We start from the raw sequence: 72,089 nt of genomic DNA, 5'->3' as shown, positions 1-72,089 counted from the left end.
TCAGCTATTGTTAACAAGAAACAGACTCAAAAACAGAAGTAAATATGAAATTATGTAAAATACCTTTTGTTGATATGAAATTATTGTCCAATTCTAGCTATTGTTAATAGCCAAGTCCTTAATCAACAATTGTAAAAACCATCTCCAAGAGTCTGTGTTTTCTATCTCAACAACTGCCCAAGCTATTGGATACATCTGATTAGTTGAATCCCTCCCAATAGCAGCTAAGAGCTCACCTTTCATCCCCCCTTTAAGAAAACAACCATCCAAACCAATTATAAGTCTATACCCAGATAGAAACCCACTTTTCATTATTTGGAAACAAATATATATTCTCTGAAATGTAGAAGATGCTTCTGGAACTACCCTAGTAGACTGAATCTTTATAGTGCTTCCAACATTAGAGTTCAAACACTCTTGAGCATAATCTCTTATTCTCTTGAACTGCTCTGGATACCCTAGATTCACCCTGTGTAAAACTGCTTTTTGTGCCATTCTCACCATAGTGATGGTCAAATTAATCTTCAACTCAGACTGAATATGATCCCTAAGCTTGGTATGTTGCATGGTTGGGTCTTTTATAATTATATCCTTGTACTTTTGTTCCAACCATTTTTGAGTAACCAATTTGAGACTGTATTTGTTATTGCACCTATGCTCAAGTAGGCATGTTTTCAGTTGGAAACACTTATACCTTTCTTCCCAACTACAATGACAAACAAAAGGACATCCCTCAACACATTTAACCCTCACCCTCATACTCTCATTCTTGTAAAAGTATATATTCCTTTTAAAGTGCACTGCATACTTGATCATGACAGTCTTAAACTGTGTTGCATCCTCAAATAACATCCCTTTTTCAAGCTCAGGGAAATCACATTCTAGATTATAAGATGACAGCTTATATTTTTTAGATGGAGGTGTTATATGGTGTTCAACTTCTTCTTCCTCTGACTCTTGGGTTGGTGGGTCTGCTGAGTCATAATAGTAGTCATCACTACATGTCTCACCCTCAACTGTTTTTTTTAGAGCCATCTAGGTTCACTTCATTGTCCTTGCCCTTAACCTCATTTTCCTTTCCCTTTCCCGCAACTGTATCATTCTCTCGTTTAACTCCTCCAACATCATTTTCAAAATCAGAATTCTCCCTGTTTACTTCATGAGAATCATTATCTTCTTCATCACCTTCATTCCCTTCATCACTCCCTTCACCATTCCCTTCATCACTCCCTTCACAATTCCCTTCACAACCATGTAACAAATGACTTGGAACTAATTCAACATCATCTATTCTGTGATCTACATATATATCACATGACTCAAATCTAATTGCTAGTGCAGTGAGGTCTAGCACACTTGCATCGTTCCACAACAGTCTTAGTTTGTCCAATGGCTCATGGAGTGCTTTATAATACATTGTCTCTATTTTTCCATACTGACCTTCTTTTATAAACTTCAGTAAGTGTGGATATGAAAGTAAATCTGGGTCTATATCAACACACCAAACATCCCCATTTATGTACTGCAGTTCTTTATCTTTAACAAAATTTCCCCCATAGTGTATTTGTAGTTCTACAGTGGTCATCACTACAAAATCTAACAACAAAACAAACCATTCACAGCATTTAAATTACACAATTTATCCAATTATATCAAAAAACCTGACTGAATTTTTAGGGTTTATGTTAGACAATTCTGAATCAACATTTTCAGGCAGTAACCAACATTTTTAGGGTTTAGGCAGTAAGTACTTTTCTACTACTTTAGTGTTAGGGTTTAGGGGCACAACTCTGACTCCAAATTCTATTAAAAAATGTAAGCAATTTTCAACTTTATTACGGTTTAGGGACCACAACTCTGACTCAGTATTCCATTAAAGAATGCACACCAAACAACATAAAGTTCTGTACAACAAAGCTTAGCAAACGCAAGGATGGACCACATAGTACAACAACAAAACTAAACCAAAATCAGAGATGTCGGTATTTAAGTTTACAAACAATATAAAGTTGCAACATTTTCACAAAAACAAACAACAAACAAATAGAAACCCAAGAAATGAGGGTTGCAGAGAGTTTGGGATTTTCTTTCGAAGGGCGGTTGCCCCTCTCTGCTCACCCGATGATTTTTCCATTCTCGTATCAATAACCCAAACAAACCGAAACCCAACAAATTCATACCTGAACAGAAAGAAATTGAAATTGCGAAGTGAAAGCCTCCAAAGTCTTCAAAACAACGAAATAGTAGACGACGCTTTAGGGATTTTTGAATTTGAGGGGATTTCTTCGAGTAGAGCAAGAAAGAGTAGACGACCCGAGGGGATTTCTTCTAGTAGAGTAATATTAGAGTAGACGATGCTAATTCATCGATTCGGGCTTCTTCGCAACCTTCTGGGGACTTTAATTTGGGTGATCCAGTAATGGCGTCGGGTGGTCTCAAACTTGGTGCTGGGGCCTTACATGGTTTGGAGACTCCGACCAATGCAGTGGTGGTGCTGGAGAGTAGTCATCAACTTCGACCCAGTTCTGACTGTTCGGAGAAAGAATCCAAAGAGATGCAAAGACAGAGAGAAAGGGTAAAATAGAAAATAAAATATAAAATCTATTCCTGAGAACTCAAGAATAAGTTAATATTAGTGGGGACCCTAGTAATATTTATTCCTCCTGTAGAGGGAATAGGCCATTCCCAGGAACATTGTTCTTGGGAATAAAAATTTTTACTAAACAAATGAATAGGCCTATTACTGAGAATGCTATGTCATTCTAAACCTATTCCGTGAATCAAACGTACCACGAAGGTATAAAAGTTCTAGAAAAATAACTACAAATCTCTAAGAAACAAGAATATTGTTTATGTTGTTTAATCATAATGAATCTTTACAATGTAAAAGACCTTATATATAAGGGTGAGCCTCTTGTGAGATCTCTCATGAATTATTATCCATGAGACATGTCGGAACAAGATAGAAATATAGTACTTGTGTTAGAAAATGTAGTACTAATAAGGAATGAATTATTTGTTACTTATAAGGGAAATGTTAATACTTTTAACTAAAAAATGTAATATTTTTAAATCAAAATGTAATATTTAGGAGTTGAAAAATTATTTATGAGAAAAATATATAATATCAATCAGAGATAAATTAATTGATTGTTACTTATGGAAGAAAGTGTAATACTTATGGAGAAAAAATGTTATACTTTTTTTTTTAAATGAAAACTATAATACTTTTAAATTAAAATGTAATATAATGGATTGAAGAGTTACTTAGGAGAGAAAGTATATTATTTATGAAAAAGGCGACGTCTTGTGGATTAAGATTCTTGAGATGGTCTAATAATATATATATATATATATATATATATATATATATATATATATATATATATTTTGCATATATATAATATTCTTAAAATGTCTAACAATAATGGTAATATTCCTACATATATCCGTACTTTACAATCAATTCACCAATAACTAAAATTTCTATTTAGCTATAGTCATTTCCTTTTTATGCGTATTAGATACCACAGAGAAGGTGGTATAGAGTGAATTGAAGAACCGGGAGTCGTTGAGGTAATTCGGGTTATCTTTAGAATCGTCTCTATAAAGAAGGTCATTTCATGGACTATAGAGAGCTTATTAAAGAAGGGAAAATATACCAAGTAGCTTGTGGTCCATTGGTATCTGGTTGCTCCCTTATTAGGGAGGTTTAAGGTGTGAGCCCTTAGTGTAGGCGTAGATTGAATATGTAAACTTGTAGCTTTTAGCTAGGTTATCATCACTACCACAGAAACAACATATAACGTCGTCCGCGCACGCCTTAGACGTCGCCACCAGCCTTCCAAATTTAGTACCTGAATTCAACCCTATTTTGCTAATAGAATATTAGCTTTTGTTAACAAATTAAATATGAGATTTCGCTAAGAATGCAATGGTATCTCTGCCTAGACATAGATGTTTCAGAATTGGTACGACATCTTCATTCTGTTTTACAATGTTTTTTTTTTTTTTTTTTTTGATAATAGTGTAACTCTCTGGAGGAAAATTTTGAGTTAGTAGCCCAAGGAATTTTATTTTCAATGGTATAGAATACAACTGCTGTATAAGCAAAATATTGTATACTAGAGAAGTCCATCCTACTATACAATGCAGTGAGGATAGTTTTTACTATAATAACTGCACTCATTGTTGGATTTGCATTCTAGAATATTGGTTGAAGAAGGTAAGTCTCTCTCCGTCTTCAACTTCAGTTTGAATTGCAATTGTTTCCATCAAGTGAACAATTTTCTACATAGAAAAAACAGCTGGAATGTATTGACAGATATGTGTTGTAGTTAAGTACGTACGATTGTCATTTACATGACTAAGGTTTCAATGCTCTTGCTTCTTCATCTTTGCTGTTTTAACATGACATGGAATTGGTGTTGGAACTTCATATTATTCATGCATTCAGTATCATTTGAATGGATGGAAGAAAGTAGTAGTTTTTATCTCTTTTGTACAGTCTTTTGATATTTGGTGTTAGATATAGAATAACCTGACTCAGAACCCTAGATAGTGTATTGGTATCTACTGAGCAGTCTGAGTACCGTAACTGAATGTGCTAACATCAATAATCATGTATCCCATCAGTCCAGGATTATATTAGGCACAGAGTCTGGTTGACTAACAACTTCTAGTTATTCAGTCCAACCAGACTACTTAATAAGCCCAGTCAACGTGCACCACTTAATTAAGACCATAATATATAATATATATTATATATTATTAGGGAAAATCTTACATTTGGGTGATGCAATGGAGTCAGTCTTGGTGATGATATGCAGTATTCACTATTCAGATGCTTGCAAGAACTTAAATCACAGCACACTTGAGTACTTGACGACCTATCTTGCTATTTGAAACAGTACAATATGCTCTTCATATTTTAATCCTGATATCTTATGTCCACATTGTAATCAGTTTGAAGTAATAGAGTGAAGAATAATTTTCTTTTTGATTGAAAAAGGAAATAGGAAAAGAGATAATCTTACAGAGGAAAAGTTCTCAGAACGTATCAAATGCTATACTAAATGGTGCTCTTAATTAATATCTTAATCCTGATATCATATGTCCACATTATAATTTATTTTCACTCATGCTATACTAAATGGTGCTCAAGATGTGGATTTTAGGTAGTATTTTGAAATCCATGATTCAAGTATATGCTGTAATTTGACATGTATGACCTTCACTTCTGATTCTAGAAGAAATTCTATTGTATGTGCTCTTTATTTCTTGTCTGTATTTTTGTGGACCTCTCTTGTAATAATGTACTTAGATCTATCCAATTCTTCCTCATGCAGGTCAAAAAATTGGTTTCTAATGCCAAGGGTGGTGGTACCTTAAATTAAATTTGTGTGGTTTGGTGAATGGCTTACCATTTATACGATTTTGATTTCATTTTTTTTTTTTTGCAAATACGATTGAAATCGTATTGCTATTTTTAAAAAAAAAATTTAAAGAGATGCGACGTCTGTTTTTTCACAAAACCCGATGTCATATCTCTATTTTTTAAAAAAAATGACCTAAAACGTTTGTTGTTTGAAACAATAGACATTGTCTTATGTTAATTTAAAATTAAAAAATATATATGACGTCGGTTTTTTAACTGACGTTGTATCGTTTACTTACAACGTCGATAGAAAATCGATGTTAAAAGTTCCAAGAAACCGACGTTAAAAGCATTAATTGTAATAGTGCATATTTCACTTTTAAAAGAAAACTCCATTATCATATCATCCTATTTACAATTCACTTATAATTTAATTTTTTTTTTTACAACCCTACAATTCCATCTCACTTTCAACAACAACAACGAACAACAACAATTTGCACATTATGATTAACATATTATTCTTTAATTTTTGTATAAATAAAATCAATGTTACAAAATATATTATTAAAAATATCTCATTGAGATCTTTTGATAATACTCAATCAACATTGTAGTTGTCCTTCACGCTATCTAGCAGGCAAGAAATGAGGTTGTGTGAGATCGAAAGTTGGTGAGGCCGGTGTACGTGTGAGCAAGAGCTAGGAGGGTGGTTTTGGCCTAGGAAACGACAAGGTTGGAGGTGGGGGAGGCATGGTTGTCCAGAACAATGAGCCGGCATATGGTGGAGAGTCTGTGTCCAACGACCACTCTATTGTTTGCAAGTTGGATGCAGGACTAAACCTGACTATGAACACGGTTTCGTTTGGAGCTTGGCTCGTGACGGCAGATGGAGGTTTTGTGGTAGCCATCAATGGCAGAGTTAGGTGTACGCAGAACCCTCTACTCACTGAGGCAATGGCATGCAAAGAGGCCCTCTCATAGCTAAAGGGTACGTAAATCAATAATGAATGCCCGAATTGAGTCAGATTGTTTGAATCTAGTTAGTGCCATGTCGGGTAACTTGATATGTCTTTCCTATGTTGGTTCTATTGTTAGCGATTGTCGTGTTATTCTGAACACTTTATATACTTTTCATGTTATTCACATTAATCGGTCAGCGAACCAGCTTGTTCACGCTCTTGCTAAAGTAATTGGTTCTCATGCTGGTCCTTGCTCGTGGGAGGGCGAACCTGAGTTTTGTTCGTGCTTTTTTGAGTTAATGCAGATTGTTTGGTGTTTCTTTAAAAAAAAAAAAAATCAATGTTACAAAATATATTATTAAAAATATTTCAATGATACTCATACTATTTTTTTTTTTTTTGAATTTTAGTTGTTAATTGATGGACTTGCAATATTGATAAAATTAAACTAATGTATTATGAAAATGAATCCCTAGTATTCTTTTAATGAACCTATTTTAGATTTATCAATAAATAATATGATGGTTTTTTTTTTCTGAAAACCAGGAAGAAAACTTCATTAATAGCTCACAAGAGCAGCAATACACGAGGGCGGGTTAATTAACCACGACCCTAGGACAGATGGAGAATCAGTCGCCCGCGCAAGAACATGAGCTACGTGATTCACTGACCTCTTGTCATGGCGTACCTGAACGGACCCAATGTCACTAGCAATTTGAAGACATTGCTTTACAATAGAACCAACATACGATAAATCAGAATGCCGAGAATTAAAAGCTGAAGAAAACATTAAAAAATCTGTTTCTATAATGATATTATTAAAATCTAAACTACGCAACCATTCCAATGCTTGCACAATCGCCAAAGCTTTTGCCAATAACGGATCTTGGATGCGTCCTAGTCTGCCGCCTTTAGCTGTGACGAAACGGCCATCATGACTTCGGATAATGGCTCCAAAGCCTGCTCCATCAGTGAAAAGGGCTGCATCCACATTACATTTCAACCAGTTAAGCGGTGGTGGAGTCCAGAGAGTATTTGGCGAGATAAAAACTGATGTTTCCCCGAAGAATTCCTGGCAGAATTCCACAAAACTTGTAAAGTCTGTACCTAAAACCAATAACGAAGCTGTGGATGTTGATGCATCTCGCCAGACTTTGTCGTTTCTAGCCTTCCACAACACCCAGAAGATGGCTGCCGCACGGATTACCTAATGTGTTGGGGCATTGTTGATTAGAACTTCCAGAAGCTCCATTACCGATCCACCCCGTAAAATATCATCATTTTCCCAAAGCCGTTTAGCTACCACACACTCACAGAAGACATGTTCCATTGTTTCGATCTGGTAGTCACATAGCACACAACCCCCCCCCCCCCCCCCCCAATCCACACATGTCGCTGCTTTAAGATTTCTTTCACCGGAATGATGCCCCGTATACAACGCCATAATAAACTCTTCACTTTTGGAGGGATAGTCAATTTCCATAATCGTGCCCATGCCATGAACCTGCCTCCCCAATCATTTGCCGAGTTGTTCTCCGTCAACAGTTTATAGCCTTGCCGAGCTGTGTACATCCCCCGGGCATCGCCAAGCCATCGCCATGAATCCGGCGACGTGGGAGATAAAGGCGTGGCTAAAATCCGGGATACGTCCTCTGCGGTGAACAGGTCGTGAAGAATAGCTTCATCCCATGTGCCTTGCGGGGTGAGCAGTCCCGCCACTGGCGCATCTTTCAATTCAGTAAAAGGCGTGGATAGGTGTGGTGAAGCCGTGTCCGCTAGCCATGGCCACTCCCATATCTTCGAACACGCCCCATCGCCAATGCGACGCGCAGCACCTTTCTTGAGTAAAGCTTGCCCCGCCATTATACTTCTCCACAAGTAACTCGGATTGTGGCCAACTTGCGCATTCAAAAACGAATCATGAGGATAGTATTTCGCACGTAAGAGTTGGTTTACCAAAGAGTCTGGATAAATTAGAAGACGCCAACCTTGCTTAGCGAGCAGAGCCACATTGAATTCGTGAAGGCGTTTAAAGCCTAAACCGCCTTCTACCTTTGGTGAACATAGCCTGGACCAACTTAGCCAATGGATGCCTCTACTGCCCGTCCCGCCTCCACCCCACCAATAGCGATTAAATAAACGTTCCAAAGTGTCCCAAACCCGTTGGGGTAGGTAGAATACTGACATTGTGAATATGGGTAAAGCCTAGGCAATGCTTTTTAATAGGACCTCCTTACCCGCCCGCGACAGTAATCTTTGTTGCCATCCACCAATCCGCTCCCGAATTTTCTGTTCAATATAGCAAAACGTAGCCGATTTGTTACGTCCCAAGACCGAGGGAAGGCCTAGATAGCGTCCCAAATCATTGGACTCACGGACCCCCACACACCCCGCCACAATGGACCGGGCTTCCGGAGTGGTATTGACACTGAAAATAATGTTCGATTTCTCATAATTGATTACCTGACCTGAAGCTGCACTGTAAGTATCGAGACAGTTTCTGATTTTCTATGCTTCTGTGACCGTGGCCTTGAAGAAAAGAAGACTATCGTCGGCAAAGAACAGATGTGTCACGGCCGGGGCACCATGAGCGATTCGTACCCCGTGAATGTCACCCTGTCTCTCAGCCTGTTGCAACAACACAGACAGCCCTTCAGCGCAAAGAATAAATAGGTAGGGAGATAAAGGGTCTCCTTGCCTAATACCACATGTCGGAGTGATAGTCCCCACAGACTCGCCATTTACCTGAATATGATATATCACTGACTTGACACCCATCAAGAGCAGGCTGGTCCAGTTACTGTCAAAACCCAGCGCCATGAGCATTCCTTCCAAAAAGCCCCATTCCATTCGATCATAGGCCTTGGCCACGTCGAGTTTCAATGCAGACCAACCCATGGCCCCACTGGTCTTTCTTCTCAAATAGTGACCCACTTCCCCAGCTACGATGATGTTGTCCGTCAATAACCGATCAGGCACAAAGGCGCTTTGTGATTCTGACACCACACTATGGAGCATACCCTTCATTCGGTTTGCCAAAGATTTGGCGAGGACCTTGTACACTACATTGCAAAGAGTGATCGGACGAAGATCAGAGACTTTCTCGGGGCACTTTTTCTTATGGATAAGAACGATATTCAAGTCATTTAGACCCGGTGGCAACCTTCGATCCGTTAAACAGTGATTGATAAATATGAACAGATCATGACCCAAGATAGGCCAGAAGTGCTGATAAAAAGCGGGTGATATACCGTCTAATCCTGGCGCCTTCTCCGGTGCCATCGAAAATAAAGCCTCTTTAATTTCGACAATGGTGAAGGGTAATGCTAGTGCAGTATTCATCTCGGCCGAGACCCGGTTCGAGACTTGGCTATATATCTCCGCATTGATACCGGAAGAATGAAAAATATCTGAATAATAATGCATCACCTCCTCGTTCAACCTCGTGCCTTCTAGCCAGTGACCCTCCGGGCTCTTAATCCGTTGTAAAAAATTCCTGCGTGGTCTTGCCAATGCCGACTTGTGGAAGTATTTCGTGTTAAGATCTCCATGTTTGAGCCAGAGTTGTTTCGCCCGTTGCTTCCAGTAGAGTTCTTCTTGTCGTAATAGGCTCTGTAAAGTACCCTCGGTCTCGATGTACGCCGCCACATCCTGATGGTGTCGCGGGTCCCTCAAATTTTCCAGTTTGCTTCGAAGAACTTTAATTTGCTTACCGCTTCGTCGATAGAACTCATCTACCCATCGTCCCAAATGGCGCCCACACTCCATGATCGGCTTTGAAAATCCATGCCATGCGTCAAATTCCACACTTGGTCGACCACCCTATGACAACCTTCTTCTTGTAGCCATGCAGATTCAAACCTGAACCTTTTCTTGGCCCTTCGAACAGCTCCCGTATCCACATCCAATAAAATAGCAGTATGATCCGACTCCAAAGTTAGCAGATTGCGGACCACAGCCGTCTCATAAATGTCAAGCCAACTAGGAGTAGCCACCGCTCTGTCGAGACGTTCTTCGACCCATGCCTCAGTACCGCGCCCCTTTTCCCAGGTGAATCGACTACCTTCCATGCCCAAGTCGAATAACTGACAGTCCATAAGAGAGTCATTAAAACCCTCGATGAGAGCCGTAGGTTGAGGGTGAGGCCCCCGTTTCTCTGATTGGCACGTGATATCATTGAAGTCCCCAATGGTGACCCATGGGAGGGATGACTGATCTCTGAGCTCGCGAAGTAGATCCCAGGACTCTTGCCGTCTGTTTTGGTCCGAATTCCCGTAAAAGCAGGTAAGTCGCCACTCTGGAATCCCCGGTAATTTAACGCATACATCTATGTGATTTGTTGAATAATTGATCAACGTGGCCATTGTCGCATCTCTCCAAAGAACGGCTAATCCACCGCCCCTGCCATTCCGCTCCACACACAGTCGACCTTCGAACCCCATGCGTACTCTTATTCGTTCAACTTGTGACGTCGTTGCTTTCGTTTCCATAAGGAAAACGAAACTGGGTTGCTGGCTGGACACGAGGCCCAGCAATTCCTGAACTGTCCAGTCGCTACCCAACCCCCGGCAGTTCCAGCTCAAGATGCTCATTGCGTGGGGCGAGTCTGGACTGCCAGACCCGCCGATCCCATGTTTTTTGAATGATCAATCATGATGATATCCTCCCCTTCGCTACCCTCCCTGCGGCGTTTCAAGTCCCCATGCAACCCGCTTGTTTCTTCCAGCGCCTCCACCTCCTGGATCACTGATCCCGACTTCTGAGATGGCTCAAGAGGAGCAGTTTGCGGAAGATCCTGTAGTAACCACTTCGCCCCGATCGGCCACACTTGACAGCGAGCTCCTACGCGCATCCACGCCCCGTAGGGGTAGGCGTCCGGTTCCAAGCCTTCGTCATAGGCTTTCTTGCAGAACTTCTCGGCATGTCCCAGAACCCCGCAACAGAAACAAAATGTGCCGAAACGCTCGTACTTGAAATTCACCCAATGCGCCGACCCATCTTTGCGAAATAAGCGCATCCTCCGTTTCAGAGGTTGCAGAACATCGATCCGAACGCGGATTCTGAAAAAGCTTCTCCAGGTGCCCCCAAAGTTGTGTGGGTCTGCCGCTTTGAATATACCAACATAATTATCGATGCGGGATATGAAATCTGCAGAAGCAAAGACTGTTGGCAAATCGTGTACCTGAACCCAGAAATCCACCGAGTTGAGGTTGACATCCGCTGGATTCATCCCAATCGGGACCTTATCGAAAATTAGAGTATGATTTTCGAAGGTCCAAGGGCCATCATCTATCACCCTTTGCAGATCCTTCAGGTGCGGGAATTGGAACAGAAACAAATTTTCCTCGATCGGGAGAATGCGCATGCCCATGACTGGCCTCCAGACCGAGGCCAAAACCTGCTGCATGTGTTTGATCAGCCGATCAGTCAAGAAGCACCCCACTAGTTCATGATAGAAGATCTCCGGCGGGGTGATCTGTTCTTCTGGAGCCTTCAGGCCTCTTGTTTCCTCCTCCGTCAACTTCATCACCGCGCATGCCTCCTCAATCACCCGGGTGTCCATAATGACCAAATGCAGAACAATCTGATGACAGAAAAAACGATCAAACGGGAATTGATGGGATCTGAAAGCCCGATCGAAGCGATCATGAGTGATCGATCGGAGAGCCTGATATCGGACGGTGGCTGATATTCGCAAGAACCGAACGTAAATGAGATCGCAGATGATGGGCGTGATTAATAGAACGCAGATCGGCGGGATGATGCGAATGAGACCTGGGGCGATCGCATACGTAAATAGCATGAAAAGGAGAACGTGGATGAAGGCATCGTGGGAGTGAATGAAACGCCATAATGGGATACAGTCAGCCATAGTGGGGTAGAAACCCTAGAAAACTAGGGAGATACTCTCTAAAGGAAATCCAGAGAGAGCCACCACTTGACCACTTAAAGTTTTTTTTATCAATAATATGATGTAGTTGCATTATTATTGTAAACTAGTATTCTCACCCGATGCATGAAATGGATTTGTTATAATATATTAAGAATATTTTGATCAATATACAATTATTTAAATTATAACATCAAATACTCCATATGTCCCATTTTATTTGTTCTACTTACTATTCATTGATCAAACTAACTCTTTCTTCTTAGTTTATTTTCTTTAGTATCCTTTAATTATTTTTAAATTTAATTTTTTGTGTTTAATAGTATTTTTAGTATAGTTTCTAAATATATAAATTTTATAAACTAATACTAAACTTAATATTATGAAAAATTGGATTAAAAATAACTTCAATCAAGACTCGTTAACCGAATTAGATACATAAAATGTGATGGAGGGAGTATTATATATTTATATAGTGCAATTGAAGATATGGTTTGGATCGTTTATATTTGTTGATGTTATCATTGCTTGAATTCGAACAAGTAATTGCTCAAATTAATAGTTAATGTGTAGATGTACGCATGCGGTGCTGTAACTGTAGAGATTTTTATATATCATTGTTTAGGATTTTTATAAATTGGGCAATGTGCTCGTTCTCTAGCAACTTAGTTATAGTAATCAATTGGTATCCTAATTCATTTGTATAAAGGATATATTTTTGTCTAGATATATAGCAATTTTGTCATTTTGAAAAAAAAAAACATAATAATCATCGATTGTATTTTCACATTATTGAAAACTTCTTTGTAAACGACATTGGTAGTCGTAACACAATCTTGTCCATACTTGTCTAGAGCTAACACCTTCATGCCATCAGAATGGGTGACTCGGGAGAAAGCCACGTACAATTGTTCGTGATTAAAGACTAACCCAACGTGAGTTAGTGTTTGACCTTGGCTTTTGTTGATAGTCATGGCATATGCAAGCATCAATGGGAATTGTTTACGCTGGAACTTGAAGGGAAATCTCGTATCAAAAGGAGTGAGAGACATTCAGGGGATAAGAACTTTGGTTCCTTCATGTATCCCATTAACAACTCTTGCTTCGACAATGTGATCTACCAATCTTGTGATGAGTCGCATCTCGTTACAAAGACCAAGAGAGTGGTCTATGTTCCGCAATAACATAACAGGTGCACCGACCTTTAATGTCAATGAATGATTATGAAGACGCGACAATCTCAAACTATTTAAGAATTCAGCAGTGTGTACTTCTGATAAATTTTTACTGTCTGATTCTGCCTTACACAAAGAGTCACAACTTAAATATATTCATCCTTCTGCAGTACTCATGTCGCACATGTACTGATTAATTTGATCAACGACATCTAAAGTCGGCGAGAGGATCGATCGGCCTTCTAGCTGCGACTCATCAAGCATGTCATATCTTGAGCTTGTATGGGAATGTGCTTTCCACTATAGTTGTTGTTGGATTGTGTCCACACTTCAACAAAACTATGCCGGAATATTGATCTCAAATGAACCGATATTTACAGCCCTTGCAATCCCATCTTCGATATCTGCAATCCATTTTGAATACCAATCAACCGTCTGTCCATCTTCCTATGAAGATAAGGTCCATAGTCTCAAGTTCTTGGTGAGCCTTAATACCTTGCAATTTGTCCACAGGTATGAAGAATTAATATTTGCCCCGACAACTACTGGTCTTGCTGCTTTTGGAATAACAGGTAGGATCTGTTTAAAATCGCCGCCCAAAACTATTGTCTTTCCACCAAAAGTCTTTTCAGCACTACCCGGTATGGCGAACATCAATAGATCCCTTATGGTTTTGTCCAAAGCCTCAAAATAGTGTTTGTGCGTCATCAGTGTTTCATCCCATATTATCAATTTGCTCCTTATTATAAGCTCAGCAAGGTCACTTTCTTGCGATATATTGCACGTGGGATGGAATCTTCGTTCAAGGAGAGTGGTATAGAAAATCTGGAATGTGTCGTCCTGCCTCCCGGCAATAGCAAAGATGTTATTTCACTAGAAGCAACATTCAGAACAGTATCACCGTGACTCCTTATCTTTGACGATAACATTCTCCACACAAACGTCTTGCTTGTTCTTCTGTAACCATACACAAAGAACAATCCACCTTCACTAGAATCAATATCATTCATCACAGAGTCATAGACATTCTTTTGCTCGTCGGTCAATTGTGTTACCAATGTTTCATGCTCTGTCTTCAAAGATTCCTTGTTATACACCAACTATTCGGCTATCAACATGTTTTCTTTCAAACCCATGTTAGTTTCGTCTGAAATTGACATTTCTAAAAAGTCCTTCAGGCTCTTCCCTCACAAAGATAGCAACTTCTCCAACTCCACCGAAGTAGACCATTTTTTATCTGAATCTGATAACACCAACTCTTAAAAGGAAAAAATAAACAACAAAAAAAAAAAAAGTTAGTTTATTTATAAATAATGAAAATTAAATAACAAAGTCGAATAAATAGATTGGAGTAAATTAAATATCATTGATTCAATATTGAGTAGTGATGGAAAAATAGGTGATTGTTTCCAAATTGCTCTTCCTCAATCTTCCGTTTCAGTCTTGGTGATGGAGTGCTGGATTTTGGGCTATATTTATTGGTGATTTAGGAGTGTTTGAGTACAACATGGAGTTGGGAGATTGAGTTTGATTTTAACTGGGTTTATCAGTGTTGTATGAAATTATGTTGCTTTTATGTAATTGCCGGAAGATACAAGCTTGGAATTAAGCATGCATGTTTTTAAGAATTTTTTGTTTAAATCTTAATAATTCAGCCAGGCAGTTGAGTTTTAATGGGAGTTTGAAATTTAGTAAATTTAACAGAGAATTAACGGAGAATTATAAAACTAATAATGGAGAATATAATTTTTAACGGGAAAATGAATAATATAATATTGTTGAATAGAAATATGAATTCTAATAGTGTTGTATTGTATTATGAATAGATATTTTAATGTAGAATTGTAGTACAAATAGGAAAGTAGGAAATAATATATTCTATTAGGAATTGTATTACACTATTTTATAATATTAGAATAGGAATTTTAATGTAGAATTGTTGTACGAATAGGAAAATAAGAAACAATATATTCAATTAGGAATTGTATTACACTATTTTACAATATTATGCAAATCTTAATTGTATAAGAGTATTTTGGGCGGGAAGTTAAAATGGGGGATTTTGTTTTTATACATAGTATAGATATAGATTATTTTTACCTTAAGTACGTAACTACGTAAAAGTAATGCCCTGAGATAGATTGTGAACGAATTATTCTGTGGACTCGGATCCACCTTGCAAGGTGGATTCAGATCTAAATGCTCACAATTTACATACTAAATATTTATAATTTATCTTTTAAAAATTCACAATTTGTATACTATGAACACACAATGTTAACATATATGCAATTGATGACCTTGTTTTGTATTCACAACTTCCTTTCAAATATTGCAATCACACAATATTAACAGATTAAATGACCATGTATTATATTCACAAATTCTATGTGTTTTGACTTAGAAATGTAATTTATATTCTAGAAGTTCACAATTCTAATGTTAAAAGTACACAATTTATACGGCGTTCATGATCAAGGTTCCCTTACAAGGGGACCCTGGTCCATGCACAGTGACGGAGCTACGTGATGGGGTAGGGGGCTCTGGCCCCCCCACCCCTACCCTCACCCTAATTTTTTTAGCAAATATGTATGTATATATTGATATAGTAGAGATAAAATATACTTTTGGCCTCCCTCTATTTTTTTTTAAATAAAACAATCTATTATGTTTATATTAAATGAACTCAAAATATATATTAAAGTTCACTATTTTACATTAAATAAAAAAAATAAATCATATAATTAAAATTAAAAATTTTCTTTATTATTTTATTTCTTTTATCAAGATTTTAATAATGAAGAGAATCAAGTATACATTTTAATTTTAAAAAATCTCCAACTTAGAGATATATGCTTTGATTTTATTAGTTATGTTGATTAATTAATTAGTGATTTATTGTGTGTTTTAATTATTTATTTACATTTTTAAGATATACATTTGCTAGTTTAAAACTTTAAATGATTAGTTTTGAAATTGACAAAAATTAATATTGAATGTTTAATTCGTCTTGGTTTTTGTCTTTTATCTCTCAAATTTTGAAATATTCAGTTAATCAGTGAAATGAATATCAGTTAATTATGAAAAAATTTGGTGACAAAATAATTGACAAAACTTTTTATTTGATGTTAAGAGAATATATATTTAATAAATGTTGTTGCTATTGTTATTATTATATTTTGTGTTATGTGAAAAATTTATAAAGTAATGATCGGCACATGTGTCGATCGTACTCATCATATAATTATGTATTTCATACTTTATTACACATAGTATAATTAGAAATTATTATCAATAATAATCACAATAATGTATGGTATATATAATAATATGGTACGATTAATTATAATGTCGGCTAACATTGTAAATTTTCTCTACTACATCGACCCCCAACTCAAGTTTTCTGGCTCCGTCCCTGTCCATGCATGGTATAACAACTCTAGATTGTGAATATCTGCTTTCGTGGTGGTTATTTGGACACAGCTGGCCACTTCGATCAATCAAAAGAAACTATGTAGTATGTACTATGAAATTATTGGTTGGCATATCATTTTTTTAGGGTGGCGTTTAAGAAAGTGATATTGATCACATCTCACATGATATTGAGCAATTATAAAACATAAAATGTTATGCTATTTGACGTGATTGAATATTAAAGAACCATTTTGGCCTTAGCGTTATGGACATTTTTTGTTTTAATTAAAGTTATTATATATCTATCTTTATTTATTTATAGTTTGAAGATTTTAATTTTTTATTTGAGAAATGACATTTTCAATTTTTGAGTTATATTCATCATTTTATTCTTTAAGCAATATGATGTGTACAGAGGATTTGTACATGAGTGTTAGACACGTTTAATCTTTCATGTTATGATTGTTTTTGACAATTCATGTTAGCTGACCTTTAAAAGATCTCTAACAAGAAAAATTATGGGGTGTTTGATTATAATTGTTAGATGATTGATTGATTGATAAGCTAACTATATGTTGTCGAACATGGTCTATATATGCAATTTCAGTAATAACTCACCATGAGTATTAACCCAACATTTAGTACTACATATTTTGTAAATTAGCCAACCCACTTCTACGTATTAGTTAGTTTATATGAAAGCCCTTTTCCAATACAAGAGGTGAAATGGATCAAAATATGTAAGGAAAAGCTCAATTATATTCAGGACATACTACTATTAGTTTGATTTCAACAAGTTGACATATTGATCTTCATTGCTATCCATCTTGCCCCAAACACACACACTCTCTCTCTCTCTCTATCCAAACAACACCCAAGGGGATAGTAAAATTGCAATTCTCCCATCTTCAATATTTAAATGAAGCATAATCTTCATCACCTCCAAGGCTCCAAGTAGGGGTATTGAGGTGTTATTGTCTTAAAATTTGGAAAAATTGTTTAAGAAATCATTGTATTTTAGTGTATATATATATAGGTGTCTATAGTAGTTAGTATTACTACTTCGTAGGAACAAAAGTTTCTGTAAATAAGGTTTAGTTGTTGTAATGGAAGGCTCGAATTTGACGGTGGATCCCCTTAATATCTAAGGTTATCCTTATTCCTGTAATACTTTCTTACTTTCAAAAGTGAGTCCTACTTCATACCCATGCAACGTAACTCTAACCCATTTTTAAAATTGGTCTTAATTATATAAAGTTAAAAAAAAAAAAAAAATTACATCAAGAAAAAAAAAAAAAAAAAAAAAAAAAGAAGAAGAACAAAAAGTTGCTAGTGATGCAAGCTTACAGCACACTCGGAAAATTTAAAAAATAAATAAATAAATAAAATCATTTTTTTTTTTTACGCCTCATCTTGCAATTGAGATAATTGCAGATCAGAGTTGGGGATAGCATAACTAATCAAGATTTTCAAAATGGATCTTACATGAAACTATGTGGTTCTTGGTACATTCTTTCTTTTATATTATGTAAATTTGTACTTGCTCAAAGTGATGGTGGATTAGGTGTTGCCAACTTGGGAGCCCCGCAGAGATAAGAGTGTAACTCTGAACTGTGTTACCAAATTGTATTGTCATTTAATTTTTTGTGCTTTACTTTTATGCGTTCTTGATCACCTGAACTTTATTCTAGAGCAACATGTTAAGTTTTGTTTAAGCATATTCTTTAGGCTTCAACTTAAATCCTACATTTACACTATGACACCCCTAAGACTATCTCTATCTTTGGTCTTTAAAAAAAAAAAAAAAAATTAAATAACTTCTCATTATTGGTGTTGTCTCGATTGACTATGTGAAGTCAAAAGACAACATAGTGAATGGATCTGTTAACCAAAGGGTTAAATAGAGAGTTGATTGAGAAGTTGACGCGAGGAATGGGCCTAAAGCCTTTGGAATAAAGTTCTATATTGGATACCAACCTAGCTAGCATCTAGGTTCAATAGGACAACTTAATGGAACAAAGCGTGTCATTGTGGTGGTCTCGAACTCCCTACTATTCCTCGTTAGAACAGTGACTCCCGCACGAGGTTAGCACATTGATGCTTTAATGATTCGATGTCGGTTGACATGTGTGAGTATGCAGGATACTCAGAAAAGAATCACCAATGTGAGAGAGAAGTGGGCGTCGCTTAAAAGGAGAATTGATTGGGCTCGATTATTTAGAAGCTCTTGCAGAACCAGGAACGGTGACCCATGACAAAAACTAGCACAATCATTAGAACATAACATGGTTGGAAGGTTCCTATGTGGGATGTATCATCGTCTACACAAACGGCAGTCGGTTCAAAGACATCGCGTTCTACCGAACAGCCAGTAGAGTATGTAAATATATCTTCACAAGGGAAGGTCCTGATAGAAAATGCTATATTTACTACATATTAGTTTTATTTTGAATTAGTCTTTCATTATCTTGTTTTAATTCTAAGTTGTTGAGATATTTAAGAGTTGTTTGTTGAGTTATTTTCTTTGTTAATTGTGTATAAATTAGCAGAGATAGAATGGAAAAAATATATTCATTTTCCCCAGAAAAACTTGAGTGTTTACCACTAAATATCCTACAGGTCCAAAGGGTAACACATACCTATCCTATGCAGGGATCGACCGTTAAACACAATCGTTCTGTTTTAAAACAACCCCGAAAATCAATTTTCCATTCATGTGGGGGATTGTTGGAAAAATAGCAAAATTAGCATTGTAAGTGGCTATTTTGTGGTATAAATATATGTGGGGTCCACTACCGATTTGAGTCGATCAAAGTGGATTCGTGTTCTTTGTAGTGAAAAGAACAGATCGATATATTGTACGCTCAAAACGGATAATGGGTGGATGAGAAATTGATCCTCAAAATAAACTCATTTGAGTTGGAAAATGAAGGTGGAAAGGCTTAAAGGTAGCCTTTGTCCCACATTGGTAAAAAGAAAGGGATTTACACCACTATATAAGACCCTTTTAGAGGGATATTAAATTGGGAATAAGGTTCAAATTAGCCATTGAATTATACAAGAAAATGCATTTAGATCGACCATTCAATTAAAAAAACATGCAATTGATGACTCCTTAAATTAACACAAAACAGTGACATGGCGGTTCATCTTTAAATTGATTAGTTTTAAATATTATAAAAAAAAAAAAAACACGCAAAACCAATCCCTCCCTACCGCCCCTTCATCTCCGACTAGAGACGAGTTCTGCAGTTTGTCTCCGATTGACTGCACAAAAGAATTCTCATGCTAAGCTTTACTCTTCTGATGCTTGTACTGAGTATATCTCCAAAACAGTAGCACAATTCAGCTAATTTCCAAGACTGTATTTTGCACACAGTACGAACATAGTTGTTGGACGCAGAGAAGAAAAACTTAATCTCACTGAATTTTTATTTTTTTATATAGTGAATCAAAATTCAATGAAAAACAACCAGTTTTGATATTCAATTCTTCAAATAGCACACTCACTGTACTGCATCCAAAATTGAATCTGCTCTCCACCACTTCAGTGCCAAATAGAGTGCTGTGACATTATATTCTCCAAAATTACATGAACATTAGCAGGCGGAGTAGAAGTAAATGTAGAAATAGTGCACATATGGACACAAGCAAAAACACAGTAGAATATAGAGAGCAGAAAGAGTACTTCTGTAGTTCTGTAGCCCTTAGCGATTTGAGGGAAACCAAGTCCGCCGGAGCAACCGCCGACGATCGAGCATCTAATCCGGACCAAGTTTGGATCCTGGCAAAGCCCATTACTTTGTGTCTCTTCTACTCTCCATCAACATCATCCCCGCTGCTCACCCTCCCGCTTCTTCTATCCCAAACAACGAACAAAGACTAATCGTGGTTTAATACTTTAAAGTATTCACATCGTCTCTTATCGGAGACCAACTGCAAACTTCATCTCCAGTCGGCGACCAAGGGGCCGGAGGGTGGGTTGGTTTTACATTATTATTATTACTTTTAATATTTAAAACTAAATAAATAAACAAATAAATAATACTAACCTAGAGGGCAGGTCAATTTGAACCCAATTGCATGTTTTTTGTTAGTTTAAGGAGTCAATTGTATGTTTTTTTAATTGGATGGCCTAATTACATTTTCCTGTGTAGTTCAGTGCCTAATTTGAACCTTATTCTTATAGCCATCGAGGCTTTCTCTTGAGTTTTGATTTTAAAAGGTTGTCGATGGTTACCCCGATCTATAGCCAAGGTAAATGATGAAAACAACATAACATGGAATTCTTGTACATAGCTATTTCATGTGATTTATTAATGAATGTGAACCCAATTGCTTAATCTCTTGCATATATGCTTTTCTTGATCAAACATTACCTTACTTGAGGACAAGCAAATTCTAAAGTGTGAAAAGGTTTGATAGGTGTTAAGATGCTATTTTATGATTAATTATGTAATAAATTGTTTAGGAAGGAGCAAATCAGGAACATATCAAGGTTTGGAGGATAAAAGAACTAAATACTAGACAATTTGAACTCAAAATAGGATGAATGTTAGAGGATGAGCGTGTCACACCAGGAATTACGCACGTGAGGGGAGTCCTGAAGATAAACTTCTGCTATCATGCAACACGTCACGCTCGTGAGACTATTCGTGATATGAACTTCAGAGATCACATTAAGACTGTAATGAGGCCTATCACACTCATGATGTGCCTAATCCGAAGCTATAAAAGGGGAAATTTGATTCGTTTTAGGCATTAAACATTATATCATATTAGAGAGTTGGATCAACCCAACAGGGTAGCTCAAGTGATACCCTGTTGGATCAACCCAACAGGGTAGCTCAAGTGGCAAATGAGCTCTCTTTGTGGAGGAGAATTTCGGGATAACTTGGGTTCAATTTCCACAAGTGACGATTCCCTTTAGGCCAACTTCTGTGCCTTCCGAAGCGAACTGGGTGGACCTGTCCGTTACATGGACAGAGAAAGACTTGGACCACAAAAAAAAAATTAGAGAGTTGGATCATTTTTAATTTCTAGACCTTAGTTTCAATTCTTAGCTCTTAAACCCTAGAACAATTTACATTTCCAATTTACACTTCAATTCCAATTTCCGTTTTAGGTTTTAGCTACATTCAAGCTTTATTTCTACTTGGAAGAAGTGTTGGTTGAAGATTCATCTCCAGTTAGATAAGTAAATTCCAATTTCAATTCATTGAAATTTTATTTGTTTACTTTGTTGCTTTGATTCATTATTTTGTGCATGTTGATATGGAACTCTCTATCTTCTATTCTTGAATCTGTGATTATTGTTTTCATTATGATAATGTATGGTAGTCTCCTTATAGGAATGAGATAGGGATGAAGATTAGGTTTATAGGAATGTGATTTTGAATTGGTTGAATATGAGTGATGGGATCGGATTTGGTTTAATTTGATGATGTTAACTACCGTGATTGGAAAATGATTACCTAATCTAAACTCGATGGGCTAATTAATCATACTTTATCTTTGACAAAATGGGAGTATGAATTGTCAAGAACAAGATGTTTGATGAAATGTCTCTAAGACATTCATGAGTCATGAGAATGTCCTTATGTGTCCTAAGAGTGTGGAATGACCTTGAAAAAGACTTCCTTTTGTTTAATGGCATCCGTTGTCAAGTCAATTGACTCTTATTCTTAATCTCAGTTTGGTCATGTTACATTAGCATAGTCTAAATTCTTAGTCTCCTCCGCCTTTTATATCATTTGTCATTTGTTGAAGTGTTGCTTGCATTAGTCTATTGCTTATCTTGTCCAAGATGATCCTTACTCGGATTAGATTTTCACAAAGGAGTTTTAATACTTTGTGCTTGAGAGAACATAAGTTCGCATCTATCGTCATTCCTCAAGGCTTCATCGGGTTTCTTTAATGTTCTTATTTTATGTAAACAATATTCTTCTTTTTAGTTTCATTTGTCAAATTTATTTGTTTGACTTTTTTTTTTAAAAAAAAAAAAGTATTTTTCCTCTTAAATTATTTTTTCATTTTTATGTGTGTGTATGGGTATGATTAAATGAGAACATAGTTCTCTTATAAAATGTGAGGACTGATCTCAACCGTCAATCAAAGTTCATATTAAGGGTTTTAGTAAAATGAAAATTCAGAGTCAATTTTGTAATTATTGCAAACTTTCAAATTTACAATAAATTTATGATATTGACCGTGTTATTTTTTTTTTTTTTTTCAACAACTCTCAACCGTCAATTTATTCAAATGAATAGATCAATTCTTACCTTTTATATGAAAATATGTTCACACATAAACCATTATATGTACATTTAATTTTTAGTCATTTGTAAAGTATAATAAAAGCATCTTTAGTCACTTCTGCTGTAGTTGGACACAGAATCAATCACCTCTGGTCAATTAAAGTAGTAAATATTTCACCGAGTTCTACTGCATGTACTTCTTACTTATATTCCTTCACTTTTATTCTTTGATATAACAACTGATAATTAATCATTTTTATTCTATGGATCCCAATAAAAATATCGGCGTTAAAATTTTATGAGAAATAGTAAAAATTGAGAGTAGGATTAATACTTTCCTATTTCACCTAATGATGATGGTTCACTCTTAGGAATTTGTGATGCCAGAAGAATGATGAATGCTTAGATGCCTAGATATTATATATGCCAAAGCAACCAGTAGAAGGTTAGTCATTATCATGGAATAAAGCATATCCGATTGGGTAAGTCATAAACGAAATGGAATTATCTTGTGCTAAAACCGCGAGAATTATGGAATTTCTGACCATCTCAAAATGATCTTAAATCAAGTCGAAAGTTTTATTCCGATCATTTTTGGTATCCGGAAAAACCTGTATAGCTATTTTCGATCATTTTTTACTTTCGATTTGATTTAAGATCACTTTCAGTAGTGAACATTGTGCTTACCGCATACTTTTTTTTTTCTCGCAATTGTCATTTTTTTTTTAGTATTACTGACTTTGTTATAATGTAGTATATTAATAGTATTAATTTTTTCACGCGCATTGCACGAATGGAATAATGCTCAATGATTTTTTTTAATAAGTACTTTAAAGTATATCAATACAAGATTACATACGAGATGTTCATGCATTAGTAATTGAATGTTGAATTTGTTTATTTAAATCAATAATTCACTGCTGGAAATTATGTAATTTCCGACCACCTGAAAATGATCTTAAATCAAGTCGAAAGCCTTTTTCCGACCACTTTTGGTATCCGGAAAAACCTTTGTTGCTATTTCCGACCACTTTTTGCTTTAGACTTGATATAAGATCACTTTTAGGTGGTCAGAAATTTCATAATTTACAGCAGTGATTCAAAGTATATAAATGCAAGATAATATATGGGAGCTTGATTGTAATTGTTACTAAAATAAATGTTTGCAACTTTGTAATAACGCTAGTCTAAATAATTAATCTAAAAACGATAGTCTAAATAAATAGTACTTTTGATTTAAATTTCTCTAAGTTTTCTTAATTATCTTTCCATCTTCCGTACTTGTCCTGACCTTTTTTTTTTTTTTATTGGTAGTGTGAATATAATTAATTAGTGAATTTGAAGATAAGGAATTAAGAAATTAAGCTTGCCCATCCTTTGATGGGTAAGTAGTGAGTCAGCGAAACTGGCTCTTATTATTTAAGGAGTCGAAATGGTTCTAAGTAATTTTTTTTTTTTCTAATATAGAAGTGTTTTGGGAAAATCATTCTCAAAAACACTAAAATTGAAAATATTATAAATTGCAATGGTTGTATTTTCAGTGGTTTGGAACAAATTGTTGCTTCAAACTGTTGAATAACCAAACACTTTCTTTAGCATTTTGATCTTTGGGTTACATCATATTTACCAATCGTCCAATATCTTTGGGTTACATAATAATTAAAAATTTTAAATTTTTAATACATCTTAATTCCTTAAATTAGGAATTTCTTTATCCATAATAATTTATTCAACAATAATGGTTGAACTAAATGAACACTGAGCAACAATTATAATGAATCTTCTATATTACATTTTATTCATATACTATGAGTTACATATTTAAATAAACAAATTCGACATTAAATTACTTATGTATGAACTTCTCATATATAATCTTGCATTGATATACTTTCAAATATTTATTTAATTATAAACATTGGCATTAACTTATTCGCACAATGCGCATGTAAATCTAATATTAAAATAAGATTTCAAATAGTTGTCAAAGATAAAGTAAGATCAAAATTAGCATTTATAGCTACTAATTAATCGCCCTCAATATCGTCATATTAAAATAATAAGATTAGGGAAAATAGCACTTTTTCCCCCTGAGTTATATACTTATAGCACTTTTTTCCCCCTGAATTATTCATGTAAGCACATTAGCCCCCTCAATTATTTTAAAAGTGGCGGTTTTCCCCCCTAATATATTTTATTGACATTTCTACCAAAGTAAACATTTTATTTATTTTTCCTTTTCAATAAATTATTGCGTATACATAGGGATGACCACGGTTCGATTCGAATTGAACCAGACACTATAGCAATCGAATTAAAAGTTTTCGGTTATGATTCAGATCCAGAACCCAATATTTTAATTTCAATTCATTAAAATTATGAATCGAAAAAACTGAATCCTGAACCGTGAACCGGCGGTTCTAGATCCGGTTAGCGATTTTAAACCGTCTTTATTTTTAAAATTTTAATTTTTATTTTAAAATAGTCTAAATTCAACAATAAATGTATTTTATTTTTTTCAGTTTGGACCATGAACCGGCCGTCCCGGTTCACGATTTTAATAAAATCTAAATATCGGGTTTCGATTCTAAATTGTAATTAGAATATTTCGATTTGATTTCTATAGTGTCTGTTTGGTTTGAACCAACTTGTGGGCATAATTTGTTAGAGAAAAAAATAAATGAAATATTTATTTTAAGGGTAAATATGTCCATTTAACATTTCAGGGGGAAAAACAGCCACTTGAATAATTCAGAGGGGAAAAGTGCTATATGTATATAACTTAGGGGGAAAAAGTGCCATTTTCCCATAAGATTATAAATATTTGGCCCGCATGGGTAGCTCAACTGGTTATAGAGGTGAAACTTTGGAAGAATGACCAGGGATCGAGTCTCACCAGCGGCAGTATGGGAGCAACCTCTCAAAGTGAGGGGGCTCCTTGTGCGCAGTGAACACCGGTCTAGCCTGTGTGATTCATATTCACTTGAGTCACGGTGTCACGGTCCGGGGTGTGAGAGTTGAGATTATAAATATTACGGTGTCACGGTCCGGGGTGTGAGAGTTGAGATTATAAATATTTGTTAAGAATGGGGTAATTAAGATCAAAATAGCACAGTAACATTAAAAAAAAAGATCAAAATAGCACTTATAGCTACTAATTAATCGTCCTCAATATCGTCATATTAAAATAAAAAGATAAGATGACAAATATTTGTTAAGAATGGGGTAAGATCAAAATAAAAAGATAAGATGACAAATATTTGTTAAGAATGGGGTAAGATCAAAATAACATTTACAGCTACTACTAATTAATTACCCTCAATACCGGTCCACATTAGATCTGTCAATTATGGACACGACCCGTTAACAATCAGACACAAAAATAACGGGTTAGTGTTTAGTCTTAACGTGTCTCGAATCGTTAACCGATTAACCCGTTATGTTTTGTGTCTTAACGGGTCAACTCGTTAAACATATTAAGAACCCGTTTAACACGTTAATATTATCGTGTTAACCCGTTTACACGAACATGTTTATGACCCGCTAAGAACCATTTTCATTTAGGTAAGAACAATTGTGAAATTACAAAAGATATCATTAACATGAGTAATGATGAATTTACTACATTAGGCTAATATCCTACACAATGTTCAACAATATGAAATTTGAATTTTTATTTTGTTCAATTTTATTCTAAAAATTAGTATGGACTTCTTTAATTATGATTTTTAGTTATTTATTTTATCATTTTATGAATGTTATAAATTGAATTTTTTTTTTTTTTTGGTTTGTTTGATGAATTGAATTGTAGGTTTTATTTCTTTTATATATATATATATATATATATATATATATATATATATATATATATATATATATATATATATATATATATAACTTAAATTTAAATTTTAGGTTTTTAAAATATATTAATAGGTTTAGCGGGTTTAAACGGATTTCGTGTCATATCGTGTCGACACGATTCGAAACCGTTAATAAAACATGTCTATCGTGTCAATCCGTTTAACCTGTTAACAAATCGTGTTCGTGTTCGTGTTAAAAATTTGAACCTCAACGTGTTTATATCTGTGTTTAGTCTTATCGTGCTCTTGTCGTTATCGTGTCGACCCGTTAACGGATTATATACATAAATTGCCAGGTCTACATATTAAAATAAGATTTCAAATAGTTGTCAAAGATGGAATAAAATCAAAATCAAAATAGCATTTATAGCTACTAATTAACCGCCCTCAATATTGTCATATTAAAATAATAAGATAAGATTACAAATATTTGTTAAGAATGTGGTAATATCAAAATAGCATTTACAACTACTAATTAATTAATCACCCTCAATACCGGTCAACATAATTGCGATAATAAAATAATATGTATAGTTATTAATTATTAAAATAGTAATATTTTTCCATAAAAGGCAAAAATTCTCTCTTCCCTAACCTGTTCCATCACGAAGCGGCCTCATTTTGATACCCTATATATTACCTACAACCTATCAGAACTAATTCTTTTTTGAGGAAGTTATCAGAACTAATTCTATTTCCTATACCACCATTGAAATAGTAAATACTTCATTATAAATAACATTCATAAGTCTGCAGAAAGCAAACCAAATTTACCAACTCAGAACCCAAAAATAATCATAAAAAAAAAAAAAAAAAAAAAAAAATGGAGGCAGAATTTTGTGGTCATGTTGTGTTGTTACCATACCCAGCACAAGGCCACATTAATCCTATTCTGCAATTCGCTAAACGTTTAGCCTCCAAAGGCGTTAAGGCCACCATAGCCACCACCACCTACACCGTCAAATCCATCCACGCCGCCGCCGTCACGGTAGAGCCCATCTCCGACGGCTTCGACGACGGCGGCTTTTCTCAAGCCCAGAACGTAGACGCGTTTCTCACTTCTTTCGAAGCAAACGGCTCCACGACTCTGTCCAACGTCATAGCCAAGTACGAGGATTCGCCGCATCCCGTGAACTGTGTCGTCTACGACTCGTTCTTCCCGTGGGCACTGGACGTGGCAAAACGCCGCGGCGTATACGCGGCGTCGTTTTTTACCAACTCCGCCACGGTTTGCGCGGTTTTCGCTCACATCCACCGTGGGAATCTCCGGCTTCCGGTGGAGATTAAGGAGAACGAGGCGGTGGTCCTGCCGGGGATTCCGCCGCTGTACGGCCCGGAAATCCCGAGGTTTATCACGGCGCCGGATAGCTATCCGGCTTACTTGCGCATGAAGATGAGGCAATTCTCCAACGTGGCAAATGCTGATTGGATATTTGGCAATACGTTTCAAGAATTAGAAGGCCAGGTACGATTAACCTGTATAATTACTTAGCTTACTGATTTTGAGGCTTAAGTCACAGAGAATTTCTTTTATGGTGGGTTTGGGAAGTTAGAAAATGTTTTTCAGAATGATTTTGAAAAATATTTTAATTTTTCGTATTTGAATTTATTTGAATGTTAGAAAATTATATTTAGCTAAAAGTTAAACGATATTGTATTTTACTGAAAAATGAATAGGTGTCAACTCATTAAGGGTTCATTTGGAAAGGAAGAAAATGACTTCTGGAAAATGTTTTCTGGAAAATAAGTCATTTTCCAAAAAACATTTTTCTTTCCGGTGTTTGGTAGTATTTTGGAAAACTTGGTGTGTTTAGTTTATTTTCTGGAAAAATGAGTAGAATAACTTGGTGTGTTTAGTTTATTTTTTAAAAAAATGAGTAGAATTGTACGTTTAAACATTCTGGTGAAAAATGACTTCCCCCAAATTTTGGCGGAAGTCATTTTCCGCCAAAATGGCTTCATTTTCCCCGGTCAACGGAAAATGTTTTTCGTTGACTGGATTTTCCTGTTGTATCCAAACACTGAAAACTCGAAAAACATTTTTCAGAAGTCATTTTCCTGATTTCCAAACGGACCTAAGTCCTTTTTTTTTTTTTTATTAAAACATCCACTTTTGGTCTAAGTATTATTATGGCATGACAATTTTTTATTTTTTATGAAGAGAGATAATACTCTAAAATTAACTTGAAGAGAGATACCAAGTGGCTTGTAGTGGCTTGTGGTCCATTGGTATTGGGTTGCTCCCCTAAATGGGAGGTGATAGGTTCAAATCTCAGTTGAGGTGAATAGTGTGCCTATATATAGGCTTTTGTCCTCGGTGAACTAAAAATTTATGAAGGCATTTTTTACTAAATTAAAATTTTTTTTTTTACCAAAATAGATATTTTCTTTTTAACTTTAGTTTTTTTGAAAACTCAAACACTAGGAAGTCGTTTTTCGAATTTACAAATGGATCGGAACCTTAATCTTTTAAAAAGATATATTCTATATACACTATATATATTGTGGGTAATTTGACAAAATTCTATATATATATATTCTTCAAGTACTTGTATTGGAAATTGGAATCTTGCTCGTTAGTATATTTTATATTTGTCCCATAGCATAATAAGAAAATTGGAAAAATGAGACGCTAGTTTCAAATAAGCAAATTATTACCAAGAAACTTGTAATACAATGGTATCATGTTGCTCCTTTATGTGGAATGTGATAGATTTGAGCCTTAGCAGAGGCATTTACAAAAGAGCAAATTATTCTTGTACTGAATGCATGGCTGGATTTTGGATCGTGCAAGATGAGCTTAATATTTATTTTTAGCCTAGCTATTTAAGAAATAAAAAAAATGTACAAATAATCTTAAAACTCATCAGTTTTTTTCCAAATCACTTATCTCTCATAATAATTAGGACCTAATTAATTTAGCATGGCCTAGCTACTTAAGAAATAAAAAAATCTACAAATAATCTTAAAATTCATAAGTTTTTTTCCAAATCACTTACATCTCCTAATAATTAGGACCTAATTAATTTAGCATGGCAAAATCATTTTGTAACTGAAAAGAAGAGTCATATATTTTACAATATTAATTTTAAAAATTGCGTTTATACTTTTGTTAGGGTTTATTTATAAGAACGAGGCCACAAAAAAATTAAATAAATAAAAAAAACGATCCTAATTGAATGTATATTATACAAATAATGTATTTTCTCTTAATGCAATGTACAATTTTAATATACTAAAAGTACATTATTTATGTATTGAATGTACATTACTTAATAATATGATTTACACAGTTGTGTGGACCATATAAGATTGTTTCCAATAAAAGTTGGCCTAGATGGGAATATGATATTTAATTTTGTGGTAATGAGATTTTGTTATGCATGGTAACAGGTTATGGCAGGGGTGTGGGATGTTTGGCCTGCCAAACTAATTGGGCCAATGGTGCCTTCATCATATTTGGATGGCAGGATTGAAGGGGACAAGGGCTATGGTGCAAGTCTATGGAAACCCCTTGGTGAAGAGTGTCTCACATGGCTGAAATCAAAGCCCAATCAATCTGTAGTTTATATTTCATTTGGAAGTATGGTGTCACTCAGCTCTAAACAGATGGAAGAAATGGTTTGGGCCTTGATAGCTTCGGACTTGGACTTCCTTTGGGTCGTGAGGGAGTCGGAGAGGGAAAAACTGCCCGACGAGTTCATAGAGGTCGTCACACCAGAAAAAGGACTAATCGTGCCGTGGTGCAACCAACTCGAAATGCTGGCCCATCCTTCAATTGGATGCTTTGTGACACACTGTGGATGGAACTCGACTCTAGAACTACTTAGCCTTGGAGTCCCAACCGTGGCAATGCCGCAATGGTCTGATCAATTTACTGACGCGAAATTTATCGAAGAGATATGGAAGGTTGGCATTTGGCCTAAGTTGGACAAGTATGGGGTTGTGAACAGAGAAGAGCTTGTGTACTGTCTTAAGGAAGTGATGGAAGGGGAGAGGAGTGAAGAGATAAAGAGGAATGCAAGAAAGTGGAGAGAGTTGGCTAAGGGTGCGGTTAGTGAAGGAGGAAGCTCGGACAATGATATCAATGAGTTTGTGGAGCATTTGAAATGTGCTAAAATTGGGAAATAATTAAGCCAAAGAGAAATATTAATTATTAATTAGCCAAAAAGATCAACTTTTTTATATATATATATAAGATAAGAAATAATAAAAGTTTCAAATTAAAGTTACTCTCACAACATTGACATAAAAAATAAAATTTAATGACAAAATAAATCATTTTAAAAATACTAGTATTTTCGCCCATGCAATGCACGTAATGGATATGTTGCAATATATTAAGAATATTTGGATCGATATATAACTATTTAAATTAGAACATCAAATATTATATAGTGCAATTGGAGATGCGGTTGGGATCATTTACGTGTTTCGATGTTATCATTGCTTGAATTTGAGCAAATAATTGCTCAAATTAATAGCTAATGTGTAGATGTACGCATATGGTACTGTAACTTTGGAGTATCATTGTTTAGTATTTTTTTATATATATATAAATTAGGCAAATGTGTTCGTTACAGGAATGAATTGCTATCTTAATTCAGGCAAATTATGTTGTGCATCGGTATGCACCATGCATGGTGTATACGAATGCAAAAATGACGTCGTTTTATTAAAAACGCGCGTCTCCCATTAAAAAAAAAATTCAGGTTCGATTCCCAGCAACAACATATGAACTAAAATTCCAGAATCGATGAACTATAATTCCATAATCTATGAACTATAATTCCATAATCTAATCTATGAACTAAAAATTCCAGAATGAATGAACTAAAATTCCAGAATCTATGAACTAAAATTTCAGAATCGATGAACTATAATTCCAGAATCAATGAACTAAAATTCCATAATCTATGAACTAAAATTCCAGAATGAATGAACAACATAATGCTGTTGCTGGGAATCGAACCTGATTTTTTTTTAAGGGGAGACGCGCGTTTTTAATAAAACGACGTCGTTTTTGCATCCGTATGCACCATGCATGGTGCATACGGATGCACAGCATAACTATCCCTTAATTCATTTGTATGTAATGATAGTAGCAACACAATATTCTCCATCATCGTCTAGAGCTAACACCTTCAGTCCATCAGGATGGGTGACTCGGGTGAAAATATATAATGGTAGAATATTAGTCAATTAGCGATCCTTTTTCTATTTTAAGTCAATTAGTAAAATTTTTAGTAAATTAGTCAATTAGAATATCATATCCAGTGATATTTTTACCTAATTTCTGTTCCATTTGTAATTGATGATGTATAATATTATTATTGAAATATTTGCGTTTCATTTTTAATTTACCTTTACTATTGTTTTAAATATGCATTTACTATTTATGATGTAGAATATTATTATTGAAATATTTTCATCTAATTTTAGTTTCTGTTCCATTTTTAATTAAAATGAAATGATTTAACCATTTATTTTTTCATATTAGTCAATTATAGATCATTTTTTATTTGCAGTCAACTACTAATATTCATTTCCTTTTATATTTTCAGTATATTAGCAATATCATATTCATTTTCAGCTAATTATTCTTTTTTTTTCAGTCAATTAGTCAATTAGCCCATTAGAATATCAGATGCAGTGATATGTTTACCTAATTTTCGTTCCATTTTTTAATTGATGATGTAGAATATTAGTATTGAAATCTTTCCGTTTCATTTTTAATTTTCGTTGCATTTTTAATTTACCTTTACTATAGTTTAGAATATTCATTTACTATTGAGGATGTAGAATATTATTATTGAAATAATTAATTTTCATTTTTAATTTACCTTTACTTAATATGTAAATTATTATCAAGGTTGTAAAACTCGGCCGCCTAGCCGCCTAGGCGCTAGGCGGCCCATAAATTTGCCGTTTTGGCCTAAAGGCGGCCAAAACGCGCCAGGCCGCCTAGGCGGTGGCCTGGGCGGCCTACTCGGCCAACTCGACCAACTCGGCCGAGTTTGGCCCAGTCGGCCGAGTTAATTGAATTTTTTTTAATTGGGGTTTTCGCTCAAAACGACGTCGTTTTGAGCGAAAAACCCAATTAAAAAAATTGAATTTTAATTTAATTTCTAAACCTAACTTCTAATAATCTAATTTCGAATTCTAATTTGAATAGAGAGAAACTGCGAGACGGACGGGAGACTGCATAGCGGAGAGCCGAGACGGCGAGACTCCATCGAACCAGCCGACGTCGAAGCTCCAGCCGCCGTCGAAGCTTCAGTCGCCGTCGAAGATCCAGCTGCCGTCGGAACTCCAGTCGCCATTGAAGGTCCAGCTCCAGCCGTCAAAGGTCCAGCTCCAGCCGTCGAAGATCCAGCCGCAGTTGTCGCCGTCGAAGGTCCAGCTCCAGCCGTCCGTCGCCGTCTAAGCTCCGGTTTCAGCCCTCCGTCACCGTTGTCTACTCGTCTGTAAGTTCACATTTCACAGTTCGGACCGTCGTTTACTGTCATTTTTGCTACTTGTCTAGTTGTTTTTATTGTCATTTTTGCTACTTATCCTATATTCCTATTATTCATTCATTCCTATGAATCATTGTCTCATTGAGTCTTTGAATTTTGCATTTTTAATTTTTTTATAAATCATATTCATTCATTCATTACTGTAATTTTCAATGTTATATTGTTATTACTGAATTGTGAATTTTGCATTTAATCTTTGAATTTTTGAATTTTGCATTTTGCATTTTCATTCATTCATTACTGTAATTTTGCTACTGTCACAAAATAAACTTGTGTATTGTATATATATAATTTTGTATATGTGAAATTGTGAATTGAATTATTTTATTGTGTTATTGTGTATGATTTTTACTTTTTTAGTTATAATGGCTTCATCAAGTGCTTCGGCTACTCAAAGTGTTGGATCTTCTGAAGCAATCACACTTAAAAGGAGATCAAATGATGTAGGGTGGGAATATGGTATTTTAGTTTATGGGAAAAATATGGATAAAGTAAAATGCTTGTTGTGCGGGAAACTATTATCCGGTGGAGTGCATCGAATAAAAGAGCATATTGCTCATATACAAGGAAATGTTGTTCCATGTTCTAAAGCTACTAAAGATGATCAACTTAAGTGTAGAAATGCAACTCAATGAAGCCAAGATGAGAAGGAAAAATAAAAAAGTTAATGAAGATAATTTAAGAGCTGAGGTGAATATTATTGGTAGAAGTGAGTCGATTGATGTTGAGGACTTGCAAGGGTCTCTTGGATCTATGAAGCCACCACGTTCACTTGGCCCAGTGGATAAGTTTGCAAGTGGCATCAATCCCGAACCTTTCATCAATTTAGGAAAGACAATGCAACAACAACGTATTGATGGTGCAATATGGAAGGAAAGGACAAATAAAGTGAAAGAATATATATGTAGATGGGCATATGAGGCCGCTATTCCTTTTCATGCATTTGAAAAGATAGCTTTAAGATTATGTTAGAAGCAGTTGGACAATTCGGTCCCGGAGTTGAATCACCAAGTAGATATGAGATGAGTGAAACATTCTTGAAAAAAGAAGTTGATAAAGTTCGTGAGTCTTTGAAGATACATGAAGAGGAGTGGAAGCTAAATGGATGCTCAATCATGACGGATGCTTGGACCGATAGAAAGAGAAGAAGTGTAATGAATTTGTGTGTGAATTCAAATTTGGGCACCGTTTTCCTTTGTTCTAAAGAATGTTTACTTGATTCACACACAAGTGAATATATTTATGAGTTTGTTGAGCATGACATTGAACAAGTTGGAGTTGAAAATGTTATTCAAGTTGTCACGGATAATGCCTCAAACAACATGGGAGCTTCAAAGTTGTTGAAAGAGAAGAGACCAACCATCTTTTGGACTTCTCGTGCCACCCACATGATAAATCTAATGCTTCAAAGAATTGGAAATCTCCCGAGGTACAAGAAAGTCCTTGATCAAGCAAAGACATTAACGATCTTTATTTATGCTCATCACAAGACTTTGGCAATGATGAGAACTTTCACAAAGAATAGAGATATAGTGAGACCCGGTGTGACTAGATTTGCATCTTCATTCCTTACTTTGCAAAGTTTAGCCGAGAAGAACTTTCACAAAGAAGAGAGATATTAGTTGTTTGAAGGAATGTATGATAGATTGATAGTTTTATTATTTGGACGTGCTATTTGATTGAATGTTGAAAACTGCTTCATTAAATTTGTCAAACTGCAAGTTTGCTACTGTTTTTTAATTTTTTTTAGAGCCCGCCTAGCGCCGCCTAGATTCCGCCTAGGCGCTAGGCGCTGCCCGACCGCCCGACTAGCGCCTAGCGCCTACTGCAACCTTGATTATTATTATTGAAATATTTCCGTTCTATTTTTAATCTCCGTTTCATTGTTTAGAATTGTGAAAGATTTATGACATAATTGTGATTGGATGTATTATACTGTTTAATATTATTGTGAAAAATTAAAATGCAATGATTTGACCATTTCTTTTTACATTTTAGTCAATTATGGATCATTTTTTATTTACTGCAAACCTTCTTGTTGTTATTATTATTATTATTATTACTAGTAATTCACCCGCGCGATGCACGGAAAAAAATTATGTTATTATAAATATAAATAAAAAACTAGAAAAACTAAAATATTTTAAATTATTTAATATAATAATATTTTTGAGCTTCCATTGGTCAAGTATTTATTATTTTTATAGAATACAAAATTACAATTAAAATTAAAATTAAAATTATAATTTTGTATGCTTAATATAATCTCTAATTATGTGCATATTCAAATAAACTTATAGAGATAATTTACATAATTACGTTGATTTATTCTTAATTGTATTTCATCTATATTATAATTTTCACAATACAAATAATAACTAAGATAATTACATTTGGAAAGCAAATTTCAAATTTTGTATGTGTAAATTTAAACTCTAATTGAACACATTTTTTATATGATTATATAATATATAGCTATTTTATTTTTCAAAAGTATATTTTTTTTATATGATTATATAATATATAGCTATTTTATTTTTTAAATGTTGTGTTTTTTTTTTATATAATAAAGGATGTTGTGGCATTAATTGTAACATTAATTATTTCCCAAACCATATAGCTTTATTATATAAAGGATTATTATTATTATTATTATTACTAGTATTTGACCCGTGCGCTGCACGGTATGTAAATTAAAAAGTATTTATTTTGTGTATGTTATGTTACAAATTGTGTGAACTAATGAGCTTAAAATTGATAACATATAAATGAAATATGATTGGAAATTCAACAAAAACAATATGAAAATGTTATATTACAGATAGTTGAAAGGTCACGGAACTAATAAAAAAGGATAAATACAAAACCACAGATTATTGAAAACCTCATGATATACAACATTAGTGGTTGATGTAGTAGTTGAAGTTGGGTCTTTGACTATCAATATTTTGAGACCGTCTGGATTGTTAACCCGAGACGCAGCAACGTACAACTGGCCGTGTACAAAAACCAGTTTCTTTAGTATTAAACCAACATGAGTTAACGTTTGTCCTTGACTTTTGTTAATGGTCATTGCATATGAAATCATAATTGGGAATTGCCTTCGTTGAAATTTGAAAGGCAATCTTGGATCAGAGGGTGATATTGACATTCGAGGTATCAACACTTTTGTACCTTTGTTAGGTCCAGTCAGAATCTCGCCTTCAATAACATGGTCTGCTAACTTTGTGATTATCAACCGAGTGCCATTGCACAAACCAAGAGAATGGTCAATGTTTCTCATTAACATTATCGGGGATCCTATTTTCAAGGTCAATGCATGATTTGGTAAACCTGAAACCCTAATGCTGTTTAGAAATTCCGGTGTGTGTATATCTCCAAATATACCGTTGTCCCCATCGGCTTTGCATACTGCATCTGAACTAAAGTACGATCTGCTCTCGGCATTATGCAACTCAGTCATATATTCATTCACTGCGTTGACCACATCGAGCGTTGGTGCTAGTATAACACGACCTATTAGATGCTCAGGGTCAGTGTTTCCATTTGCAAACATCGGAAATGTACTGTGAACAATTGTTTTAATATCATCCGCTCCAGCTGACAGTAACATGTGTTTTGGAATTTCAACCTCTGCGAAACCATCATTCCGCCCACCCAGCTTTCCATCACCGACATTAGCAATCCAATTGGCAAATTCTTGTAAGGCCTGCCGATTTCCAGGATTGGGTACCGAACATAGTCTCAGGTTTTGTGTCAACCTTAAAACTTTGCAACTATCCCATAGGTACGATGAATTTATGGCTGAAGAAACAATATCTTGCCGTGTACCTTTTGGAACTACCGGTACGATTTGACGGAAATCTCCACCCAAAACAACTGTTTTACCACCAAACGTCTTCATTTCACTGCACGGGTCTACAAAACGCAACAAATCCCTCATAGTTCGATCTAATGCTTCAAAACAATGTTTGTGCATCATGGGAGCTTCATCCCATATTATCAAACTCGTCTTTATCAACAATTCAGCCAGCTCGCTACCTTGCTTAATGTTACAGGTTGAGTCTTCATTTATTGCAATAGGTATTGCAAATCTCGAGTGAGCAGTACGGCCACCTGGTAACAAAAGAGAAGCTATGCCGCTTGAAGCCACATTTAAAACGATCTTACCTTTGGATCGGATTGCAGCTGACAACGCTCTCCACAAAAAAGTCTTTCATGTTCCACCGTAACCATAAACAAAAAATAAGCCACCTTTACCTTCCTCAATGTCTTGTATAACCGTATCATAGATGAGACTCTGTTCTTCAGTTAATTTCGCACACAACACTTCCGCATCTTCTTTCAACTGCTCACAATTGTAAGCTAACTCTTCAAATATCAACCTATTTTGAAACAACCTTGAATTATCTGTACATGGTATTGGCATCGGAGGATAGTCTTTTAAAGATTTATTTTGATGCCCCAATAGGTTTTCCAATTCGAACAATGCAAAGTTCTTTTTCTCTTCCTCTGTTAAGACCAAGTCTGTTACGATGGAAACAGTCAGAAAATTATCCTTATAACTTAATTGAATTTATACACATAAAAAAAAATACATTACCTGGTTGTTTTAATATTCTTCTTTGATAGTGTTGAGCATCTTCAGACAAATGTTGCCACACCTGATTCCAGACATTTTCCGGCCTAATAATTGATGAGGATGTTAGTAAGACAACAAATAGCTTCCTTAATGAATATGCAGTTGACCAGTAGCTTGCTTCATTTATAGCATCAATGTATTCTTTATCATCGTCTAACAATCCATGAGCATAACATGCATCTCTAAAGGTCAAGTACTCAACACCATTAACTGTCCTAATATCTTGGAAGCATTTTGGGCCACGAACTATGTTCAATAGACACCTTAAATAATAAATTTCTCCTGAATATCCTACCAATTGAGAAACCCTTCTTTCTTGGGTGCCATTCACGGATGTCCTTTTTCCACACAAATTTGGTAGGCATCTCAATGTAAGTTAATAAGCAGCTCGCTTCTTTAAACTTCTGGTTGGCTACAAATCATGCGTTAAACATACTTTGCCCAACGGTTTCTCTATTCAGGACATGATCAATAGTATCATCGTCTTGGAACACAACCGATTGGCAGTCGGGCAAGTGAAAGCTTAGTCGCTCAACCGGTGGAGTCCTGTACTGGACTTCAAAGCTAAACAACCGCCATGCGGCCTCGCATGCAGATATGTACCGGCAATCATAGTACATATTTATTTCATCAACCATCTCATTACCAGCTTCATCCATTGTAGTCTTATAAAACTCAGCCGTTACACGGTCGTTACCCTTGTTGACATACTTAAATAAGTACTTGATTGACCTAGATTGGTTACACCACTCTACATTGATGTGTGCTTTGTATTTCAATAGCAAGTACCGATTATGTGGTACAACATATCTATTGTCCAACTCTATTCCATTTTTTTTAATTGTCCTCTTATCATCCCTTCTTCGATACAACGGGTAACCATCTTGGTCAAAATGGGATGCATCAATAAATCTCTTTGGAAAATGCTTCGAGCACTTGCCATTTACCATGCACGGTGAATTACTCCTGGAAACCCCACATGGGCCGTGCAACATGAATTCTTCGACCGCTTTGTAATACTCGATGTCTATCACCTTTTCTGGGATCTCGGCCGAAATGATCGTGTCCATAAAAGCAGGATTGGCAAGGCAACTCGATTGTAGGAAAAATAATATGTGAGCATGTGGAAGACCCCGTTTCTGAAACTCAATTGTGTATATTACTGTTGAAAAAACAATAACATGATGTTAGTTCTAGAATTCGTATGATTAAGTACTGTATTAGCAAATGATCTTATAAGGAAATGCGATGCGCACCTGCCCTTATAGGACCAAACAGTTTCCCATTTTTTATTTCTTTTATTACGCAATCTAGCTTCATCTTGAAAATTCGGCAAACAATGTCCGGACGATCTTCAGCTTTCAAATTTCTTTTCTCCAAAAACCGTTGAACCTCCGGCCATTTAGGATTACATGTAAATGTAATAAACAGGTTTGGATAACCTATAAATCTGCAAATTGCCATGGCATCTTGGTAGTTCTGTATCATGTATCTTGCTCCTCCCGTGAAACTTGAAGGTAATATTATCCTTTTACCTTGAGAGCTAGGTTGCACTTCACCTCGTGTTAATGCATCAGAAAGACCTTTGTACGCCTCACATCTTAAAGCTTTTTGATTTGACCGAATGTATAGCAACCTCGAAGATTCAACCATAGTATACGCATCAACCAAGAATTGTTGGAATAACCTTTTAGCGTACGATATAGTTGAGATCTCATTTGATCTTTCGTGTATACGGAACGCAAAGTACTCTCTTTGTGAAACACTCTTTCTTGCAAAATTTTGTTTATTACTATGTGTGGCAAAATGTATATGTTCCGTGAAACCATCCTCCCCATATGGAAATAAAATTGGGTATTGCAATGGTAGATAAGCTGGGTTTAATTCATTAATTCTTTTAAGCATTCCAGACCTAGACTCGACCACGATATCACGTTCACCCATGCAAGGGTCTAGATCTCCAACAATGAGAGCAGCAACCTCTGAAGCAGTTGGTAGTGCATACGTTCTGGCATCTTTAGACCTCTTCCCGATTAATCTCATTCTAATTTCACTTGTAGGATTAGATTGCATAAATGACTTGGTCATTCGGAATGACTTAACCAAAACATTGTGGTCATCTAGCTCTTGCTTAATGTCATGAACTACATCAAGATGCACGGCAGAACCATTGCTTTCCGTCCTAAGAGATAAAAATATATAATATAAGCTTTGCAGTATTAAACAATGACAGTAATAAAAGAGTTTAGTAACCCCGTATATTATTATACCTGAAAGAGTTGGAGCGATTTTGTATCTCATTCTCTGTATCGTGAATGTATAATTGTGCAAATTTCGGTTGAGTGCCGAGTGCCGGCAGTAAACTTCCAATGCGATGGAAATTTTGACCATTTATACGGAATATGGGAGGCGATGTTCCATTGTTAATAGTCCTATCAATTTTCCCACCCATTGACGTGAAGCAAAACATATTGTTATATGACCTTATATTCTTCAAAAAACATTTGTTTTTATCACTTGATGTAAAGAATAGATCATACAACTTTTGCAGAGGCCTTGTCATCAATGGCAACTTTATCTTGCCATTCACACAACATGCGGTGTACTTAGGGCTGTCACATGATCTTGAATTGCTTGACCATTCATTGTACCAAAAAAATGCATTACAATGCTCGCAAATATACTCGGGATCACCACTATCAAAATAATAGTCTATGAAAAAAAAATTGATATTAGTCCATATGTAACAAACTAATGTAGTTCATTGTAGTCAAAAGATAGTACGTATTCGTTGGACAACATTTAATATGAAGTCACCATTTTTTTTTGGCACATTGTCATGCAAATGGTCCACAACTCCCTGGAAATCTGATATCAAATTTCGACATTGCCTGATGGGTTCAGGCTCGGACTCTACGACGACTATTTGCATGTTGTTGTCATTTGTAATACAACAATTACTTTCAAGTCCTACAGAAACGATTATATAATATATTACATGATTATTACATTCAATTTAATATTGACTTGGTAATAAGAAACGCCTTTTGGTAATATATTGATACCTAGTTGCGAATCTGGTGATCGATTTAAGTCGAAGCACCGATTCCGACAGTTGGATGTTGTTGGTATGGCGCGATCCCCATTAACTGTTTCGCCGTTTGCTTAAATTAAACAGAAATTTTCAGTAAACCTGTTAGACTATTTAGTATTCCCGTCGGATACACAATAAAATCATAGTAATATTATTACAATATGCTGTTTGAGATTATTACTATTTGTTATGTTGCTAAACGGCATTCTGCTACCCCAAACTTGCGTTGATGTAGTCTGCATTGGCGTTCTCCCCGTATAAGAATCTGTGAATTACGGAAAAAAAGGTTTTAATGAATTAGCAGTTAACCCAGGTGATTATAGATTATTTACTCAATTTCACGTTGATTACCTTGCGAGAGTGGTGATCTATTTAGGTCAAACTGATGATTATGGCGCTTGGTTAGAGGTGATTTATCAAGTTCCACGGTAGCTCGAGTTACATTTACTTAAATTATACAACAGGCGTAAACAACACACGTTAGCTAATTACTTAAATTGTTATATAATTTATTTACTAAAAATTTGGTAATATTGGTTTAGCTAATTACTATTTGATATGTTGCTTAATGTCATTCTGCTACCGGAATCTTGGATTGGGGTACTCCGTATTGTCGTTCGAATCGCATTGTCACCTGTCGATTGCAATGACAACTAATATTAACAATGATTCATTAACGTAGTGAACTGTTCCAACTGAAAACACTTACCATTTGAAAGGATACTTAAAGGCGTACTTAGTGAACTTTGGAAAACACCAATTAGCGGTGTACCCATTCTTGTATTCTTGTTAGATTGAAGGAACGACATGGACGCTGCATCATTGACATTGATATCTTCATTATCTGTTAGAATTATAGAATGTTATCAATACACATGTATTATTTGGTGTAACAATTTTGGTTACTCATACCGAGATGTACTTTAATTAATCAATCAGTGTCCCAATATTGACATAATTTTATACACACGACGTTAAAGTAATTCTTAATTTATTATTTAGTCATGAATAATAATTACATTACAGATATATTGAGTACATGAAGTAATTCTTAATATATTATTTAGTCGTTATTAAAGAATCGAGTACATGAATTTGTGATACATAAACAATTAAACTTAGTGTTTAAATAATAATCATAATATTTATGCGGACTGCGATTACGTAATCGTTATTATTATGACTAAATAATAAAACAATTTATGCTTAGGACAATTAAACATCTTATGAATACATATTACGTGATCGTCTTGACTATGCTTAGGACATTAAACATTTTTTATCAGGATGGTTACCATACTAATAATAAATGTATTTGTTTTATAATAATACATTTCAGTGTTATTCTAATCAAATTTATATAGCAATAATAATAATTGACTAATAATAATAATAATAATAATAATAATAATAATAATAAACACAATAACCGTAATAATAGAATATAATAATTATAATAATAATAACAATAATAATAATAATAATAATAATAATAATAATAATAATAAAACTAAAAAGGAGAAATGCGTTGATGACTACAGCTAGCCTCCTTGGGTGAAGTTCACCGCTGTCCTTCCCTTCCAGAAACACCTATCACGCTCTTTCCTAAGCTAGCACACTCATCCATTGTTGGTTCTCTCACAAAAATGGAGTTCATTACTCCGGTTAGGGTTCGATTTGGCCATCTCGACCCGTCTATACTATGGATTCGCGATGAAGATGATCTCACTGTGAAGTATAGGTTGACGCATACGACTCAACAATACTCAATCCGAGTGTTAAGACCATAGTCAAAACCCCGATTCGGAGTTATAAACGGTGTTTCGTGCTATATATTAGCAATATACACAGCCGGCTGTCATGGAGGTTTGAGGAATCGAAGCTTGGTGGTAGTAGATCCATCGATTGATCAACAATGGAGAAATGCAGAAATGGGTGTTCTCCTACACCATTTCTACAATTTTTTTGCAGTTGGGTAATGATTTCTAACCCTATCTCTTCTAAATTTTCAGATCTAAGTAGTTTGTATGTATATCTATCTAAAACGTATATTTGTAGACCTAATTTATAGAAATCTTGTACGTGTATTATGAAATTTGTTTATCAGAACAAATATATACTGGAATTTATATAGTTTATAGCGTTTGAGATAGTATTTGGGGCAAGAACATATGCATAGGGTTTATATGCTTTTAAATAGTATTTAGGGCAATAATCTAACACAGATTATTATAAATAAGGATAAGAGTATATAGAATTACCTGGGTTGTTGCTGTTCTGTTTCCGCTTTGCACCAATCGTGGTTGAAGTTGTGATTTTCTTCATTTGTGTTCGTCTGGAAATGTCTTTTCTGCAGTTCTAATTATCAGTTTTGTTTAGGTGTTGATGCAGAGAGAATAAAAATATGTCTATGTTGATTGTTATATAGTAGTACAGACTTCAAAACCAAGATTGGTAGCCCAACATTGGAAACTGGCCAATATAAATCAAGTTGGAATACTAAAAGTTTTAGTTGGGCTACTTAATGCATATTGATATGAATATACGTGCTAGTTGCATATTATTAGTATTTCCTTCTAATAATTTTATTGATTATTCATTAGTACAATTATTCTGAAATATGTTATTTTAATTGCTGTAGTAATATGTTATTTTTCAGGTACCTTGCATATAAAAAGAGATGTGTTTGTGAACATGTGGTGACATGTTTTCACTATCATAGTACCAATGCTATCCAGTTTGGTAGTTACAATTGCTAATGAAGCCTCAAAGATAAGTTTTAAGCCTAGACAATAGACTAAAATCTACTTTCATATATATTGATATTTAAAAATAATATTATTACATTGTTTCTAACAAATCTCTATTTTATTCTCCCTTGATACATGTAATTATCTTGTGGAATCTGTAATACCAAATAGAAAGTTGATCTTAAAGTTGTTTAGCATCAATTAACCATTTTGTATTTGCAAATGGTAACTGCAAAATCTCTAAATATAATACAATGATCATGTTAGAGATTTCTAATACCGTGCTTATTGTGAGGGCACATTTGAATAACAATGGTATCTAAATTTAATTATTGTGGACAAAAATGCAGGCAAGCTGCTACCTAATCTATGATGGTTCAAAGGATTTGGAAGAGAGTTTATATTGCAAGTTGTTGTGAGCACTGCTGTGGCCTCTAGTGGACCTTATAATGCACGTTGTCAAACCCAGTTGCACTTTCATTATACAAGATAAGTTTTAATTACATAATTAGCTATCACTATACTTAAGTAAACGTGTGTTCCCTACTCATGTACTCAATGTAATATATCTGAGTTATATTTTGAGTTGCATTATATTATGCTTTCTGAATCCGCGATGGAAATCAAATTGTCTCTTTACTTTATTAGAGTATTAGTAATTTCAGGTTTATAAATTCAAGTTTACTGAAAATACTAATCAGATCTGATTGGATTTTTTTTTTCTGGTTATGTTAGGCTATTGAAATACCTTTAGGATGAAGTTATATTACATTTGTACTCAGAATGGTGTTTTTGCATCCATTCTAAAGTATAATGAAGTGCGTCTAACTTGATCCTACTAAAAAAAATCTAATGAAGTAACAAAGGTGTTAACCTTTCTGTTAGAATACTAATAGATTGAAAACTCTGAAGTTTGATATATTTTACGTTTGAAAATTGATGTTTAAGAACACATTCTATTATATTCTGCAAGCACAATTAATATATTATTTTAAAAGTATTTTTGTTCCCTTATATTAAGTACAATGTTAATATGCTGTTTACATGTATCCAGTGTGTTCAAATTTGGATATCAACATGCTTTGCTTTTGGTGATTAGAAAAATGAAGAAGGAGTGACATCAACAAATATACATGGTGAGATATATCTTTTTCTAACTAATTTAGTTTTGTACTCTTTGTATAAATAGTTTATTAATCAGTGTATAGTTATTGATAGCATGTAATCTAAGTAGAAGTGATGGATAAGTGCCTTTAGGATTAGATTAAAAAAAAAGAGTTCATATTTACAAACTTTACATTGTTAGGAATAGAACATGGAAAACTAACTATTTATCACTAAGCTTTATCTTACATTGATCTGGCCACTAATGTTTTAAATTAACAAATTACAATTGAAGTTATATACGTATGCTAATATATACTATCTGCATTGTCTTTTTCCATCGCGGGATGTTAATACTCGTTTACTTTATGTGGAATCAATCTCTTCTTTAGTACCTACAAACAAAACAACAAACAAAATTTGCAGAAAAGATACAAAGTTATCCTTACTAATAACATAAGTTAATCTTTGCGAACTGCAACAAATTAAAAAAAAAAAAAAAAAAAGAGAGAGAGTCTAAAAATGTTGTCAAACTGTCTAAGGACAATCACAAGTGTGTCCTCACAAAACCATCCACAAAAAAAAAAAAAAAAAAAAAAAAGTTCAGTAGAGCACATCCCAGACATTCTACTCATTACACATTCATTATTTCTCCATTTTGACCACAGCTTCCTTGCTTTGTTTAGAACTTTGTGTGCTGGAAAATTCATCAATCAGGGACCTCTTGACAGTGCCATTCTCAATGGTGTTCTCTGCATTCAGCCTCTGTGCAACAACTTGTAGAGGACTTTCAGCTTCATTTGCTTGGTCATTTTCCTACAAAGTAGAGATTTGAAACTGTAAGTACTAATTAATTTGCATTTTTAAAGTAACTAGTATTTGACCCGTGCACTGCACGGTATGTAAATTAAAAAGTATTAATTGTGTGTATGTTAAGTTACAAATTGTGTGAACTAATGCGGTTAAAATTTATAACATATAAATGAAATATGTTTGGGAATTCAACAAAAACAATATGAAAATGGTATATTACAAATAGTTGCAAGGTGATGGTACTAAGAAAAGAGAACTTTACAAAATTACAAATTATTGAAAACTTCATGATATACAACATTAGTGGTTGATGTAGTAGTTGAACTTGAGCCTTTTACTATCAATATTTTGAGACCGTCTGGATTGTTAACCCGAGATGCAGCTCCGTACAACTGACCGTGTACAAAAAACAATTTCTTTAGTATTAAACCTACATGAGTCAACGTTTGACCTTGACTTTTGTTTATGGTCATTGCATATGAAAGCATCAATGGAAACTGCCTTCGTTGAAACTTGAACGGCAATCTTGGATCAGAGGGTGACATTGACATTCGGGGAATCAACAGTTTTGTACCTTTGTTAGGACCAGTCAGAATCTCGCCTTCAATAACATGGTCTGCTAGCTTTGTGATTATCAACCGAGTTCCATTGCACAAACCAAGAGAATGGTCAATATTTCTCATTAACATTACTGGTGAACCGATTTTCAAAGTCAGTGTATGATTTGGTAGACCTGAAACCCTAATGCTGTTTAAAAATATCGGTGTGTGTACATCTCCAAATATACCGTTGTCGCCATCAGCTTTGCATACTGCGTCTGAACTATAGTATGACCTGCTTTCGTCATTATGCAACTCAGTCATATAGTCATTGATTGCGTTGACCACATCGAGTGTTGGTGCTAATATAGCACGACCTAGCAGATGAACGGGGTCAGTGTCTCCATTTGCAAACATAGAAAATGTACTGTGCACAATTATTTTAATATCATCCCCTCCGGATGACAGTAACAATGATAATATAATAATATTAAAATGAGAGACGAACGAATCGAGAAGATTCATTTCTTCATCTCTGTCTCTCTCTACATTCATTTGCTTATTCCATCCTCCTACTTCTCTGTTCTTTCTATTTTTTTTTGGAAATATCCAGTTCTAGATCTGTGGGGTGACTTATGAGAAGCTGAAATTTCATTGATCACCTACATCTCTGTCTCTAGTATTGCACCCTTGCGTTGCACGCCCATGATATTATGATGCAATATATAAAAGATTGAAGATATAGGACCATTAACGTTTTAGATGTAATAAAAAAGACAAAATATAATTTATTGGCGTTCCATAAACAAAAAAATTACACATTATTAAAGATTTCTTTGTAAACTACATTTTGAGTTTTGTTTAAAAGACCTCTAGATTCCCCACAAATTAAGACATTAAGACCGTCAGGATTATTCACCCTAGAAACTGCTACTGTACTACATATAATTGGTCATGGTTAAAAACTGGTTTTTTCAGTAACAAACCAACATGTGAAAGCGTTTGACCTTGACTTTTGTTGATTGTCGTTGCATATGACAACATAAGTGGAAACTGCTTTCTTTGAAATTTAAATAGAAGTCTTGGGTCTGAAGGAGTCAAAGATAACCTTGGTATCAACACATTTGTACCTGCAGGAGTCAAAGATAGCCTTGGTATCAACACATCTGGAAGTCTTGGGTCTGAAGGAGTTTGATTTTGATTGGACGATAAATCAATTGATTTGAAAGGAACTTGTAATTTTTTGTTGAACTAAAATATCATTTTTTATAAATACAAATAAAATAAATGTAATTCAATTTTTGCATTATTAGGAAACAATCCATTAAAATGTAGAAATATCTACATCAAAGAAGTATATAATTTACAGTTGGTTCGTTATTTTCATTATTGCTCGATTAATTTTGTACGCAAAGATGTCAATTTGGCAGCTCATGCCTTAGCAAAACATATTGATGCGACTGACGTTCGTTCGGTTTGGAGGGATTATCCTCCCCTTTTTGTCTCATTTAATGCAATCTGATTTCCTTGGCTTTCAAAAAAAAAAAATTAACATGTGAATTAATATATAAATTCTAAATATAAGTTTATATCTAAAGGAGTTATAACTGTTATATAACTTCATAGAATTTATATATATTAAAATATATAAAACATACTCCGTATATTTTACGTAATACAGCTGCACAAATATTCTCAAATAAATAAATAAATTATATATAATTAAAATGAAGGTTCTGGAATGGTGTATACGTGTAATGCTGATGGCATGCCACGTTATTTATTTATTTATTTATTTGTTAGGAATAATGTTCAAATTGGCCACTGAACGTAACTTGAAAATGCAATTAGGCCACTGAACGAAAATAAAGTGTAATTAGGCCACTGAACACTCTAAAAATGTGCAATTTCACCTGATAGCAGGTTACCCTCAATTTTAGCAGGTTATCTGCTTACGTGGCAGCTGAGTTGGCATTTTTAATAAATTTTAAATCATTTTTAATAAATTTTAATAATAAATTTTTATTTTAAAAAATTTTAAAAAAATAAAAATGACTTTATTTTATTTTTTTATTTTATTTTTTTCAATTTTTTATAAAATTTATTATTAAAATTAATTATTAAAAATTATTAAAAATGCCAACTCAGCTGCCACGTAAGCATGTAACTTGCTAAAATTGATGATAACTTGCATCCGGTGAAATTGCATACGTTTGGAGAGTTCAGTGGCCTAATTGCACATTTTTAGAGTGTTTAGTGGCTTAATTGCACTTTTTATTCATTCAGTGACCTAATTGCATTTTCAGGTTACGTTCAGTGGCCAATTTGAATCTTATTCCTATTTATTAAAAAAGAAAAGAGGAGGATGAAGGGTCTAGAACTGCTTCCTCCTTCTCTCGCATAGTCGTACGATTCATCTGCTCAAACCTAATTCGGACACATCGTCTCACTCTCTGTCTCTCTGTAATACCGTCTCTTTGAGACTTCTTTACTCTCATCCTCTCGCCTAAATCGTCTCATTTCACCATTTACGGACATCACCATCTCTCGATATCTCTCTCTATTACCGTCTGAATTTGTTGAATCCGTAAAATCTTCTCAACACAAGCTCATTTTTAAGTTCATACAAAGAAAGGTATGTATTTTCTTAACTTAGATTTCTTTATTTTGCTTCTCAAAACCTAAATTATATTTTACATCATTTTAATCTTCCGGTTTTTTTTTTGTTTTTTTTTTTTTTTTGTTTGAAAACAGACCGGCTTATTTCTAATATTTAGTATTTGCAGTTTGATAAATACCTCATGCAATTAAATTTTTGTCTTGGTGCTTCTATATTCTCGTAGATCTACGAACTAATTCGTTTTTTGAGTAATTTTTAAATCTTATATCACAAATCTACAATCTGAAAAAAAAATTTCGGAGTTTAAATGATATTCTCTGTACTGCATTTCTTTTTTGGTGTGATATATTTTTCCTTGATTGAATATGTTTTTCTGTTTTTTTTTTTTAAAAAAAAAAACTAAATAGAAAAGTTCTATTGAGCTTTATTCTCCTATTCTTCTATTACCGCTAAAATTCCTAATCTTTGTTTATTATACTTTAGGGATTCCTGTTTATAATTTTAATTTTTAGTAAAATTACTAATCTTATATTTATTTTTTTTAATTTTTTTTGTGTGAGGATGAACTTGGTGACAAATGTTCTTAGAGCAGATCAGTGAATGAGACATAAGCAAGATTTGAGGAGAATACAACAGTTGAAATAAACACATTTCAGATTAGTTTGTGCTTTACCTTTTATTTCGTTAATATTGTTTTCTTTGTTCCATATAATGGTGGATTTTTTAAGTTTCTTCATAATAATCCAATGTGAGAAACAATTTGTACTGCCCTACTCTACATGTGTTATAGAGTGTTTATATTTGTTTGAGCAGAATATGATCTATTTAAATAGGGGAAGAGTTGGCCTTTGCATTGTATTTGGGTATGTGCTTATCATTGTGTCAGTAGAAATGAAGAGTTTATTCCTAAGTAATGATAGCTGGTGTCATTAAACATTGCATCACACTATCACAGTCGTTAAGTGTATGATCATGGTTTTTTGACTAACTGTTATATTTATAGTGTATAATAATCTTTATTGTTATACTTCAGGTAATAAGTATAGTATTTTAAAAAGTTTAGGTTGTGTGATTGCTTTAAAATATTTTTTGTTTCCATCTCAATTCTTGATTATTTTTGCTATGTATGTTAGAAAGTATGGAATAGACTAATGTGTCACTTCTTTGCCACAAGTTCATTTTTACATCAAGTTTTTTTTTACATGTCTGCACACTTAATTATATCTTTAGTTACTTAATTTTTTTAGGGAATTAAATTTGAGCTTTTAAAGTTTCAATCAACCAATTTGAAAGTGATTGAGAAGGCAGAGATAGCTTACATTATGAAGTTGATTATGCACATTTGTAAAGGTGTATGAACACAACTTTCAAAGCTAAATTTTTTCTTTTATTTTTTTAAAACAACATTTGCTCAATTTTTTTTCTTCAAAATGTGCATAAGTAGTTTTTAGCCTTCTTGTTGTAGTAAGTAGCCCTAAAATGCTAAAATAAGTAATTTTAGGCTTGTTGGTATACATATGCTAATATTTAGTAAGTACCCTTAAGATGAGAATTTGGTGTTTTCTAACTAAAGCAGGCAGATAGAATATAGAACAAAATAAGTAACAAAATAAGAAATAAAAAAACAAAAAAGCATAGCATATAAAGCACTTCTAAAAAAGTGCATACTAACAAAATAGGCACAAACATCACTGATACAATATGCATTTGCTAGTGCATATTGTAAGAAACTGTTTTCAAAAAACAAAGAAACTGTTTTCAAAAAAAAAAACACATTGATACACACAGTAGTGCATATTGAAGAAAATTAATTCAAATTGAAGAAAATTAGATTTTCTGCTGTTTAATGAGAACAACCTTAGATCTCTTAACTTCTTTGCTTGATGAGAATTGGTCTAGTATGCTCTTAGTCGCTCCATACTCCACTGGTTCATCATTGTCATCCAACCTTAGCTTTTCACTGTTTGGCATATAAGAACTTCTAACTTCATCCCAAGATTCACTCTCCCGTTTCCCAAAAAAATAAAAAAAATTAGTTAGACAATGAATTAATAAAATAACTAAGTGAATAGATCAGGTATGTACCTCAGACTCCTGCTCTTGACTCAGACTCCTGCTCTTGATCTTCTTCATCAAGCATCCTAGAGAGATGGTCATGATCATCATTCAAAGAAGGGCAGTATATTTCAACAATTAAGGTATATAAATAAAAACAGTGTACACTGGAAAGTTGAGACAATAGATTAAAAAAAATTCAAACTGGAAATCTGAAACAATAAATTAAAACATATCAATCAATTCCTTATTTGGAACACTTTCAAATTAGGTTCAACTTCTGACTTGCTAGCTTCACTGATAGTTTGATTAGTGTTCAACCTTCACTGTTTGTAGCTGGATTAGGATACCATTTAAGACTTAAATATCTTGATTCCTCCAAACTGTGAGTGACTAATGGCAAGAAGCTTGAATACTATATAGACCTGTTTCCTGTAGAATGGTATACACTGCAATGCTGCATAGTTCTCTGCTTCTTAAGACTATACAGAAAAAAAAATTAAAGTTAATTAATGTAGAGTTGATATTAGTAAGTCGTTATAAATTGCTGTTAATTTATCTTTTTCATTGATTGCTTACCTCAACTTTCCATGTGTGTAAATACTTCGGAATGTCTTCCAATGCTTCACAGTACTTTTCATCACATTCAGACATCTGTTGCATTTGCGTGTTTATTTCTTCATCTCTGTCTCTAGTATTGCGTGTTTATTTGGTAAATATTTTATGCACTTATCTCTCGATTTACATTTAGTACAGTAGTATATTTCCAGCTCTGCAAATTTTATTTTATTTTATTCTGTAGAGTAACAAAATGGCGATAGATCAAGTTGAAATCCTAGATCTGGATCATGCATGAGGGTAGTTGGTTTTTTGGTGCAGTTCTCTTATAGATCTGGATCATGCACGAGGGTATTGTATACTAATAATTTCAACCTTCACGGGACAATTGTTTACTAATAATTTTTTAACTGAACTGCACCAACTATACTTTGACAGTTAAAGGACTTCAATTGGCGATGGGCATAGAGTATACAATTGGGCAAATTGGACTCAAAGGAGTATAAAATTCCAGGTACGTATATTACTGGCAATGTACAATTTATTTAGCATAGTATTGATTGATCATAGTTGGTGTCAGTGTGTCACATATTTACATAAAAAAAAAGTGAAATAAAAAACACTACACAGATAAGAGAACAATAATGAAATTGAATTAACGGATTGAAATTAACATTACACACTAACATAAACACACATGTATTAGTTGAATTAAAGGATTCAAATTAGTTATGCATTTGGATTATACCTCTATTTGGAGCAATGTGTTTCCTCTGGCAAATTGTGACCAAGCTTCTTTGTTACTTGTAGCATCCTCCCTTCCTTGACCAAATTATTTCGAGAATTCACCTTGACATCAGAGAATATTTCAAATTCTTTCTTCATCAACATGCACTTTGAATTTTTAATACTTCTCTCTGAATTCATGGAATATCAACAGTTGATAGGCAAACTATCTAATTTTCAACACCATGAAGCAATTCAGATGTGAACATTCAATTTTATTCTTAATCTGTGTATTTTGATTCGTTTTTTTAGCTAAAAATTTTAGATTCATGGATTTCATGCAATTTATAAACAAGGAGCATTACCATTCAAATTCAAATCCAATATCCCTCAGTTTAACTCAGTACCTAGGAATTACATCACCCCTTAGTTCTACATGAAGCATAATACCATTTTGTGTCACTTTCTATGAATAGTTGAATACAATTCTAGTAGCAACACAAAAATCTTCAAACTGCCATAACAAAAGACTAAGACCAAATTTATCTTAGAAATTACTGTATTTTGCATTTTAATACAGTTTTGATGGTTGAATGACTTTGCAGGTACTAAACTTCCCTAAGAAAAATGCAGAATCACTGAGATGGAAGTATAACATAGTATTTGTCTGCTTCCTACAGAGGCAAGTTATTATAAATGTTACGATAATAGATAGTTCCTTTCTGTTTTAGACTAATAAAGTAATACCCTAGTTGCAAATCCAATATTAAATATGCTTTTTCTCATTTCATTTTCCAGGTTCTATACTTTTTGTAATGTATAAAACATTTATTTATCTAAGTTGGACAGAGATTATACCTGTTGATTTTCTTGAGTTTCCAGTTGATAATCTCTTTTCCTTTTTGGTACCTCAATATTCTCAGGTAGCAGGCTTGAACAAATTAGATGAAGGGCACAGTATTGGGGATGCAAACAACATCTGTGTAACTGAGATACTTAACAATATTTCAAAATGGAAGGTATATGCTTATTAAATACATGCTATTTGCTGTTGAGTTCAAACAAAAGTTTTAACAGTGTATAATGAGAAACAGAATACTTACAAACTGTAGTCCAACTTCCAATGGTATGATTTTCAAATCTCTATAATTATTTTCTTTATGCAAAAAAAAGTTGAAATAGGATTCAGAGGTTACCAAATGTACAGATGTTTTGCAGCCGGCTCTTTTGGATATGGAAGTTTCGGCGGCCACTCCTCATACAGACGTTTACAGACGTTTTCCCCGCTGTTTCCTTTCCGGCGAGTCTGGTATCACTGCTGCCCTGCATGACCTAGTGTTTGTATTGAAGACTGAAACTCTGATAGTCTTTGTATTGGAGAGAAAGTGATGTATATATATATATAGATGTTTAGATATAATTGCTTCCCTATTGTTAGTTAACGTAAGGGCAGAAATCGATTGGTCTTCAATTAATGTCTTTGGAAAAACAAATCCGGCTCTTCACCATAAATATTATATGGGAAACTGAAGAGTACCACCGCCTTTAACTTATAAATTAAATCTGATTGGCTTATAAAAAAATCTTGGCCTTAAAATAAATAGAAACAAAATATTTAGTTTAAATCTTTTTTGGTAACCGATGAGTTACACGTTCTTTTAAGCAAAATGACATAAATATTTGATACTCTTCAAAACGACGTAGTATTGTTCGGGCAGGAATTTTTTGCTCCTATTATTTTGCTTTAGAGATTAGTATAATAGTATAATAGTGTAATAGTATACGCTGTAGATCCAATTATACCTCTAGATCCCATAGATCCTCGTCTGTAAGCTCGAACTCCAATTTCGAACTGAGGTCCCGGTCCCTAACTCCAATTAGCTCTGGTGCATGCTTTTCTACAACCTTTTCATCAGTGATGATCCTCATAACAGGGAAGGCATTAAGGTAGTTTTGGAACTGTTCTTTGCGAACGGCAATTCGAAAGAGTAGATTCAATCCAATTAGAGTCTCAAACTCCTTAGGTAGCCCCTTTCGGCCCTGCACGTAATTAATTTTAATTTTTAAAAGTTTGTGTACATAGGAAATTTAAAAAAATTGGTAAATAAGTTAAGAATTGGTATATTAATAAACATTTAGTACCTTAGTATGGGAAGAATTCAAATCATCTGCGCTAACACCAAGTAGATCAAGGCACTCCCTGTCCCATAGAAGGAAAGGAGCATTCCCATCCAAGTTCACAACCCTCACTTTAACCCTGTACCTCAAAGTTCCATCACCCCAATTCCTGTCACATGTAGAACACCACAGCCACTTACCTTTCATTTTCAGCTTTTTGTTGCAACCCTTTGTTCTACACGAAGCATAGTACCACTCAGGATCATCAATGAACACAATCCTTGCTGCCCCCCAAAAATCTCCAAACTGCACACACACATATAGAATTAGCAAGGTATACTCTGGGCCCAAATCAAATTCTGTTTATATATCTTGTACATAATTATCAAGTTATATTATGGTTTATGGTTTATGATGTAGGTTTTAGGGTTTGTGAAGGTTGGAGATACATACTATATTTCATGTGATCTATTTTTGCTAAAAGAAAATAAAAAATAGCATGGTTATATACCTAACCAAGTTTAATTTGTGTGTGCAGGTTTGGGGCAATCACAGAATATGGTTTGCATAACCATAGCTGGTCAGGTTGACACTCACTGTCCATATGCCTCAATGTAACAATGGTCAACTATATAGTGATAAAAAATCTAACGGTATACTTCACAGAATTATTAAATTACTCAAACATTATATTTGTTACAAATCTAACGCATATTATTAAATGCAGATTACAAATCAAGGATTGGAATTGATATTTCACCAGAGAATTGGTATACAGATAATAGTATATCTACAGCACAATGAGCTAAGCACCCACTAACAGTCTATCTAATACTTATACTATATTAAGTTTTAATTTGTATTAATGGGATGCTAAGTTCTATATTGTCTTCCATTATGCAGGTTTGAGATGCCTACATAGCATGACATTCACAGTATTATTCTATAAATTTAAAGACTACTTATTTCACAATCAGGTAACCATCCAATGGTATACTTAAATTCATACTCAATTTTAGTCAATTAACCAAATAGTATATTTGTTAATTCTCACAATGTGTATTATGCTCATGCATATTACAATTAAAGCAGTTGGAATTGATGTGTACAATGGAAATCTGCAGTACCTCCTTGTCTATGTATATTGACTAAGGTAACAACTAATAGCTTTTAAATTTTTAGATTACCTCCTTGTCTCTGTATATTTCACTGATAGTACGGACTTCCATATCACCGGATAGGGAAACTGAATATGAGCTGCATTCCTTAAAACTCGATTGCGAAATGATACTGCGCATTGGAGTTTGTTCCTGACTGATACTGTGATTGTTATACAAAATTCAATAAGAATTAGGGACTAATTGAATAAGTAGTGCAAGAATAAGAATTGCCTGACTGTTTTCTAAACTATCAAATTCAATAAGTAGAGACCAATTGAATAAGTAGTGCAAGAATAAGCATTGACTAACCATTTTCTAAACTCCTCAAATGGTGGAGATTCCTGATTGAACAGCAGTTGTGTTACATCATAGAAGCTACAAATCTTAACATCCCCACCTTTACAAATTATGTTAGTACCCATTAGACAAACCATAATATAAGTTAGGCAGAAACTAAAATTTGTTATGTACTTACTTTTTAGACACACCCTAGCCCTACAAAATTGGATCAACACCAATAAAGGCTCTTGTGAAGTAGAATTGTAAAATGCCTCGATCTTGCCTACGTGTTCATCCCACAAAGTACACATCAATTGTATACCACTGCAAAATGTTAGATAATAGATTAGAAGAGCAGAAACTCTAAAAATAGAATGAAAATAGGAAAAAAAAAACAATATCCTATACCACTGCAAAATGTTAGATAATAGATTAGAAGAACAGAAACTATAGAAATATAATAGAAATAGAATGAAAATAGGAAAAAAAATACTCAGTGTCTTCAATGGTGAAGTCAATCAGCCTAGAGTTCTTCCCATTAATCAATTTCTCCTGGGGGCAGTGAATCTCAATAACTCGACCAATCACATCTACAAAATAGTGGATTAGAGTATAATAATAAAATAATATTAACAGAATAGATTATTCAGTAAATTAAATAGAAAGATAACAATTGATTACCAAAGAGGTGTTTCTCATCCAGGCCTTCATTAGACTTGATCTCCCTAAATGACTTCAAACGATACATTTTCATAGGAAATTTCGCATGCTTTAAATCCTTTACCATAGTCTGATAGTTGAATTTAATCATGTACTTCTGTGGACTGGTCTTGTATGAGTAGAAATTAGTGATCACACAAAAATTCTTAATAGCGTAAACTGAACCTTCAGAAAAAGAACTTAGGTACTTATCCACATATTCTTTGGGTACATGAGCATGCAGAAAGGAACCCTGTGTATATATAAATAAAATAAATAGGAGCTTTATTTATATATCTCATAAATAGCAACTGTAAAAAATAAAAAACAGATATTTTCAACCCTAAACTGCCTGGTGTTCATTGGAGATATTTGGCTAGCAAGGATGAACATCTTGTTGTAGGGAAAAAGAAGAAGAGAGGCCTGTGTAAATTTTTTCTGTGCAATGGCTTAGTGTGTATATGTGCTGTATATATAAGGTCTGATGACCTTTCGTACTTTTCCATTCGAAATTAATACCTAGAGAATATGTATGGGTTCGTGGGCTCAATGTTACATATGGGGAACTGATGGGATTAAATACATTCTCTAATCCCATTGGATTGGAGAGTGATCTACCGTAGATATTTTCCAAAACGTAGGTTTCTATAAAGTTTAGCTATTACTCTGCATAAACCCTTCGATTTCCGACGCAAATACAATTAATATTTCGGCTATGTCAAAACGACGCCGTTGCTTTTGGGCGGGAGTTTTTTGCTCCTATTATTTTGCTTTAATATATATAGAGATTAAGTGAATTAGAGATTTTTTCCATTTTTTCCTTTGTTACTCCTAACATTATAAGTAAATTATAGATTATTTTGTATTTTTTCATTTATTAATATTAGTATTAATAATATTAATATTAATATTAATAATTTTTAATTAATTAATTATTAATTATTAATTGTTTGGGTGGAAGAGTTTGGGCAGAAAAACATAAACGAAAATTTTGTTTTTAGCAATGGTATAGATATAGATTGTTGTTGTTGTTGTTGTTGTTGTTATTGTTATTGTTATTGTTATTGTTATTGTTATTGTTATTGTTATTACTATTACTATTATTATTATTATTATTATTATTATTATTATTATTATTATTATTATTATTATTATTATTATTATTATTATTATTATTATTATTATTATTATTATTATTATTATTATTATTATTATTATTATTATTATTATTATTATTATTATTATTGTAAACACGAAAAAGTAAACTTTGTATATATTCACAAAATCCGTGTACAGCGTGTGTATAATTCAATGTGCAGGGTACAAAATCTCTGTCTAGTCCTCTGATTCTTCACTAACGTTATCTACTGAAATGCCTCCGGGATTCAAATAGCGTAGCCTCCGAGATTCAATTGGCGCGTGCCTCCGGGATTCAAACGGCGTAGTTTCCGGGATTCAAGTGGCGCGACTTTCAGCAACGAACGTCAAGAATTTAGAAACGATCAACCCTGCAAAGTTTCAAAACACATGCAATGGATTTAAGTCGCCTTAAGATCCTCAAATGCTTTCCAAAGACTTCAAGATCTTCGAGACAATCAATTCTGCAAAGCTCCAAAGTACTTGCAATGGATTCAAATTGTCTGCAAAATATTCAAAAGATGCCTTCAAGTATTCAAACGTTCTTCAATTCCTTCAAGCTCTCCAAATGCTCTCAACTCCTCAAGTCTTCAAGTTGTTCAATGCCTTCAAACTCTCAAGTCTTCAAGTTGTGTTTTGGAATGAAAATGAGGGTTCTATTTATAGTGAATGCCTAACCAAAATCCCTCAACAAACTCTCCATTTTAGATAATTAATTAGTTAATTATTCATTTAGGAAAATGAACCTTGCCCAACATCAAGTCTAGGTCCATTATCGTATAACCTAATTCAAATTCAAATTAAATTATAATTATTTAATTCAAATATAATAAAATTATATTATATTTAAATTATAATTATAATTCAAATTCAAATATGAAATGGGTTTGGACCAATTAATTAATTCAACAGCCCAAACCAAATTTAATTGGACTAATTAAATCAATTTAATTTCTATGATCCAATTAATTAAATTGGCCCAATAACAATCTCAACATCGGCCTAATAACAATTTCGTCAGTCCATTTGTCGGGTTCAAATTTTTTGTGTGTACAATTATTATTATTATTATTATTATTATTATTATTATTATTATTATTATTATTATTATTATTATTATTATTATTATTATTATTATAGGTCCTTTTCATTTCTTTTTTCTAATGCTAATCTTATTATTATTATTATCGTTGTTGTTGTTGTTGTTGTTGTTGTTATTATTATTATTATTATTATTAATTATTAATTAATTAATTATTAATTATTAATTATTAATTGTTTTTGTGGAAGAGTTTGGGCGGAAAACACAAAAGATGATTTTGTTTTAATAATAGTATAAATTATTATTATTATTTGAATTTTAGGTTCTTTTTCTAATACTAACCTTATTATTATTATTATTATTATTATTATTATTATTATTATTATTATTATTATTATTATTATTATTATTATTATTATTATTATTATTATTATTACCATTAGAGTGAATTCCATTTTTGGTCCTACTGTTATAGGGACTTTTTCAATTTTAGTCCACCATAATTATTTTTGCTACATTGCGTCCACTGTTATTAAAATTGTTCTAATTTTAGTCCATTTTTAGATTTTTCGTGGACTAAAATTGGAACATTTTTAATAATAGTGGACGCAATGTGGCAAATATAATTATGGTGGACTAAAATTGGAATGACCCACCATATAACAGTAGGACCAAAAATGGAATTCACTATTATTATTATTATTACTAGTATTTTCACCCGTGCGATGCACGGAATGGAATTGTTGTAATATATTAAAAATATGTAAATCGATAAAGAGTTAATTTCACCAGAGGTCGCTCACTTTCGTGACAATTCCAAATTTAATCCTAGACTATAGTTATTAATTATTACGATTTATTCTATGTTATAATTCTTACGTTAATATTCTTACTATTATTATTAACACTATTTTAAAATTTTAGAATAGAACTTTAACCCAGAATTATTGTACGAATGGGAAAGTAGAAATCAATATATTTTATTGGGAAGAGAGATTTTTTAGGAATTAGGTGGGAAGTTAAGATTCCAGGATTTTGTTATTATATATGGTATATAGATAGATAGATTTATATGAAATAAAATTACACATTTTATTATATTATATATACTTACATGTCATTTACTTTTAAGTGTGGACGAGCTAATTATTTTTGACAAACTTCAAGTTCTAAGCGACAGGTGGAGTCGTGGATCATGCACTTCAGAAAGGTACTAACGTAAGGTCTATATAAGTGATAGAGCCCATGTCATAATTTGTAGCTGTGGAGTTCAGTGTTTACTTACGTTGTGAAATACAAAAATCATTTTCGTAGCAAAATGCAAAATTACTTACATGAAATCTCACAAGTTCCTCTCGTGGGGTTCACAAGGCAGGGAAATCCAAGGAAATCAAAGACTTCCTTTTTAGTGTCAAACTTCAAGGCTTCAAGCTAGCCCCTTTCATACCCTGCATCATAAACATTGCTTTATTGAAACCTTGTGGCTTTACAGAAACTGAAACTAACACCAAAAAGAAGATACAGAGTAGTGAAGTAAACAAACCATACCCGTTTCCCATGAGAACTTTGAAAAGCAGGAAACAATCCTGTATCATCCAGTCGAAAGCCCTTTGATTCTGCCAATAATCTAAGCCTGCAGGAACCCAATAAGAAAGGAGATATTGAAAGTGTTGATAAATAGCTGGTAGTTTATAGTTGTTAGCTCATTGGGTTAGTGAGTTTGAATAGTTAATATGTTAACTATGTAACTAAACAGGACTATATATTATCATTTATCACCTGCTGGGCAAATATGATACTATTTTTAGACCATTGTTGTGTGTATCTGAGTGATGAATTGTATTTGTTGGGCGAAGGCCAGTGAATGGTCAAATGGTCAAATCCATCACCCTGCCTCTCGAGAATGTGACGAGCCTTCGAGATATAGCTTTTGGTGTAACTGTAAGCGTTTAACCTTAACAAGCAATATCAGAGCCAGATCATGGATTCAAGTCCCAGCAAGAGCAAAAACTGGGTTATTGGGTCATTGCTATTTGCTATATCTTACCTTCAGTATGTGTAGTACAAGATTTCAGTCTAAGTCTAAGGAAATCAATATTTGTATGTGCAAGATTTCTAAGCCTAAGGAAACCAGTGACGGATATATTATATCCACGACCCGACCCGGAGCACCATGTTGGAACCCAAAAGCACCCCGCCCATGGCACCATGGAGGTGCCCCGAGCCGAGCCGAGCTACGTGGGGCTCGGGTCGGGTAGCACGACCCTACCCGAGCTTGGGACCCGCCCCGCCCCGAACCGACCCGGGTCCCCGGTCAAAGGGCGATCTAACCGCCCCCCTTTTTAGGGGGATCGGTTGGGGGGTTTGTTGCATATAAACCCCCCCCCCCCCCCCCCACCTTGTCTCTTTAGGACACCTACTTCATATTCACTTCCTGTTCTACACCCTTTGTCTTACCACATCTTTGTAATAGCCAATTCTACGACATTTAATATAATATACGGTCTCATGGCCTTTACGACATCGTTCTATATTATTTATTTATTATTCGTATTACGTTCTTATTCGGATTTATTGATTCGGGTCCACCCCGGGTTAATTAAATCCATCATTGGTGCTCTTGTTGAGAGCTGTTATACCAGTTCAAGCGTGTTCTATACCCAGTGGTCTACCGCGACCAGCTACTATGGCAAGATCGAGATCCAACTCTCGCCACACCAACGGTTCCCGCGGCACCCAGCTTGTTGCAATCGGGAACGACCCCAACGGTGTCCCCAGCCTTTAACCGGCCACCTCTGCCAGGTCGGGGGGAGGCATGAGGGATTGCCTCACCAACCACCGTAGCGGCGGTGCCCCACCTCCCGCCACCCCTGTTCCGGACCTAGCCCTTGTCCGCGAAGGGGTGGAGGTCTTTGAGCAAGCCTCCACGGCGCTAGCCCGGGTCGCGCGGGGCCTTCGAGCAAGTGTTCCTACCGACCCAGGCGTCAACCAAGAACTGCCAGCACCTGCTCCACCTCCTCCCACCCGGGGGCGCAGCGGTCCAAGCACCCGGCCACCCCAGACACCCATCACCCAGGGGGAGGTCAATTCACCACGCCAGACGAACACACGGGGAGGAGGGGGCTCACGGCGTGACCGACGTCATGAGGACGATGGAAGGAGGTCAAACCAAACCAGGCCCGCCATGGAGAGGCTGGGCAGCCGGGTGCCAGCTTGAGAGAGGTTGGGCCCAATGCCTGCCGCCAATGGGCCTCCGCCAGCAGAATCATGCTCCCGCAGGCAAACACGAAGACAATCAGTTGCCCAGAGGTCTCCAAGCCACAGACCCTGAGCCCGGTCGCGACAAGAGGCGGGCTCGCGAAGGTCACCAGGTCGGGGGACCCAAGCCCCACCACGGCGTGAGCAGGCCTCCCGGGTCGAACGATCAGGTGAAACGAATGGTAGAGCCCCGAGCTCCCATCGGGAAGAGGTCGAGCAGCTGCGGAGGAGGATGGACGCTCCAGGATGTGTTGTCCTCCCCATTCGCAAACACCATCATGGAGGAACCCTTACCTCGAGATTTTCGCTTTCCCACCATTAAAGCGTACTCGGGGACCACGGACCCGCGGACGCACCTCACCAGGTACAGGGCCACCATGATGATCACCGGGACTACCGACGCCATCCTGTGCCGGGGGTTCTTCACCACCCTAAATGGGCAGGCGCATGACTGGTTCAGATCCCTCCCGGAGGGGTCCATCTCCACCTTTGCGGACCTCACCCGGCAATTCCTGTCCCATTTCGCCACCGGCATGCAACGAAAGAAGCAAATCGCCGACCTGCGCAATCTGAAGCAGGGGAGCTCAAAGTCATTAGCCTAGTACCTCAGCAAGTGGAAGAAGGAGGCCATGGGGGTCGCCAACTTTGATGGGAAGTCGGCCATGCCGATCTTCCGAAACAACTTGAGGTCGGGCACTTTCTACCAGGACCTCATTAGGTATCCCCCCCCCCCCCAAGGAACTATACCGACCTGATGGACAGGGTAGCCAGGTACGCCGACGCCGAGGCCGCCGAGAAGAGGAAGAAGGACCAGGAGGAAGGGAGAGGTCAAAAAGACAAGGCACCCCAGGAGGAGCGCAAGGCGCCGCGGCCACATCAACGTGAGTATGCTAAGGGGCCCAGGCTGAACCCCACACGCTATCTTACCCCGCTGACACAACCTGTGGGTACCATCCTGGCGCATGCAGAGGACGAAGGGATCGTGGTATTCCCGAAGGAGGAGTGAATGAAGATATCCTCGAGGGGGGACCCCAACAAGTATTGCAGGTTCCACCGGCAGAAGGGACACGATACAGACGAATGCATCCTCCTGAAGAAACAAATCGAGGAGCTCATCCAAATGGGTTACCTCGGCCAGTTCATTAAGAAGTCCGGCCAGGCGCAAGGCCAGAAGCAAGGCAATGTATGGAGGAAGGGGGTGGCCAGGCGCCATCCACCTCGGTACCCCGTAAGAGGGACCACGACCACAGCTCCGAAGAGGAAGAGAAGACGACGTAGGACTCCCAGCCCCCGAAGAAGCGTGCCATATACGTCATCTTCGGGGGGCCGTGGGAGGGGACTCGCCAGCCGAGCGGAAGAGGTGGGCGAGAAGCTTGTACGTTGGGGAGGTCACACGAACGCCCCACGAGAAGAAACCGAAGAGGGAGCCCATCACGTTCACCGACGCCGACCTGCCAGACGGGCCCCTCCCCCAGCGAGACGCCCTGGTGGTCAAGCTGGACATCAACAATGTGGTGGTGCACCGGGTGCTCGTAGACACGGGTAGCTCGGTGAGCGTCATGTACTACGACACATTCACCCAGTTGGGACTCTCAAGAGGGCAGCTGGAGCAGGTACGGACCTCCCTGTCCGGGTTCACGGGACACTCAATTGATACGGAGGGGTCGATCAATTTGGAGATGGAGGTAGGCACCCCACCTCACACCCGGAGGTGGGAGGTCGAGTTTGTGGTCGTCAAAATCAGCTGTTGCGCCCACAACATTATACTCGGCCGACCCGCCCTAGAAGATCTCAGGTGCGTAATTTCCATGGAGCACCTGTGCCTCAAGTTTTCGACACCGACCGGGGTCGGGGGTCGCCCAGGGAGACAAAAGGTGAGCAGTAGTTGCTACTTAAAGGTGTACCGCCAAATTGGTCAGAAGGACCTCCAGGTCCACACCATCGCCGAGAAGGCATTTCGGGAGGAAGCAGGTCGGCCTCGGGCCGAGCCCGTGGTCGAGACAGAAGAGGTCATCCTCGACATCAGCCGACCCGACCGGGTTGCGAAGGTGGGGGTCGGCCTCCTGGCCGAGCTCCGGGCACGGATAATTAACACCATCATGAGCTACAAGGAGGTCTTCTCATGGGGCCCCGAGGATATGCCGGGCCTTAGCCGAGATGCGATCACGCACAAGTTGGCTGTCGACCCCGCGGTCAAGCCAGTCCTGCAACGCAAGAGGTACCTCTCCGCCGAAAGGAGGGAGTTCGTCAAAAAGGAGGTCGACACCCTGTTGGAGATCGGTCATGTACCCCACCTGGTTAGCAAACGTGGTCCTCACCCCAAAGCCACCCACATGGAGGATATGCGTGGACTACATCGACCTCAACAAGGCCTGCCCAATTGACCCCTTCCCCCTCCCCAACATTGACCAATTGGTCGACGAGACCGCAGGTTGTGCCCTCATGAGCTTCCTAGATGCGTTAAGGGGTTACCAAGATTTTCATGGAGGAGCCGACGAGGAAAAGACAGCCTTCACCACACCCGAGGAGGTCTACTGCTACAAGGTCATGGCCTTCGGGCTAAAAAATTCAAGTGCCACCTACACCCGAATGGTGGCCAAGGTGTTCAAACAGGTCCTCGGCTGCAACCTGCAGGCCTACGTCGACGACATGATTGTTAAGAGCACCGAGGCCGACCTCCACACGGACGACCTAACCGAGGTATTTTCAATTATGCAGCGTTTCAATTTACGGTTGAACCCTAAAAAGTGCATATTCGGGGTGCATGGGGGGGGGGGGGGGGGAATTTTTGGGATACATGATCTCGAAGAGGGACATTGAGCCCAACCCCAACAAGGTCAAGGCCATCCTAGACATGGAACCTCCGAGGTCCCTCCGGGAGGTCCAGCGCCTCAACGGACGGTTGGCAGCCCTGGGCCGTTTCCTTTCGAGGTCAGCCGAGAAATCTTTGCCGTTCTTTGGAGTCCTCAAAAAGACCAAGGGCTTCGAGTGGACCGAAGAGTGCCAGAAGGCGTTCGAAGACCTCAAGACATACATGATGTCGCTCCCCCCCCCGGCCAAACCCGTTAAAGGGGAGGTCTTATATTTGTACCTGGGCATCTCGCAGGCCGCGGTCAGCTCCGTGCTGGTCCGGGACGACGAGGGGGTCCAACGACCCATCTATTATACGAGCCGAGCTCTGCAAGGGCGGAAATCAGGTACACACCCGTGGAAAAGGCCATCTTCGCAGTAGATGGCAAAGAAGCTAAACCACTACTTCCAGGCCCACCCCGTACAGGTCCTCACCAACCAGCCACTAGACGCAGTACTAAGAGCCTCAGGGTCGGCCAGCGGGTTGGTCAGGTGGGCGATGCGGCTGAGCCAGTTTGACATCCAGTTCAAGCCCAGACCTGCTATCAAGGGGCAGGCACTGGCTGACTTTATAGTCGAGTGTACTGCCCGGGAGGCCACAGAGCGGGTCCGGGACGAAGACGAGGAGTGGTGGACCCTTTCAACGGACGGGTCCTCCAGCACCAAAAGCTGCGGGGGGGAGGGGGGGGGTCGTCCTCATAACCCCGGAAGGATTTCGGGCCTACTACGCCCTCCGCTTCGCGTTCAAATTATCCAATAACGAAGCCGAGTAGGAGGCGCTCCTGGGGGGCTCCGTCTCGCGCTACATATGAGGGTGGAGAAGCTCAAAATCCGATGTGACTCTAGACTCGTGGTGGGACAGGTCACAGGTGGATTTGAAGCAAGTGATGAAAGAATGAAGAGGTACTGGGACGTGGTGCTCCAACTATTGGGACAGCTGATCAATTACGAGGTCCTACAGGTGCCCCGAGACCAGAACACAGATGCTAACATGTTATCCAAGCTCGCCCTAGGGGCCCCAGAGCATATTTCAAAAATAGCCCGAATTGAAGATTTCAAGAGGTCGAGCCTGGACGCCTACCCGGTCCTACCTGTGCAGACCCGACCTCCCTGTTGGTTGGAACACCTCAAGGAGTACAAGAAGACAGGTGCACTGCCTCCTGACGAGGTCGACGCCAAGCTGGTGAAACGACGAGCCCCTAAGTACGTGATTATGGGGGACACACTTTACAAGAGGTCCTACAACGGCGCCTTGTTGCGCTTCCTGTACCCAGACGAGGCCAGGTCAGTCATGGAGGAGATCCACGAGGGGACCTGCTCTGCCCACCAGGGGGCCTTCACCATGTCCCGGAGAGCCATCTTACAAGGGTACTTTTGGCCCAAAATGGCCAAGGAGTGCGCCGACTACGCCAGGAGTTGCGAGACCTGTCAGCACTTCCAGGTCACCCCCGGCCGACCCGCCACGAACTACACCCCCATCAGCTCGGTCATCCCCTTCTCCAGGTGGGCGGTGGACCTGGTGGGAGCTCTACCCAAGGGGTCGGAAAAAAAGGAAGTACCTCATAGTTGCAGTGGACTACTTTACCAAGTGGGTGGAGGCGAAGCCGCTGGCAACCATAACAATCGCCCGTTACAAGCACTTCGTGTACAAAAATATTTTGTGCCGTTTTGGGGTCCCGATGCAGCTCATCACCGATAACGGACGCCAATTCGAGGGGCAAGAGTTCAAGGGGTTTTGTGCAGAGTGGCACATTACCAACAGCCAGGTGGTCGTGTGCTACCCTCAAGCAAATGGGCAGGTGGAGAATGCCAACCGCACCATAGTGGATGGCCTGAAAAAGAAACTGGAATCCGCGGGAGGAGCGTGGGTGGAGGAGCTCGACATCATTCTTTGGGCCTATCACACCACCCCCCGGAGGGCCACTGGGGAGACACCTTTTTCCTTGGCCTACGGTTTTGAAGCCCGAGCTCCAGCGGAGGTGGTCATACCTTCCCGGCGGGAGGAGGACTACGACCCCGACACGAACGAGGAGCACCATAGAGCCGACCTCCACCTGATTAACGACGGACGCGAAGCAGCTACGATCCGAGCTGAAAACTACCAGAGGCAAACCAAAGTATACCATGATAGGCGAGTCCGACCCCGCTATTTTCAAGTGACTATGTGCTCAGGAGGAGGGAGGCGAGCCAGCCCTAGGCCGAAGGAAAGTTTTCCACCAATTGAGAGGACCCATACATTGTAGCAGCTGTGGTCCGCCCGGGCAGCTACAAGCTCAAGACCTCCAAAGGAAAGATGATAGCTAGGGTCTGGAACTCGGAACATCTGTTGAAATTCTACCAGTAGACCCACCACGTGAGAGGTGGACCTTGACATTGCTATTCTAGGAGGACCCTTCCCCTCCCCCAATAATGTCTTAGTGGACGGCAATAAGCGGAATAAAATTTCATGTTACGAAATTTGGTATGAGGAGGACCCTTGTTATGAAGTTGGTTTTCGTTTACTTATCTCTCAAAAAAAAAAAACCACGTAAAATGAGGGGGAACGAGTGCTCACCCGGTTTCCCCCCGCGGACCCTAAGGGGGCACGAGGTCCGACCTCGCGTACCAACCCCGACGGGAGAGCCCAATGGCGTAGTCTCATGGGACTATGTTAAGGAGGCTAACACAAGGCCGGAAAAAAAAAAAGGCCTAGCGCACCTCGGCACAACACGGAGGTCCACCATGGCGGTGCACCTCAGCACATTGCCGAGGTGCACCATGGTACCACCTCGGCAGTGTGCCGTGGTGCATCAAGGCGGACCTCGCCGCGTTGGCGAGGTCCACCCGTTTCACACCTCGGCACGCTGCCGAGGTCCACCGTGGTGACACCTCGGCAGTGCGCCGAGGCTCGGAACCTCAGCCGGTGCCGAGGTCTCACACCTCGGCACGACTCGAGTTTGAGCACATCGGCGCTAGCCGGGGGCTCACGAAAAAAAAAAGTACTTAAAAGTGAGATAATAGCAGGTAAATGGTGGCAACCATCACGTCACCAAAGCAAAGGAGCCAATTGTTCATACAAAATATTCAAAAAACATCCAAGTATAGCACATGATAAAGGAGGCTGATGGTCTATTCAGAATGACAAGTCTAGTACATCACCAAGGGAAAACAAGGTCGGCTACTTTGAGCTCGGGCCACGTGCGTGAGGAAGGCGTGGAGCAAACCGACCCGGGGGGAGCGGAGCAAGGAGATGGAGCGGCCCAAGACATCTCACCTCGACCCAAGGCACCTCGGTTCAGGACACCTCGGCCCAAGGCACCTCGGCACCAGGCACCTCGACCCAAGACGCCTCAGCATAAGACACCCCAGCTCAAGACGCCTCGGCACAAGGCACCTCGGCCATGGTGAGCTCGGCTACATTCGCGCATGGAGGTCGGGTCAGGATATCTACTCTCTTTCGTCATCGACTTCCACTCGCAACGAAGAGAGTGGGGGACTCATGACGGATATATTATACACACGACTCGACCCGGGATAGCAACACGAACCCGGAGCACCACGTTGGAGCCCAAAAGCACTCGGCCCACGGCACCAAGGAGGTGCCCCGACCCGAGCCGAGCAACGTGGGGGGCTCGGGTCGGGTAGCACGACCCTACCCGAGCTCGGTCCATAGCGAGCTCGGGACCCGACCCGACCCGGTCCGCCCGGGTCACCGGTCAAAGGGCGATCTAACCGCCCCCTTTTTAGGGTGAGCGGTTGGGGGGTTGTTGCATATAAACCCCCCCCCCCCCCCCCCCAACTTTTCTCTTTAGGATACCTACTTCATATCTACTTCCTATTGTACACCCTTTGTCTTACCACATCTTTGTAATAGCCAATTCTACGGCATTTAATATAATATACAGTCTCACGGCCTTTACGACATCGTTCTATATTATTTATTTATTATTCGTATTACGTTCTTATTCGGATTTATTGATTCGGGTCCACCCCGGGTTAATTAAATCCATCAACCAGTATGTGTGATTTCAGTCCTTCCTAATGAAAGTCACATTGCGGCGGTCAAGAAAATTCTATGATACTTGAAAGGAACACAAAGGCCGGTGAAGGGCCAAGGGTAAGGAATGCAAAGTTTGGTGAAGGGTCAAGGGTAAGCGCTTGATCCTAATAGTATTCACAAACAGAGTTGAAATATCTAGATGACGTTTATTCAAAGAAAAAAAAAAATCTAGATGATGTGAAGTGCCAAGCACCTTGTACTCAGATGGCACCTCAGTTGCTCTCCTTAAGGTAAGGTCACATGATCGAATCTCGATGGTGGGGTAATGATTCTGTGAGCTACAACAGATAGAGAAAGTATAGAACAGATCTACTACCTTGTAATAGAGTCAATAGTACTCAAAAAAAAAAAAAAAAAAAAAAAAATCTAGATGATGTGAAGTAAACATACCTCATGTTCAACACGTCATTCCTTGTCCATGCTATCAGTCCAAAATGCATATATATAATATATCTCTTGGATATACTTAAAACAAACAAACCCTACCAGTAAAACTTTCACATAATATAAGCTAGGTATATGGCAAGTGTTACAAAGACTGAGATATACCCCATTAACCCATTTCGAGATTATAGAAAGTTCTACTGCACTTCCATAAACATATGTTATAGAATGAAGAGTATAATCATAAAAAGTAACCATACAATTAGGATAAAGAGTTGATGGAAATACCTAAGTCAATGCGATGTCGTAACTCTCGACCAGGATAGGTGCAAAGACCGAAATATGTGTCCACTCCTGAATCCGTACCTTGTTTCCAAATGTACAGTGACAGAAAACATATGAAACAATAAGAACCGAAACTGTTACACAAAAATATAGAACAAAGTTAAATCTGTTGATCAGAGACCGGGCCCAAGTCTAGCACCCGGTGGTTGTGGGATTGTTGAGTGGAGGCCGCTAAAGAGTTTAAAAGACCAAGTCTAGCACCTAGCATTTCGAAAATGTGTGGTAGTATAAGGAAATAAAATTAGGCATTCGCTATTAGCAATAAACTATAGCTTTTGGCGTAAGTGGTAAGCGATTGATCCTAACAAAATCCATTTGTAAACATGTGCTCTTTTTCAAGAGGAATATAGATTGGTTTCACTTATTTATGAAACAAGAAGAGAACGAGCTACAACATTTCACTTGACCTGAACATTCTCCGCAACATGTTATTTTGGGTAATTTACAGAGAAATCAAAACAATGAAAAACTTAATATAAAAACAAACAATTTACCTATTCACTGTGAATGCAAATCTTCCCTCAAATCATATTTCGATAAGATTTCTAGAAACACAAAATAAATTGCAGTATCTGAAATACAGGGTTCAACCTACTAAAACTTGAAGCCTGAAGTCCTAACCCATTAGCTAATCTAATTCATGGCCTTATAAATTCATATGTTCTCTCTTATTTTTCAATGTGGGACTCTTAACGGGTAAATTCTTCGATCAGAGAAGATAACGCGAGTGACTCATGCATATAAGACAGATATACTGACTTCAGCTAATGACACTTTTTTTGACAAAATAAAGAATGAAAAAGAAAATCTCAACAGAACCTTTTCATCCTTCTCAAAATGTTCCAATTTGGACAGCTTCCCAGTGTTTACTATCTCCAGAATCTGTAACAAGAACATTGCTACCTTTTATTAGTAGTCTTCAATGCATAACGAAGAGAGAGATACTCCAACAAAATGCCCTAAAATTCACTCTTTGATATATTCTATTCCAGAAAGTTATATCTAACACCACCATATATAATTCAATAATTTATTGGTAAATGATCATCCTATGAATTAGATATTGTAAGAGCATTACTTGAAATGGTCTGAGATTAAAGAATTCTAGAGCATCGATCACAATAAAATATGGCTTAATTAAGACAAGAAATATATATTCACTTACATGTTCTTGCATATAGCCAGAGCACCTCATAAAATTCAATATATGCATATACTTTCCTGGCACAAATAAATTTGTTGTCCTGACTTGTGAGATTAGTCGTGGGTTCAAGGTCCTAGGCTTAGCTTGCTTGATTGAACTCTTTAGTTAATTTGCATTAGATAGTCATTAGCTTTTTTTAGTACTACTGACTCTTGTTAAAATGTAGTAAATGTTCATAAACTACTTTCTTTAACCTATTAAAACATAAAGAGTCAATACGGGAAATTGATGACATAACCTCCCTCATTTGGGAAAGTCACTCCGTGCCACTAGATCACAAAGTCATTGGCATAGTTTACATTATATTCTTAATTGTATTCTCATTCTCTGTTCTAGTCTTCGGTCTTCCAATTTCCCCAACAAATCGTGGTTTCACCTCTTACGCAAGATAAGAGGCGAACGCCTCAGACACCAATCATTATTGTGTGGACCATATTTTGTATATTGTAAAATAATGTACATTCAATACAAATATAATGTACATTGTATTCAGGGGATGTACATTAGTTTTGCGCTGAGTGTACATTATATTGGGTATAATGTACATTCAATACAAAAAAAATGTACATTTCGTATATTAAAAATGTACTTTTTATTATGATCCACATAACATTGTGTGGACCATGGTCCACACAATAATTTGCCCTCAGACACGGCAATGTATATCGTGCACCAGGGCGCGCATTGCTTTGTGCGCCCTGGTAGCAAAACGACGTCGTTTCGGATCTTTTTTTTTTTTTTTTTTTTTTAAATTTCGCTATCCTGTGTCGGTTGTTAATTTTCTTTAAAAAAATTTTCATGTTCAAAAAATGTACATAATTGTATAACAAAATACACATACTTTTTTTGAAAAGATAATACACATATTCTAACATAATACATAATACACATAAACTCTTAACATAATACACATAAATTTCCTATTCCGGATGTACATAATTGTATAAAGGGAAAATGGCACTTTTCCCACCTAAGTTATATATTTATAGCACTTTTTCCCCCTCAATTATTTATGTAAGCACATTAGCCCCCTCAATTATTTTAAAAGTCGTGGTTTTTCCCCCTAATATATTAAATTGACATTTCTACCCTTAAAGTAAATATTTTATTTATTTTACTTCTCCAACTAATTATTGCGTATATGTAGCGATTACCACGGTTCGGTTCGAACTGAACCAGACACTATAGCAATCGAATTAAAAGTTTTCGGTTATGAT

General features: G+C 36.6%; 5 protein-coding genes and 4 long non-coding RNA genes across 13 annotated transcripts; 4 read left to right on the top strand and 5 right to left on the bottom strand.

Moving 5' to 3' along the window:
* Positions 1-93: 93 nt before the first annotated feature.
* LOC109154708 lies at positions 94-1,585 on the bottom strand. The gene is made up of 3 exons (XM_019302441.1): positions 1,060-1,585; positions 809-971; positions 94-706 (listed from the first exon to the last, which is right to left on the bottom strand). The coding sequence occupies exons 1-3, from the start codon at positions 1,583-1,585 to the stop codon at positions 94-96; spliced, it is 1,302 nt and encodes a 433-aa protein (XP_019157986.1).
* An 8,488-nt stretch (positions 1,586-10,073) lies between these two features.
* On the bottom strand, positions 10,074-10,931 carry LOC109154706. Its single transcript, XM_019302440.1, has one exon. It carries the CDS (start codon positions 10,929-10,931, stop codon positions 10,074-10,076), a length of 858 nt encoding a protein of 285 aa, XP_019157985.1.
* Positions 10,932-27,733: 16,802 nt separating this feature from the next.
* LOC109154662 (UDP-glycosyltransferase 74B1-like) lies at positions 27,734-31,141 on the top strand. Its single transcript, XM_019302398.1, has 2 exons — positions 27,734-28,403; positions 30,332-31,141. Exons 1-2 carry the CDS (start codon positions 27,762-27,764, stop codon positions 31,067-31,069), a joined length of 1,380 nt encoding a protein of 459 aa, XP_019157943.1. The 5' UTR covers positions 27,734-27,761; the 3' UTR covers positions 31,070-31,141.
* Positions 31,142-33,141: 2,000 nt separating this feature from the next.
* On the top strand, positions 33,142-34,075 carry LOC109154663. The gene is made up of 2 exons (XR_002049759.1): positions 33,142-33,405; positions 33,817-34,075. It is a non-coding gene; the product is annotated as an uncharacterized LOC109154663 (long non-coding RNA).
* A 2,214-nt stretch (positions 34,076-36,289) lies between these two features.
* On the bottom strand, positions 36,290-40,550 carry LOC109154705. The gene is made up of 6 exons (XM_019302439.1): positions 40,369-40,550; positions 39,355-40,280; positions 38,535-39,260; positions 38,060-38,251; positions 37,717-37,983; positions 36,290-37,572 (listed from the first exon to the last, which is right to left on the bottom strand). Exons 1-6 carry the CDS (start codon positions 40,548-40,550, stop codon positions 36,290-36,292), a joined length of 3,576 nt encoding a protein of 1,191 aa, XP_019157984.1.
* A 5,141-nt stretch (positions 40,551-45,691) lies between these two features.
* LOC109154704 lies at positions 45,692-46,815 on the bottom strand. Its single transcript, XM_019302438.1, has 2 exons — positions 46,294-46,815; positions 45,692-45,862 (listed from the first exon to the last, which is right to left on the bottom strand). Exons 1-2 carry the CDS (start codon positions 46,813-46,815, stop codon positions 45,692-45,694), a joined length of 693 nt encoding a protein of 230 aa, XP_019157983.1.
* A 1,969-nt stretch (positions 46,816-48,784) lies between these two features.
* LOC109154664 lies at positions 48,785-53,042 on the top strand. 5 transcript variants are annotated; one of them, XR_002049762.1, is made up of 5 exons: positions 48,785-49,033; positions 49,579-49,678; positions 51,876-51,982; positions 52,070-52,145; positions 52,963-53,042. It is a non-coding gene; the product is annotated as an uncharacterized LOC109154664 (long non-coding RNA). The 5 variants fall into 5 exon arrangements; XR_002049764.1 differs by lacking the exon at positions 49,579-49,678; XR_002049761.1 differs by lacking the exon at positions 49,579-49,678 and having other exon boundaries at positions 51,128-51,982.
* Positions 53,043-53,281: 239 nt separating this feature from the next.
* Positions 53,282-53,850, top strand: LOC109154665. Its single transcript, XR_002049765.1, has 2 exons — positions 53,282-53,376; positions 53,565-53,850. It is a non-coding gene; the product is annotated as an uncharacterized LOC109154665 (long non-coding RNA).
* Positions 53,851-59,958: 6,108 nt separating this feature from the next.
* On the bottom strand, positions 59,959-69,405 carry LOC109154819. Its single transcript, XR_002049796.1, has 3 exons — positions 69,330-69,405; positions 60,341-60,425; positions 59,959-60,240 (listed from the first exon to the last, which is right to left on the bottom strand). It is a non-coding gene; the product is annotated as an uncharacterized LOC109154819 (long non-coding RNA).
* Between the last annotated feature and the right edge of the window lie 2,684 nt (positions 69,406-72,089).

The sequence above is a fragment of the Ipomoea nil genome, unplaced genomic scaffold, assembly GCF_001879475.1.
Source record: "Ipomoea nil cultivar Tokyo-kokei standard unplaced genomic scaffold, Asagao_1.1 scaffold2653, whole genome shotgun sequence".
NCBI classification, from domain to species: domain Eukaryota; kingdom Viridiplantae; phylum Streptophyta; class Magnoliopsida; order Solanales; family Convolvulaceae; genus Ipomoea; species Ipomoea nil.
Note: the sequence above shows the minus strand (reverse complement) of the source record. Positions and strands in the feature narration are given on the sequence as shown.

Bases quoted from the DNA above. Each gene is read 5' to 3' on its own strand.
- LOC109154708 (XM_019302441.1), bottom strand. From the start codon at position 1,585: ATGACCACTGTAGAACTACAAATACACTATGGGGGAAATTTTGTTAAA. The intron at 972-1,059 runs GCAAGGACAATG...ATGACTCAGCAG, and splicing joins AAAGGAAAATGAGGTTAAGG to ACCCACCAACCCAAGAGTCA. The intron at 707-808 runs GTATGCAGTGCA...TTGTCATTGTAG, and splicing joins TTTAAGACTGTCATGATCAA to TTGGGAAGAAAGGTATAAGT.
- LOC109154705 (XM_019302439.1), bottom strand. From the start codon at position 40,550: ATGGGTGGGAAAATTGATAGGACTATTAACAATGGAACATCGCCTCCC. The intron at 39,261-39,354 runs GTGCGCATCGCA...TTTTTTCAACAG, and splicing joins GTTTGGTCCTATAAGGGCAG to TAATATACACAATTGAGTTT. The intron at 38,252-38,534 runs GTATGTTTAACG...ATGGATTGTTAG, and splicing joins TAGAGAAACCGTTGGGCAAA to ACGATGATAAAGAATACATT.
- LOC109154704 (XM_019302438.1), bottom strand. From the start codon at position 46,815: ATGTTTGCAAATGGAGACACTGACCCCGTTCATCTGCTAGGTCGTGCT. The intron at 45,863-46,293 runs GTAGGTTTAATA...TCTACTTTGTAG, and splicing joins AAGGTCAAACGTTGACTCAT to GAAAATGACCAAGCAAATGA.
- LOC109154662 (XM_019302398.1), top strand. From the start codon at position 27,762: ATGGAGGCAGAATTTTGTGGTCATGTTGTGTTGTTACCATACCCAGCA. The intron at 28,404-30,331 runs GTACGATTAACC...GCATGGTAACAG, and splicing joins TTCAAGAATTAGAAGGCCAG to GTTATGGCAGGGGTGTGGGA.
- LOC109154706 (XM_019302440.1), bottom strand. From the start codon at position 10,931: ATGAGCATCTTGAGCTGGAACTGCCGGGGGTTGGGTAGCGACTGGACA.